The sequence below is a fragment of the Aquila chrysaetos genome, chromosome 5 (genome assembly GCF_900496995.4).
Source record: "Aquila chrysaetos chrysaetos chromosome 5, bAquChr1.4, whole genome shotgun sequence".
Taxonomy (NCBI): Eukaryota; Metazoa; Chordata; class Aves; order Accipitriformes; family Accipitridae; genus Aquila; species Aquila chrysaetos.
Genome location: NC_044008.1, coordinates 60746004 through 60815085, shown reverse-complemented (window position 1 = coordinate 60815085; position 69082 = coordinate 60746004). Strand labels below are relative to the sequence as shown.

The 69082-nt window shown below is 56.3% G+C and overlaps 1 protein-coding gene across 7 annotated transcripts; it reads left to right on the top strand.

The window, feature by feature from the left end:
• Window positions 1-35397: 35397 nt before the first annotated feature.
• TLE3 (TLE family member 3, transcriptional corepressor) lies at window positions 35398-65907 on the top strand. Of its 7 annotated transcripts, none has more exons than XM_030014221.2 (21): window positions 35398-35758; window positions 36193-36326; window positions 36414-36514; window positions 36633-36696; window positions 37708-37752; window positions 46198-46260; window positions 46703-46777; window positions 53691-53892; window positions 55284-55300; window positions 57656-57775; window positions 58050-58100; window positions 58280-58435; window positions 58575-58707; window positions 58983-59164; window positions 59822-59898; window positions 60138-60387; window positions 60572-60819; window positions 61157-61304; window positions 62615-62765; window positions 63225-63301; window positions 63557-65907. In XM_030014221.2, exons 2-21 carry the CDS (start codon window positions 36303-36305, stop codon window positions 63662-63664), a joined length of 2292 nt encoding a protein of 763 aa, XP_029870081.1. In that variant the 5' UTR covers window positions 35398-35758; window positions 36193-36302; the 3' UTR covers window positions 63665-65907. The 7 variants fall into 7 exon arrangements, with proteins under 7 accessions (XP_029870081.1, XP_029870079.1, XP_029870080.1 ...); XM_030014219.2 differs by having other exon boundaries at window positions 58983-59179; XM_030014220.2 differs by having other exon boundaries at window positions 53688-53892.
• Window positions 65908-69082: the final 3175 nt, after the last annotated feature.

Genomic DNA, 69082 nt, shown 5'->3' with positions numbered 1-69082 from the left:
CGCCGGCACGCCGAGGCGATGCTGTGCCCCGGGGAACGGAGCGGCTGCACCCGATGGCCCCCGGCCCTCCCCTGCCCCTGGGATAACTTGAGTTTCTCACCTTGCACAAGTCAGTGGGTGTTCCTTGGAGTCCACTGCGGCCATCAGCCTCTGCGTCATTTAACTCGTCAAAAGCTGCCCTGCAACTCATTATTCTGCATGAATTAAATTGTTTGTAATTGATAAATTATGCAAAAGTGCCTGCCAATTCTGAAATGTAGAGCTGATATCAACCCACCCAGGGGGACTCATTCTAATTTTATCTCAGCCTTGCATTGTGCCTTGCCTGCTTGATGTATGTTGTATTGATTTAACAAGGCTCCTGGGAATTAGGTTGATTTTCTAATTTTATCCTCTAGATGAAATGAATCAGATTTAAATACAATGAGGGCATTGTCTGCCTTGGGTAGCGCAGCGGCACGAGCAAATTGTCCTCTGGCCTGATGGTCAGCTGTGCTTGCGAAGGGGATCGGCGGGGCCAGCTCTCGACCCGGTGTCATCCCAATGCATCTCCCGAGGACCAAACCCACCCTGGCCTCCCTCGACGCGTTCCCCCAGACCCTCCTGGATGCATGGCACCCGACAGTGGATGCTCCGCGTGCTTTTCCTGTCCGTGATCCCCCCGGACCGCAGCGGAGCAGGAAATGTGAGGTTGCTCCTCAAAATAGTCCTGGTTTTTCTACCGGGGAGGGTTGCTGGAGCTCCTGTGATGATCCGAGGACGACATTGGCACGAGCAGTAACGTTAGTACTAAAAAGAAGCCTAGGAAAAGATTAAGGCTGTATTTTTTCCATGCTTGTTCAATTCTACATGGTAATAGTCTATAGAGGGGATAATGGAAGAACTTGATTCAGGTATTGGGTCCATCTTCATAGTCTCTGAGAAATTATCATTACAGTGAATTCAGGGGTGTTCCCAGTCCCCTTGAGCGTCCCCACCAGCTGAGGGCAGGAGGCTCAGACCCTTATGATCTCCAGCTGGGAGGACTTTCAAAAAGCAACATCTGATGCCCGACACAGCTGCACTCTGCCAAGAATTACTTTGACCCACCCTTTCCCCCCTTCATCCACTTATCAGATAACTAGGACAATTAGGAGATCATGACCATAAATAATCTAGATGATGCTGGAAAAAATTATGGTTAGGGTAATATGTCCTAATGTGTTGGATTCAAAAGGCTGGGAGAGGCCTTTGGCTTCTGGATGTGGCTCAAAATGGTGGGTTTGGAAGAGGTGGGTGGTTCAGGGGATAAAGCACCAGCTAAGGGCATATGCACTGTGGGCTTTGCTTTGTCCCTGGTTTCCTGGCACGATTGTGGTTGAATCTCTTCAGGGTTTGATTTTTGTAGATATTCACCAGAACTGGTGAAAAAACCCAGGATATCCGCTTGTGGGATCCTCATCTGTGTTCAGGACCCTGCTGCAGCCCACACTGCGTGACTGTTCCCAGACCTTTGTGGCCCATGTGGTAGTTTGGGTTGGAGGTGCCAGAAGGCAATGCCCAGCAAGCTGGACATGGATGTGTCTCCCAGGTGGTGCTGGGGGAGAGCTGGGGAGCCCCATCCCTGCTAGGGAGAGTGGAGCCAGGGCTCCTGGCACTGGGCAAGGTCCTGACTTCTGCTCTTATTGCTGTGCTTCACTGCAAAGGCTTTATCCCTGGGATATAGGGTGCAGGCTGGAAACCTCCCTGGGATTCCTGGGTGGAATCCACCATCCAAGAGGAACACGGCTAATCCGGTGGAGGAGGGCTTGGCCCAAGTGTTTCGCTGTGTTACGAGTCGGGACAGCATCCCCACGCCAGAGAGACTGTTGGGGAGCGCTGGCGGGGAACCAGACTGGCAGCGGGCGAGGGAGGATGCTCTGCGGTTCAGCTAAACCCTTCCCTGCCTGCTGAACCCGAGCTGCAAGGCTCAGTTCAACCCGGGGGGTAAACAAGGCTCCGAACCCCGGTCAATCCCCTGCAGTCCTGCTGGTGGGGAAGCGCAGGAGAAGTCAGGGCTGTCCTGCAGAGACGTTCCTCCCTGAGTGGGCTGGGTTGAGCCACCGCTCCCGGACAGCCCGGGAGGAAGGGAAGAGCTTGACAGATTTTTCTGGTTGCGATGATAAACACGGAGGAGCCAGCGAGCACATTTCCATGCAGGAATTCTGCATAACTTGTCTGTGCATATGGTACAGAGGCCCTGAGGCAGCCAAAATAAAATTAAAATTAATTTTTTTTTTTTTACGCCTGTTTTAAATTAATATGCATGTTTTCCTTACAACTAGGACTAGCTATTCGCTCCCGTCCCTCCTGCCCTCGAGACCTTTAGGGCTTGTAACTGGCCTGTTGTCCATTATGTAATTCCAGTATATGGGAATATGCTAAATCTAAAATACATATTTGGGTACTTATTTGGCTGTTGAGAAAGGGATTGTTAGCAGGAGGAAGATGGATTTGATGCCCGGGTGGGGAAGTCCCCAAGAAGCTCCTGTTAGAGCTTCAGGAGGATCTGAGTGTGGGAGGGGGGATGTTGTTTCCCCGTTTCGTGGGGGCTCCTTTGCTGAGCCAGGGTCTGGTCCCAGGCGTGTGTTGGGCTGGAGGGCGCAGGAGCTCTGTGCCCTGTGGTTTCCGCCACAGCTCTCGTGCTGTAAGCCCCTCTCCCCCCGGGCAAGGGCTCTGCTAAAGACCGTATTGATCCCTCCTTCCAGCACAGACCCTGTTAGGACTCGAAAATTGCTGTGCTCCAAGAGCAGCTTCACTGAGAATGAGAATTTGTAGTGTTCAATAAATATTATTAGAAAACTGAAAGATAATAATTATGTCAATTACAGGATGGGTAATTGGGCCTGGAGAAGAAAAGTACTTTTCTTCCTAATTGCTGGGGCCATGCTACTGTGATTGCATGTATCAGTTCCAAAAATAAAAGGCCAGCTATCAAGTGGAGAAAGCACTTTGTTTTTGTAATGGCATGTTATAGCACTGTGCCTGGAAGAGCGCGCTGGGCCAGCCTGCAGGAATTTAAGAGCATCAGTTCAAAAAAAAAAGAAAAAAAGGGAAAAAAAAAAAAAAAGGTAGCATTTTCAGGTGTGATAAGAGCCTCTGTGTTGACCCTTTCATTCCCACACCCATCACCACCCTGGTCTCCGTCTCCATCCCCCCCTCCCTTGGTGCCCTGGATGGTTGGGCTGGAGTGGAGCGGCTGGCAGTCTCGGGGTGCTGCCCCTGTTTATTCACAAGGTGGATTTGGAGGTTCCTGGGGATGGTCCTGCGGGGCTGGGCAGGGTGTGCGTAGCCATGCCAGGCGAGGGATGCTCGCGGCAGGCTCGCTCCTCCTTGCAGAGCCTGCCAGGGCTGGGTGGCCCGTCAGTCAAGGGCAGGCACAATCCCCTGGTGCTCTGGGGCTTTTGTTTTTTTCCACGGTAAATAAAAATTTCTGTGATCCTGCTTGAAAGATGTCTGGGAGAAATTTCAGCGTGGTGGAAGAGGGGGAAGGGGAGCGGTGATTTATTTCCTTCTTGCCTGGTATAAAAGATACTGCGCTGGGTCTACTGAGCTTTGAGTGTTTGTATAAATCTGTCTGCTCAAAACATCTCAAAGAGTTGACTGACGGCCCATGTAATTTAGCACACAGCTAAAAATTTAAATCTTGCATCCTGCCGAGAGCTGGAGAATACAGTATCGTCTGTGCCGCGCTCAGCATCATGCTGCAGGAAGCGGGTGCCAGGATTATATTTCGGGAGGTGCCTGCGATAGAGCAGGGGCACTGCTAACCCCTCCCGGATGGCTCGCTCTGGTTTTCCCCATGGGATGGAGGCATTGCCCAGCACGAGGGGTGGCATGACCGAGCTCAGCAATGCTCAGCGTGGGGCTCGCAGCCACGGGGCAGCCCGAGGGTTCGTGACCCTCCCCGCAGCGCGGCCGTGGCTGTGCTGCCATCTCCCCTTACGCAAGGGGGGATTAAGGCACGATGCGCAGGCGTGCGGGGTCAGGGTGCTCCAGAGCTCCCGGACGGCCCTGCGAGCTCCCTGCGAGCTCCCTGCGCTCGACTGCCCCAGCCCCAGCCCGGGTGCCTCCCTGCAGCCCGGGAGCTGCTTTTGGGGCAGAACAAGGCTGCTTGGCAGCATGAGCTCGGGTCAAGGCGCCCAGCCTGGCCTCCTTCAGGGCACGGGCAGCCCCGGGAGGTGGTGGCACCAGGGGCACAGGGTGCCACCCCCCAGAACCATCCTCCCCGCAAGCATCGGGCCACAGGAACCAGGTGAGTGGGCACTGGCTCCCAGGGCTTGCCTGACTCCGATTTCTTTTTCTTCTATCCCTTTCATCTCCCACTTAATTTGTCTGCCTCAGTAGCCCATATGTTTGCCTGGAGATGGCAAGGTTTATTTTTTTTTCCCCCTGAACTATAAATAGACATTTCAGAACAACTTCTTGCTGCCAGTTATCCGTCTACACATCAACATTAACATAATTACCACAGTGAATCTCTAATCTCGGCAGTAACGCGTTCAGGTTTTAACAGTGGATCGGGCTTCGTAAATGTGTGTAATTTGGGTCTTTAGTGAACTGACAAATCTGCAGGCGAGTCGCAGCGGAGAGTTGTGAACTTCCACTAGTTCTCAGCTCTGATTGCTCGAGAGCTGAATGGTGACAAGCGAGATGGGAACAATGAATAATATCTGCCACGTATCCCAGAGGTGGGGATGTATCACAGCCTAACTCGTGGCTGTCAGGAGAGCGGTGCATTAATTTTTCATCATCTTTGTTTTGTTTGCAAATGTCCCCGAAGGACGGGGCTGTAATTAGGCCAGTGGCAGAACTGGCAGCGGGATTTCTCTGGCGTGTTTTCCAGCTGCCATCTCTGACAACTTTCTGAGGAGCTCGTTTTGAGCGTGGCACAAGCTGGAGGTGATGCCTGCGCTGCTCGCCCATGCCCAGATCCCCAGGACACGCTGCCCGGAGCTGTGCCACACTGGGGCTGGCAGCGCAGGAACCCACCGGCAAAGCATCGCTGCAAACCCACGCTAAGTCCACACTTCTTCCCTGCCAAATGCGATGCTTCCCAGAGATGCATCTCCCCTTTCGCCCCGGAGCGGGGGATGCATTTGCTGCTTGCACGGGCTGGCAAGGGAAAGGTGCCCCCCTGCAGCCCCTCTGCTGTCTCCAGGGCAGAAGGTTTTGTGCTGGCAGCCAGCTTTGCTGAGGCTGCGCTCCCGTGAGCTGCCTGCTCTCCGGGCAGCACGGGGAAAAGAGTTACCCCAAACCGTAAGTGCATGTGTGTTCCCTTCCCAGCCTCTGAGTTATACAGGGACTGGTTAGATGGTTTCAGTGGTTAGATGACTCATGACCTCATCATATTGTGGCAATGCTGCTATAGCACTCACACTACAAATTATGGGCTGGATCCCGCCGCCCCGACGGTGGCTGGGTGCCCGGTGACTTCAGATATAGCAGTGCGTGTGTTTGTTTTCTGAAAAGCTTTGACTTCAGTAGGAGGGTTTTGTTTTTGTGTTTTGTTTTTTTGTTTTTGTTTTTGGGTTTTTTTTTTGCCTGAGGAACAAAGAAAGGATGGGGCCCTAAAAATGGAAGGAGCTGTGCTGCTGGAGATGCTCTACTCTCGCGCTGGGCTGGGCTGTCCTCAGGCTGCGCCGGGCTCACGATCCTTCCCAAAGGGATCCTTTGCAGAGGACGTGCATCTCCATTTCATTAAGTCAGCTGTGTGCTGCCTGCAATGCCTCCGTACAGCCCTCGTTAGCGGGTTGTGGGTATGGCAATGAGAGCAGGAGCCTTATCCCCGCTCGCCTGCATGTCCCAAGTACCACTGCCCAAAATCTTGGCTCTCCGTGAGCTGACGTAACTTGAGCAATGTTTGCAGCACATTTTCCACTGCTGTGGTGGGTTGCCTGGAAGAAACCTGCTCAAATAATCATCACTTTGATTCCCAACAAAAGAAAGGAGCCGACTGCGTTAAATGCCTCTCTTCTGATGTGCTGTTTTGTTATTTTGCTTTCAAGAAAAATAAATACCCCCTCGGCATGTTTACAGTGCTGATTTGGTACGGCAAACACAAGCCTAAATTGGAGGGCAAGGCATTTCAAGAAGAAGAGTGAAGACAATCTCGGGAGCTGGCTCTCCGTGCCGGAATGCCCCTGCGGTGGGGCAGGAGCCGGTCCCCTGCTCTGCGGGAAGGAAACCTCCGGCTGAGTTTGGAGATCTGCTCCCCCAGCCCCTCCCCTCCTTCCACAGGGCCCGCACCCCTTCTCATCTCCCTTCCCGGGGCTTCCCCTTGCTCATGGGCTTTCAGTTGCCACCTCGGCATCGTGACTCCTGAAGCAGCTCTGCCCTGGGTGATTTCCCCCATTTGCATGCTGCAGCCGGTTCCTCTCAAGCCGAAACGCCGCTAGCTCTTTCCTCAGGCCCCAGCACTGGTGCTCTGGGTGCAGAGCTGGGTTGGGGGGACCCCACTCCTCCCTCTGTCCCATGTCTCCTCTCCCCATGCTGCCCCCAGCCCCGTCTGCCTACAGCAAGGTTTGAGATTTGCATTTTGTTTGCATCTGATTTTCGCTTGCGTCTGCTGCTGCCACATCCCTGGGCTGCAGCCATGGGTGCAAGGAGCAGCGAGCCAGCCCCGTGTTGCCATCCGTCCCTGCAATGCATGCAGATGTGCCAGATATTCCTCCCCTGCGTTGGATGTGGGCCTTGTGAAAGCAACAGTGAAGGCAGAGCCCAGGACCCGGGTTAGGAAAGCGCCGGTGCTGGGGTGGAAGGACGTACTGCTGCTGCTCACTCCTCATTGCCCTCCCTGCCCCGGGGGAGGTCTGGCCCACAGATGCCCTTGGCCCAGACCAGGGAACACTGGGAGCAGCACCTGCCCCTCTTTCCCCCAAATTCGAGAGAACTGGGGTTGTTCAGCCTGGAGAAGAGAAGGCTCTGGGGAGACCTTATTGCAGCCTTTCAGTACTTAAAGGGGGCTTATAAGAAAGATGGGAACAGACTATTTAATAGAGACTGTTGCAATAGGACAAGGGGTAATGGCTTTAAACTTTAGTTTAAAGAAGGCAGATTCAGACTAGATATAAGGAAGACATTTGTTACAATGAGGGTGGTGAGGCACTGGCCCAGGCTGCCCAGGGAGGTGGGAGATGCCCCATCCCTGGAAACATTCAAGGTTGGGTTGGACGAGGCTCTGAGCAACCTGGTCTAGTTGAAGATGTCCCTGCTCATTGCAGGGGAGCTGGACCTTTGGAGGTCCCTTCCAAACCAAACCATTCTGTGATTCCACGAAAACCCAAAGGCACTTCATATGTGAAGGCTCAGCAGACCCTTGTCTCCAAACCCTCATCCTCTTCACTAGGCAGGCAACTGCCTGCAGCCTGGGTTGGTGCCCTTTGAATTTAGTTGGCCAAATTCCCCCCCCCCCATGCCTCCCCTTCCCTCACACCCACTCCCACGAGGGAGCAGAGCCACGGGGCGGGCAGGCAGGCAGGGGTACAGGCAGGGGTACAGGCAGGGGCATGGGGCTGGCCTGGCAGCTGTCGATAGGCGAGGATGATAATCACAAAGCACTATGGGGGGTGACGGTTGTTTTTCTTCCCTAAGGCTTGTGTGGATGCGCTGGCATCTCTGACAGCATAATCTTCTGCCTGGTGTCATCATTATGGAAACAAGCTGTAAATCTTCCCTTGATGTTATGTAGATCCGGGATGGCTTGCCTCACGGGAACAGCCAGCGTTAAGAAATAGGGTGTTGAACATAAAGATTAACATATTGCAAGCACTAATTTTGGGAAGGAACTGCCTTTGCGAGGAGAGCTGTGGTCGGTAACACTGTTAGCGGCTCTGCCGAGCTCTGCGCCGTGTCTGCCGCCGCCTTCCCAGCAGCTCTGAGAGCTGGATGCTCTTACCACACCATCGCCTTTTTTTTCCCACCCCCCTTTCATTTCCTCTGGCAGAGCCGCCGAGCAGCAGGGGGAAGAATACTGCAAAGTAAGGGATGCTGTTCAACAGAAAAAGTTGCTGTTTGGATATTTTCAGTGTAATTTTGCTGACCCGCAGACACCTTTGTTGGCCGCTGCTCCCAGACCTGTCATCTTCCCACCTGCTACCATTTAATCCTGCCCATCCCGACCGGCTCTGCGGGCTGCTGCGTGTCGATCCCGGCTGCGCCGAGTGTTTCCACTCACCCCCTTGCTCTTCTCCGCCAGCCCTTTAATCTTGGGGAATTTTTTTTTTTTCCCTCTGACATCTCTGACTCTCTTGTGAAATGCAAATTAATTAGATTCTAATTACTCACTGTGTGCTGTTTCTGTTTCACTCTCTTGTTAGGTTAGTCTAACATCTTTGTTGTCAGCTGTATGTTGTATGTATTCAGCCCATTAAAAGTGATCCTTGTTCAGCAGGAGACAGGCAGAGCAAAGAGACAGTTCCCCCCCTCCTGCTGGGGCTTTGTCAGGAGCAGCTTTGTCAGCAGTTCCCAGCAGCATCGCTAAGGCAAACCTCTGCTTTTTTTATTGTTCAGTTTTTCTCCTGTTTTTTTATAACCCGGCGAGTTAACGAAACATTTAGTGAGCATCAGCCGACCCCGCTGGCTCGCCCGCACAGCTCAGGGCCATGCTGGTCTTTTCTCCACACTGGCTTTCTGCTGTCCGTGGTCTCCTGTGCACTGGAAAAGCCACGCTGGGACCCCTGCCCGGGACCCCTCCACGTCCCTCCTTCCTGCACCGAGCCCCAACCTGGGTCCCACATCCCTCTGTCCTGCGGGGAGGACCCCGCTGCCCAGTGGGGGCTCGGGGGCAGAAGTGGGACCCTCAGTCCGGGCATGCTCATCCCCAGGGACCCTATGGCCTGTAAAAGGTGCAGTCACCGCCCTGATCCTTCTCTGCCCTCTCTGTGTCCTGAAACAGACACCAGCCTGCCTCCTCTTGCCTTGCTGATGCCTGGCTTTGTCCCCTCTCCTGTCCCCATCCCCTTGCTCCTTGGCACCGTCCTCCTCTCTCCTGCCAGACCTGTGGGACTGGCTGTGTCTCTTGCCTTTCCCCTGCTCTCATTAAACCACCTTTGCACCACGGAAAGGGGCACCTATGGACACTTTTGAGGCTGCAGACGTGGCAGCCCCCATGGCAAGTGTCCTCTTGCTGCACGGGTGGCTCCTAGACAAAATCCTGCAACCTCGATGGAAAGCACATGGTAGCAAAGTTCATGCAGGTGTGGAAGGGAAGGCAGCATCGCACACTATCCTGCAAAAGCCGGCTGAGAAATGTGGGTTATTGGTCTTCATCCCGTGCTCAGGAGTTTCAGGCAGATTCATGCCTCGTTAGTCCAGTAATGGAGATCTTAATAATAACAAGAACTTCACGGAGAATGTGTGTCACTCAGCAATGAATCAGGTAGGAATGTTGACACATAAATGGTCCTCATTAGCCCCGGGAGCTCACACCCGTGGCACTGAGCACTGTGGAAGTCTGCGGGCTCACTGCTGGCATGGCCAGGTGGTGGGAAGGGGGGAGTCCCCCGGATTCAGCCCTCCCTCTGCTCCTGGCTCCCGCTGTGCCTCCCCCCAGCCCTCAGCACCCCGCGCCAGGGAGGCGGCTGCCGAACTGCAGCTCCTTTAGGTGCCTGTTTGATGTCTTAACGATCTAACAAAACATGTGGCAAACAGGAGTGTTCATCCCGCGCCTGACGTTGGGAAGAAGACACTTCTCATACGTTCTATAAATTGAGCATGTAAGGGGGGGAAGCTGCGAGGGAATTGCACAAGGAATCAGGAGCATCGGCAGCGCTTCTCTGGCAGCCGAGACCGGAGTGGCCTCCGCCGTCACCTCCACCCCGGCCTTCCTCCGCCCCCCCCCAGCACCCTGGGGGAGCCCTGCAGAGCCCCAGGCCAGGAGATGGGGGTCCTGGGTTGGTGGGACCAGAGCACACCCGTGAACTGGGGACGGAGACACCGCTTTAGGCACAGCCCACTTGAACGGGCAGGTTTCGGCTGCAGGAATAAATGCACAAAGGCAGCCCCGTATTGCAGCCCCCCTTGTCTTTTGCTCTTCAAATAAGTAACTTGGGGCGAGACTTTCAAGGGATTTGGCCTCTGGCTTCACCGCTACACGCAGGGCAGATGTCTGAGTGCTGCCTTGCTCCCGCTGCAGCAGCAATCCTGCATCACTGCCCTGGAGGCACGGGCTGCCTGCGGCTGCCCGCCGTGATGCCGGCCCTTTACCTGGCCCTTTGCATGAGCACGTCCCGCTGCCTGTGCCCTGCATCCCCGGGGAGCCTCGCCCCTGCACTCACAGAGCTGTGCAAAGTTGAAGAGGCCCAAAAGCATCCCTAGTCGGTCATCGTCCCTCCGGCTCAGGTCAGCTTTCTTTCCAGCTGTTGAACTTCCAGATGTGTGTTTTGTGTGGGCTGCAGTGCCAGGACTGATCCCGCACAGCCCCCGCTGCTGCCCAGGTGTGGGGACCAGCATCCCCCCGGTACCCACAGGCACAGAGCCAGGAAGATGCTCCTATGACAAGGCACCACCAAGCAAACCAGACCAAAGTTTCTGCAGGCTTTTTTTCTCCTCCGAGTACTACACAGTCCATAAATAGTGCTAAAATACAAGCAGAATCTTCTTCTACCTTCGTGCTCTTTTTCTTCTGTGGGAAGCCCGGCTCGCTGCTCTCCGGAGTTTGTTTGTTGCCCTAGGAGACACGCTGACAAGCATCACAAGCTTTGAAAGTCAATTGCTCACTGGAGTTGAAAATGTGTTTTCAGGTATCTGGCTGATAGGTCCTCCATGAGGAGGATGTGGCTTGAATGCTAAGTGACGCAGTGCTGAATCCGGCCCCTCAGGCAGCGAGAAGGGGAGATTGCTCTGCTCCGATGTGCGGCGATAAAATGCTGCAGCTCAAAATGACCACAAGATCTGAGTGCGAAGTCCTTGTTCGCCAAGTTGATAAAGAAGGCACTATTTATATTTAAAAGCACTATAAAAGTTTTGCTCCTAGAGGAATGGTTTCGGCCAAAAATGAATGAGGATTAAAAGTTTCCATTGCTCTGGGGAAACGGTTATGACTCTGGGTTTTCCGTGGTCCTGGTTCCCCTGGAAACAACGGCCCTGCCCAAGTCCTGCCCTGCTGGGCTGCGACACATGGGGCCAGGATCTGGCCACTGGTAGATGAACACCAGCGAGGTCCGAGCATCTCCCGTGGTGGGACACAGGCCTGGGCTGCGGAAGCAGCAGTAGTGATAGAAGTCATGCCAGCAAAATGATTTGTCTCTCCTGGGGATGGGTGAAGGACCTCCTCGCCCTGCCCCGATGCTACCCTCAGCTCTGCCTTAGCGTCGTCCAGAGGCGTTTCATTGCTTGGAGGAGATGCCTGGCTGAGGACCATTACCTCTCTAGGGCATGCAACCTGGGCCCCAAGACGTGCTCCGATGGTCAAAATTTTTCTGCGCTTCTCTGGCTGGAGTTTGCAGAACAGAGCCCAGACCGCCGGCATCTACTTGCAGCTCCATCAATGCTGGGGAGAAGAGCCCAGAGGTTGGGCTGCTTACCGTGCCGGAAAGCAAAGTTTAGCTCTGCCTGCGGCCGGTGCATTGAGGAGCATGTGTTGGTGGGGGGGAATATTCCAGCAAACCAGCCGTGCATGTTTGATGTGGTTTAAATTAATCTCGATTGCTGTCTAATATTTTTAAAAGACACTTTTTATAACATGCGAGAATAATGTAGGAGAACTAATGTTCCCTTATGAAATGCCTTTCAGAATAATGATAAAAGTGCACTTTAATCTGCTGTGAGAAGTCTCCATGAGGGAGAGACGTCATATGAACAGGTGGAATCGTGGAATAAATACAATAATTAATGAGAAGGAAGAATTTGCATCTTCTGACTTTTCCACAACACCTGCTCTTTTTTTTCCAAACGGCTTTATTTTGTTTCCTGAGGGGGTCAGGAGAACCTGGGGATTCAGGCTTCTGGCCATTATTAAGTTATACTTTCAAAGACTATAAAATGTCAGGGAAGCAGTGCATGGGAACTAAGTGCTCCATTAAGTTTTCCCTATGAAATTATGCACCTTTATTGCCTTAAATGGGAGCTACCGCCTAATGATGGACCGATGCAAATTTCCATCTGCATACCTGAGCCAAAGGGCTAGTTCCCACAGCAGAGGGCAGGGAGGTGCTGCTGGCGAACGCCAGGCGCAGGGGATGGACTCCCAGCCTGGTCCTTTCCTGCCCAGCACCGCGTCCCAGCAGGAGGGAACCCGGTCCTGCGGGAACAGAGAAATAAGGGGCCTTGTCTGAGCCCATGGAGATGGCTCCCCGGTGCTGTGCATGGGGCAAGAGGGAGTTTTGGTGCTGGCTGCCCCCGGTCCCGCACATCAGGCAGCTCTGTGGGGCAGCAGCATGACCCCGGGTTTGGCTCGTTCTTCCCAAAAGCGAGACTCTCATGGTGGGATCGGGGCTGCGCCTTGCCCGGCATGCAAGGCTTCTGGGCTGCCTGCAAGCAGGCTGCTCCCAGCCAGCGGGGCCAAATCCTGGTCCAATGCCCCCATTCCAACCGCTCACAGAGCGTTTACCAACCGGGATGGCTCACACCTCACCCCATGTCTCTGCTGTCTCTGCTACTGTCCCTGCTAGAGAGTGGACCGTCTCTGCTACTGACACTACCAGCACACTATGCCCACACCCGTGCCACCCTCAAACTCTGGCATCACCTCCAAATACCAGCATCACCCTCAAACACTGGCATCACTCCCAAATATCAGCATCAGCCCCAAATACCAGCATCACCCTCAAACACCGGCATCACCCCCAAATACCTGCCTCACTCTCAAACAGCAGCATCATCCCAGAGGCCCCATACAAGTTGCAGATGCACTCGAGGTGCTGTTTAATGGCTCCGCACAGGCGGGGGCTGCCCAGGTCAATTTTTTAAGTCCCATTTCTGCTTGTCCTCTGAGAATATCCCCGTCGGGCATGAGCCTTTCTGATGGCCCGTAATGCCACCAGCAGCTACAGAGAAGCAGCACCTGGGAAGAGGTATGCAGCCTCTTACAGCTCAAGACATTGAATTAGTAACAGGTACGTATACAGCAAACAAATAACCCATTCACGTTGGGAGCATCTCCCTTTTAGAGGTCTTATTTTTATACAGTTTCTGGAGAAATCTTACGGTTTCCTTCATTTTTCTGAAATCGCGGTGTTACAGCAGATAAACGTTTTGCAATTGCAATCCAGGCGAAGCCGTTGCAAAATGGAAAACGTTTAGCAACTGGTTAATACTGGTTGGGAAGAATTTCAAATATGAAGTTTGTACACTGCATGTTATTTCTTGCTAATTGCAGCATCTTGGGGTGACTCAAAGATACCCATCAAAGAACAGAAAGTTTAATATGGGCTGCAACAGCGGGTCAGGCTGTTTGCACTTGCAGAGCACCCACTAACCTCCCCGCCGAGCAGGGCTGAGCGCTGGCCAGGCTGCAACCAGCATACCAGAGTGATAATTTCTCTCCCTATATTTCTGTAATATCACTTTGAAAACGAGGAAGATGAAAAAGAACAAGCATACCAGACAAATTACTGCAATTGTCAAAAAATAATGTGTCAACAGTCATTTGAAGAATAGGCTTCTGGTTCATTTTGGGGTTTTGATCATGAAAATCTGCTCGCTGCTGAATTTGGGTGCTCTGTGTCCTGCTGCAGACCTGCTCAGCCCCTCTGGCAAGGCAGGACCTCTTCAAGTGTATAGGGAATGATCACCCAAGTGCCCTGATCCCACCTGGAAGCGACTGGCCTCCTTACGGCCTTGTAAATTATTAACTATTACATTATTTTTATCTTTTTAGACTAAAGGATGCAAAAAAACCCCAAACCCAAACAACCCAGTGACGTGAGGCAAAATTCACCCTGACACAGTCCAAGCCCATATGCTTTCTCCTTGACCTTCACCGCCCACCGAGCTGCTCCCCCTCTTCCCTGCATATGGAACTTATTGCTCCAAACCTGCTTCCTCCCACTGCTGCTCGCACGGCTGCCCGCAGTGCTGCCTGCCCAGCCACGGCACGGCACGCAGACATCGGCACCGAGCGTTCAGCCTCTGCCCAGCTTCATATCAAACACCATTGCCATCAGGAGTTGCATCCTAAACAGTGAAATCCAAACTAAATCATAGGAAGGGTGTGTGGGTTTGAGGGTTTTTTTATTAAAAAAAAGGAAATTTGAATGGCAGCATAATTATTCGCTTGTTTAAACATCGATAGAAACTTGGGCTAATAAGGTCTGAAGCCCTGCGTGTATAATGTACCCAGCCACGAGCCTTGAAACGAGCCAGTCCCACCCCGTTTGTCTGAGCACAGAGGGGGCAATGAGGGCACTTTAAGTCATATGTATAATGTCACTTATCCACCAAGCACCATATGTATAGGTACTTTCCTAAATATGTTAAGTACATCCTTTAATGTTTAGTTAGTGTCACTGGGGTTAAATTTTAATCGTATCTGTAAGTGTTTAATTAGAGTCATTGCCCTCAGGACAGAAGCAATTACAATACATACCTTGTTGTAAAGTATTTATTGTATATATGTATACTGTATATATGTAAAGTATTTATTAAGATCGATAGTTGGTTTCTAAGTCATTATCAGGATAATCTTCTGCAGTCATCTTAATGATTCCAGCAATTTGGCTGGGAAAATCTTTGTGAAGGTTTTCAGTGAGATGCCCATGCGTGCGAGCAGTGGCCGGGGAAAAGCAGAAGCAGCGAGCCTGTCCTGCGGCAGCGAGTTGGGGGGTGCTGCGAGCTGGGGCTTCGTCCTGATTGCCTGCACTAGGCACGAAACCGGGAATACATGAAAACTGGGGGAAATGCTCACCAGCAGAGTCTGAGCCAGTCAAAGGACAAGTTGAGTCATTTTGTGGAGCACAAGGACAAGGGTTCATTGATCTGCTGCTGGAAAATATGTCCCCAGTGCAGATGATGCTCTGCCAGTACTGTAATGCCGCCATGGCAGCTGTCCTTAGGGCAGAAAAACGTGCCAGACCATAGAAAGTACCAAAAATGAGTGTAGTGGTGAGGGTGCCTTTCCTGGGCCATCAGCGATGTGCCTGGTGCTGCTCCATCCCTCCGTTCGTAGCATCCATGCTGAGTTGCCCCACGCAGGGACTGGACCCACAGCATCTCCGATCTTAATCATCCCTGCTCTGCAAAATGTATTTTAGCCTGGTTTGATTCCCCAGTGGAGGAGCAGACACATCCAGGGCATCTGTAGGTCATCAGCCCGTGGATACACTAAGAGGAACCTCCCAGGACCCACCAGCTCCCCAGGAGCTGTAAATGGTGCCTGTTGGGGGAATAGTTGGGGACAGGAACAGAAGCATGTCCCTGGGGCTTGTGCCACCTGGCCTGGGCGCAGAGGTTACCACCGTGCCATGGCCGTGCTCTCAGCTCTGCCGTCACGTCTGCAAGGGCAGGGATGTGGGCACGGAAAGCCGCCGGCCGTGCCGGAGACCTGCCTGCAGGGACCTGCGCCATTAGCAGGCAGCAGAACCTCAACGAGCAGCCACAGCAGCTTCATACGCAGTCGGAGAGGCAGCAAATTCCTCCGCTGGCAACTGCTGCATCGGGGCTGAGGTTTGGATCTCCTCTGCAACGGGATGTGAACACCGCAGGAGCACGCAGAGGCTAAAGCTGATACTCCTCCGTACGTAGCATTTTCTCTGCGTGAATATATAACGTGGCCACCGGCCGGCCACGACCCACAGCTGGGCTCTGGGCTGCCCTTCCCTCCTCCTGCCCTCTGCTATCAGGCAGCGGAATTTGCAGCTAATCGCTCCCATCCTTCAGAGAGCTGGGGAGCGCAGACGTGGAAGCAAAGCTCTGCCACCAAAGTTTTCAAGGAAACACTTTCATCTAGTAAATAACATATTATTAATTTGCATGAGGGTTAAACTACTGTGCTGAGATGTATCTCCTTCAAAGAGATTTAAAGAGCAGACATTGAAGTGGTAACTCCTGCATCCTCTGAACAGCTCTTAACCAGTCTTCCCTGTTTTGTAAATGGCATTAGTATCTTAGCTGCTTATTTAAAGCTTTAAAAAGTAACCGACTTCCTTGAAGTCATTAAAGTCTAACCTTTAAACTCCAGGAGTCTAATGGTTCAAGCCAAGCATAATGTTGAGGCACATCTGTGATAAATCTGCTTTTAATCTTCACAAAGTGCTTTTCATAGATTCCAACTTTAACGTATTAGGTGTTAGATGAACACACTGAGTGCTAGTAAAATACACTAGATTGTAATCTATTACCTTTTACACAAAGCAGCATTTAGTTTTATTAACTATTGAAATATACTGAAAACTGTTAAAAAAGCACTGTGTAAATCTTTAAGATTCATGCTGTTTGATTTTATAGAGGCCTAATTCCTTGCAAAAGTAGCAGGAGAGTAGTTTGGCCAATGACTTAATAGTTTGTAGCTGATTAACAGAAACCTCCCATCTAATTTCAGGGAAGTGCTGGTTAATGAGGGGCCAGATGCGGTGTAGGGATGGAGGGGGCTCTGCGGGAGCTGGTACCTGGCTGCACCCCGAAGCTGCTCTTTGCATGGGTGCAGAGGCTCAGGTGCAGCTTTACAAGTGGGCTGTTTAAAATTGGGGTGTCTCTGGCCCCGAGTGTTTTCAGGCGTGCTGGGGAAGAAGACCAGCCTGAAGCCAGAGGACGAGCAGCAGCGGTGACAGGCAAGTCCGTCTCTTTTCCAGGGGGGTCCCTCTTCGGATGCGGGTTCTCCCAGAGAGAGGAGGACCTCTGGCCGGCGGGTGATGGTCAGAGACCGTGTCATAATGCCCCTGCCGCCCAAGAGGTCGTTCTTGCTGTGTTTTAGCCTGGGGTGAAATTTGGCAGAGAGGTTATTGCAAACCCCTGGGAATCCCCTGGCTGCGGAAGGAAGGCAGATGGGCTCTGCCTCGGAGCGGGGCCGGTGGGCTGAGCACCGGGCAGGGTTACCAGAGCGTGGCTGCATATTCTGTATCCTGGTAATCATGAGATTACACCTCCCTGTTGCCTTCAGTGGTTATGGGGGTTGCGGTGCACAGGGGCTGGTGCAGAGCCAAAGGCTCCCCGGGAGCCCGGGGCACCGGAGGAGGCGATGAGCATCCCAGGCAATGCTCCCAGCCCGGGTCCCACGGCACGGGGCAGGGGGTGGATGCTTGCAGGGTCTGCAACCTGCCGTGTGTTCCTGCTCCCCGGTGCCCTGTGTATGTCTGTCACCCTCCGGGTCACCTTCCGTGTGCCCTCGCCCCAGCCAGCAGCCAGCTCCGGGGTTGTTCGCACGTGTGTAAACCCCCACTGATTCAGCCGAGCTTGGGATTATTTTGGGGGGTTCCTCAGGTGCAAAAGTGCAGAGGATAACCGCTCGGTGGGGCTGGGACCCATGGCCAGGGGTGCAGTGGGGCTGGGACTGGCAGTCTGCCCCCACCTCTGCCTCCGGCGAAGGACCTTTCCACCCCGTGCCCGCACACGTGTGCCACGGGAGTTTCCAGCCACACAGCCGGGCACCGTGCAGGTTGCGGGATGAGTCAGAGTGAGAAACAGTGGGGTTGGCTGGGAGGCAGGCCTGGGGTTCCCCTCCCGCTGCTGCGGTGCGGGGCTCCAAGGAAAATAAAACCCACGGGTGAGCCGTGGGATGTGCCGGGGCTGGCTTGCCGCTGGCTGGTGCGTGGGGTGCGTGCTCCCGGCTGAGCTGTGCTTCGGCAAACTCCCCAGGGTTTCCAGCCAAGCTTGGGATGCTTTGAGGCCTCAGTCACAGGGGCGCTGGGAACGTATCCTTCTCCAAACGGGGGCTGGGCAGCAGGACCTGAGGATGTTAAGCATCGCTTCTGTGCATGAACCTCGCCAGACCCCTCCTGCACGCCCAGGGAAAACCGGGTTGGGCTCAGGGGTCCCCTCGGGCACCGGCACCCTCCTTCTCGAGCCATCGCATGCCAGAAAGGCTCGGCGAGGGGCGGCGGTGGTAGCGCTGCGGTTTGCTTCTCTGTTATAGGCAACAATGCAGCCAAGCAAAGCGGACCCCCTGCCTGGCTGCTGCGGCGGGAGAGCACGGCGAGCACGCACGGCCCCCCCGGGTGCCCCCAGAGAGCAGCGCCCGGCTGCTGTGCGGGCCCTGGGACCGGCCGGGGAGAACAGGCTGGGCCCCCGGGGAGGGCGAGGACCCGGCCACCGCCGAGCAGGTCCGTGTGAGCCTCGGCCGGCGGCACGGAGAGCCGGCGGCGGGGGGAGCGCGCCCAGCCGTGGTTTTAATTTGCTCGCTTGCATGCAAGCGTCGGAGCTGAGCTTGCACGGGAGGCTGTGGGCTCGCATGAGCCCACGGGACCCATGCCCCACGGCTGCCCAGCAGCCCATCCTTTGCTCCGCGGCAAACCCTGGCATCTCCCAACCTCTGGCTGCACCATGCTGCTGCACCACCGGCTGGGCTGGCCGCATCCTGGCTCGCTTGGCGGAGGGCTCCCGCTCCAGGGCATGCACTGGGCGGGGGGTTGATGCCGAGCCAGCGCTGGTCCCGGTGCCGAGCCAGGATGGGGCTGAGCCGGGACGGTGCTGAGCCGGCGCTGGCCGCCGGCACCGCAGCGAGGAGGGAGGTTTGGATTTCGGGGCTGGGCTCGTCTCCGTCTCCAGCTCTTCATCTGCACTTTTACAGCCAGCAGGGCTAATTGTCAGGAAAACATGCATTTAAGGGGAAAAAATCCTTTAAGCCGCAGAAAACTATAAACATGGGAATAATTAAAAGATATACAAGGCCAGAAAGTTAGCACAACAGTAGGTGATTTAAATATGTGCACAGGGATCTCTCTCCGTACTTCCTAGCCAGCCACTCCCAGAGGCCTCTGAAACGGTGAAGGAAATGTTTGTTTGGATGCCAGCAGCACAAGCAGGAGCTATAAAGCCGGGTACGGTCGTGGCGGCACGCGGGGAACCTCGACGGTCGCAGGCGGCAGCTCTGCGCAGATTTGCCGGGGCACGGCTTTATTTTAATAAAAAGCTAAATTGAAAAACGTTGTTCGAAAGGCTGTTCCAGATCTAGCGGGAAATAACTCTGTTTCAGAGCTGATGAAGCCAAAATGTGTTTTGGTTCTTTCCACTTTTGGAAGATCTGTCGATAGTTTTGTTTTTTTTTTTTCTCTTGCTCTTTCTCCTTTCCTCTCCCTCATACGATTATTCAATTTGCCATGAAAGCTGGGACCAAACCAAAACCTCAGTGCCAAAACCTCCGCACTTGGAGAACATTTGGACCCTGAATTGGAGCTTAAATTACATCTTGCACATGGCCCCAGCCGCATTGGATTAAAATCCAAAATATACATGAGTTCCTGGTTGTCGAAACCCAGCTCTGAAGCAAGCCGCTTTCCGCCCGGGGGTTTCTCTGTCTTCCCCAAACCCAGGGGAAAAAAATCCCGGCACGCTGGAACGGGTTCCCCACGCAGGGACCTCCGGGTGCCGACGGGTGCTGCGGTGCTGGGGCACGGGGCTGCCCCACGCTGCGGGGAGCGAGGGTCGCGGCTGCCCTTTGGGGTGTTTTGCACTGTTTCTGCCCTGGTGCAAAGGAGCTGGGGGTTTCTTTCTGGCTGGGTCTGGCAACCGCTCCCCCACCTTCCCTCCTGCCGCAGCCAGGTAGGAAATATCTTCCGCAGCTCAGGCCCCACCCGGGTGGAATGAGGAGAGAGCAGCTCCTACCAAAACCTCCTCCCAGCAGGGAGATGGGGAGACACGGGCCCGGCACAGCTTGGCTCTGCCACGGTGGATCTTGAAGCCCAGTGCACGTGTCCCAGTGCACCGACAGCCAAAGGGCTGGATGCATCCCGCTCTCCCATCTGCAGCGAAGACAGTGGGTGCTGGTCCTTGGGGACCGTGCCCTGCAGCATTGCTCCATTTCCCAGCTGAGGTGGGGTCTGTGCTTGGCCGGACCCCCCTCAGTGGTGTCCTGGCAGGGTGAGGTGGGACCGGCAGCATCTGCATGGGGATGCCCAAAGCCTCCACTCGCAGCTGAACCCATGGACCCGCTGGGAGGAGTTGCAAGCCGCTCTGCCGGGAGTCTCCGAACATCTCCCATCCTCGCGCTGGCGAGAGCCAGCTTTGCTCCTCAGCCTTCACGCTGGGATTTCCTGGGGCTTCCAGCTGCCGAGGATCATGCCAGCCTTGATGCCATCACCAGGGCTCTGAAGGAGACCAGCTCACCCAGGCTCCCAACAGCACCCATCCCACAAGCAAACCCTCCTTCCAACAAATGCCCCCAGGCCTGGGCCCATGGCAAACAAATGCAAAACGCAGCAGGACCAGAGGGGTCTTGGTGCAAAGCAAGGGCAGGGAGGGCGCTTGCTCCCACAGTGGGCAACCAGCTGAGAACACCCCTGGCCTCACAAAGAGGTGCCGGCGCCTGCCACAGCCTCGATGCTGTCAGCCGGGGCAACTCCCAGCGTGTGGCCGAGTCAGCGGGATCAGCCTTTTCCATCAGCGGGATCTCCCTCTCCATCCGGGGGTCTCCTTTTCCATGGGATCCCCGTGGGACCCGAGCCACGGCCACCAGAGCTGTTCCCCTGGACCCTCTCCTTTCACAATGTCCTTTCCCAATTTCCTTTCTTCCCCCAATTCCCACTTCTCTGCCTGCTCATTTTCATCAGGCACAGCCCATAAACAAGACACATCCTCCTCTCGTGGAGCCCATGACCAGAGAGCTCTTGGCCTCATTTTAGCAGTACAAAGTGTTCCAGTGATTATTACCCCTAAATAATGTGGTTTAACAATTAACAGCTTGTTTAAACAGTATTTGCATTTTCCTGCTACTGAACAGGAGACTTTAATCTCCGCACACAAACAGCGTCTTGTCGGGACAAGCTGCGGTATCTCCGGGCTGCGGTGCAGCCGTCCTCGCCCCAGCCTGCTGTCCCTCTGTGGGGTTTCGCCATAAATTACAGCGGCATCTCCAAGCCCTGCAGCATCAGCCCCGCACGCTCGGGTTCAGCCGGTGCCGGTGTCGAGGGGCCGACGGGGCTCGGCACGGCCCCGGCGTGGCGGGTCGGACCGCGCGGTGCAGACAGTGCTGCGCAACAGCGCAGCCAGCTCCTGCGCCCCGCCGGCCCTTGGGCTCCTTTGAACGTGCTCGCTTCAATTATCTCTAATTACACGTGGTGTATCAGAAGCCAGACTGCTTTGAACCTGAAAGAGAATTTGTGCCGTTTCCAGGTGCAGAGCAGCAAGCTGCCCCAGCCACATGAAAAGTTGATATTTCTGGAACTATTAAAGAAGTGTCTTTTAATGATTTAATAAAACAGCCAGCGTAGCAACGAGTCCTCTCAGATGTCAAAACCCCAATGCAATAAACAATTCCTCTGACGACCGGCTTCCTCAGATGCATCATCAGGGAATGATTTTCCGAGGCAGCCTGGGATGTCCATAACGAGGGAGCCGAAAGGGACCCAAGAAGGATCATCGCTGCTCTCTGGCTCCAGCTGGGGCAGCCGCCCGTCCTCGCTCGCTCAGCATGGCAATGGTCGAAGCTCGCCCTGCTCCATCCCCGAGCATGCAGGCTGCAGCATGTGTAGAGACAAGAGAGCCGCGGTGCATCTGAAGGCATAACAGCGGGGCGATAGTCCTATTTATTTTGAGGATGCCTGGTGACCTTTTGCAGGCAACGCAGATAAATGCTAGGCCAGGCGGCATTGTTCTCTCTTAAACCAAGAAATAGAAACATTAATCATCTAACCAGTCATTTATCATGGTTTGGGGGCATTAATTTGATGGTATGTCATTTCCCATTTGGTTTGTGTGTTGTGGAGGTTGCATTCAAAACACCTTCAATTAGATGTAGCTAATGATATAGAGCTATTTTAAGGACCGATGATCTCTTATAGCAGGAGGTTTGCCGCGACTGACCCAGCCCTTGGAGCGGCCACCTCTGACACCGGTTAGGAGCAGGGGGACGATCAGGCCTCCCTTACCTGACAAGCCACCGCCAGCCTCCCCGGGCTGCTGGGCTGCCCCTTCCCCAGCGAGGGCTGCCGGCACACGGGGCTGCAACCTTGCATGGCACAGGGGGCTCACCCCGTGCTTGGGAAATCATGAAACTCCCCAGAACCTGTGAGTTCCTCCTCCCTCCTTCCTCCCAGGCGGTCGGTGGGCTCACGCAGGCAAACCCAGGAGAAGGTTGCTCAGTACCCGAGAACCACGTTTCTCTCCTATTCGAGAACCAGCTCGCAGGTGCCAGGCCGACGTTGCTCATCACAGCAATCCCTTCACCTCAGAGGCTTATTTGTAATGCAGACATTATGGGAACGTCATGGACCACGTCTGCCTTGCAGCTACCTGGGCAAGGGAGGGCTGAGGCGTGCAGGTGAGAGTGGGACAGAGGAGGGCAACGGCTCATGGGCTTTGTCCTGGGGGTCCTCGACAACATGATGGGGGCTGCAGGTGAACGACGTTGTGATGGGGAAGGGGACAGGGAGGTATGTATGAGGAACCGGGGACCTCCTTTCCTAGCGGAGCCTGAGCAGATGTGTGGGGATGCTGCAGTACCGAGTGTCAAACAAGTCTTTGGAGCCAGGAGTTTGGGTCAGGACCAGGCAGGCAGAGCTTGATCCTCCTCCCGCTCCATGCATCCACTGCATGAAGCCAGGCAGACCACGACGCCCAGATCAAAGCTGTCCAAAGCGGACCGAGACCTCTGAGGACGCAGTCCCTGTGCGGGGAAACACCCCACCAGCTCGGAGATGAGTGTGCCCCAGCCTGCGAGCACCACACTGCTGTGGTCTCGCAGAGGAGTCCCAGCTGGGCCCTGGGCCAGGGTCTGAGCACGGGCACCGGGCGAGCTGTGGCCCGGTGATTAGGTGTGGGTTTGGTTCCTGGCTCAGCTGTGGACTCGTTGCGCAACTGGGGTGAAGCAGGTAACCTCCCGCCTCGCTCGTTTGACTTTAGAGAGCTGTTAAGTCTCTGAATGGAAAAGCACCCCGTAATGGCTCGGGTTATTAATGGTTGCTCGGGGAGTAATAGCAGAGCTGGGCAGATCAGAGGAGCTGCCTGCAAACAGCTCTGTCATCCTGCCTCGGAGCTGGCCTGCAACACCCTTATCTTTCCCAGACTGGGGCAGCTCCTGAGCAAAGGCTGCCCATCGTGCCAAATTGCACAGCGAAGCAGGCAAACACTCATTAGGTGCTAGGTGGAGCCTACCAAACCCATACTCAAGGGCCACCTAGACCACAGCAAAGCCGGGCTGCAGCATCAGTCTGAGCTGTCAGCATGAAGCAGAAGGAGCTGCATTACCACAGGTCGAAGTAAGAGCTTTGCCATGCCTTGGAGAAAATCTCTTGCCGGGAGAAAAGCAAGCACCTGCCCTGCAGCCATGCATGCAACACACCCTTCCCACCACGGCAAGTCATAATGCTCTCTAATGCTCACTAGAAAGTCCTGTCTCCTAAAGACCTGCTCCAAAGCAACCCAGGGAAAGGCAGCTGCTGCCCTTTTAGAGACGAGGATGATTTACTCCATTGCCTGTAATGATTCATTCGGAGTTGGTCTGGTCTGTTTGGTCAGGGCCGTTTTACAGGCTGGGCTGTCAGTTCCTAGTGCAGCATCACTGGACACGGCAGCACCAGGGTTTCCGATACGGGTGTGCGGTGGATGCCGGAGGGACTGCCCATCTCCCGTGCCGGAGACCCTCGAGCGTCCCTGCATCCCTGGGCAAGCGAGAGAGACAAGGAAGAGGCAATGATCCCAACAGACATTTGACCTTCCCTGTCCAAAGGCTTTGTCAACACGGAGAGACTGCCTGGAATAGATGTTGCAGAATAAGCTGTTCTGGTGAGCTGTTTGAGGCGGAGAAACCCTCATTCCCTTTTGCAGGCTGGAGAGCCTTTAAAAAACAAAACAAAGTAAATTGCACATGTGTCTCTTGCACCAGCTTCTGGCTTTTGCATGGGAAATGTGGCCGAGACGATGGCTTTAAATAAAAAGAGATGCTGTTCCTGGCTGCGGGAGGGCATTCTGTCCCGGCTGCTGGCCGGCCTGCGGCTCGAAACACCACACTGACACTAGCCAGGCTGGAAATCCCATCTGACCTCAGCCCAGAGCCAGGCTGGGAGAACACCAGCTTCCCCCCACCGCCCCCCAGGTCTCGGCCGAGCCGCCCCGCTTTGGCGAGGGAAGGGGGAAATGGGCTCCTGCCCACCTTGACTCATGCACCGAGGCCGAGGTCCTTTCGGGGTGCAGGTGCAAGCTGGTGTTGGTGCAGGGCTGCAGTCATTCCCGTGGCTTTTCCCTCGGGAATCGAAGCACCCCCGCAGGCTGCCTCCGCGGTGGGGTGAGCTGCCTGCGCCCAGCACCTGCCCCCTCCCATGGGTCCGGCAGCAGGCAGGCAGGCAGGTGCCTGTAGCAAAGCCCCCCCAAGGAAAACGCTGCCAGCTCCCACTTCTCCTCCGCGGACGGGCAGCTTGCCTGCGTGGGGCCGACATGGCTGCTTACTGACAGAGCTCCCCAAGCGCCATTCCGAGGGCGTGCTGGCGAGGCCGCGCTCGTTAGGGATGCCACAGTAATGCTTCTGTTATTCACAAACCCCACGCTGTTGTATTTTCGCCCCGGCTCCAAGCAGTGGCCTGGCTGTCTCTAAAGAGTGTGAAGCCCTTCTAAAACTTTCCGGCTAGCTGACAAAGTCCTCCGTGATGTAGCAGTCCCAAGTATTTGCTTGATCTTCTGTTGCCACACATTCTTCCGAGAACAAACCCGCACAGCAACGCGCGCACGTCATTCTCCTCCGGAGAGCTGGCTGCTTTTCTCCTGTTATAAACCAAAGCTGACAAGTGTCAGACCTCCTGCCAAATTCGCACTGACTGGCATTCTCATGAGTGTTGGTCAAACAGTAAAATCCATTCATTTGTCTAAAAACAAACCCACAGCATTCTCCTTGTCTCGGGCTGGGACAAAGTCTGTGCCTGTCTGCTCCCAACGCCCTTCCTCTGATGGCAGCGGGCATCACCCCCTCCTAACCCCGCAGCCGGCGCGAGGACGGGCTCTGCGGGGTGGCACAGACGCAACCCTGGCCCCCCCCCAGCCGGTGCTTGGTGGGGGAGGCTTAAGCAAGATCCCGAGCAAAGCAGGAAACCTAAAGCTTGGGAGTTATTTGAAGTGGGAGGCGGCGAGGCTGATGCTCTAGCTGGGCTCGGCTGCGGGCACGAGGCTTGGTCCCCTCCATCCTCCAGCACTGCAGCCCCAGTGTGATGTCTCCATCCCCAGGACTCCCCTCTGCCCCCGCGGACCCCGGGAGGCTTCGTTCTCCCCAGCCACAGAGCGTGGCAGCAAGCGGCTTGGCCGACTCTGCGTGGACCGCTCTGTTTCTGGCTGACAGCAGCATCAGGGCTCACCGCTTGGATTGACGTGCGTGCGTGCACTCTTCGTGTTTGATTAAATGCTTCTGAGGAGGGAGATGCTTCATTTCCAGACCAGCAACAGCTTGAGCAACAGAAGCATCTCTCTCTGTTGTAGAGCCTTCAGGAAGCTGTGGGTATTTTTTTTTTTTAAAGACATTGGAGATGTGCTGGGAGGAAAGTGGAAAACACAGGGAGAGCGTTGTGCAAACCTGGCAGCTCCCGTGAGCAGCTTGTGCTCAGCGTTCAACTGGGATAAGTGACGGCTTTGAAGGCCGAGTGCGAGCGCTGCTGGTCCTGGAGCCGCTTGGATCCGGGTGCCCTCGGCCGGAGCTGGGCACAGCCCTGGGGTAGGTGCTGCTGCCTTGTCACCTAAGGCAGCCTCTATGGAAGGGCTAATGCTGCAAGAGGGAAATTGCCGGCTGCCTGCAGCAGAGCCGATGGGCTCCCGGGGAAGGGAGCATCCCTCAGCCCTGCAGCGCCCGGGCAGCTTTTGGAACGAACCCTCTGCAGACAAATGTCGTGTTTTATTGGGGACGATGGGTGGGCCTCTTCTTCTTCCCCCTCTTCCATTTTCTTCTTGCTTCGATGGCACTTCTCACATGTCCTCGCAGGCAGCACGTAATTGTTGGCCCCTTTGCTGAAAGCCCAACGCTGTGCCTTGCCAGGGCAAAACAAGCCCTTTGTCAAACCTCCGGCTCCCAGCCGGCTCCTTCCCGGGGCTGGAGAGCACAAGGCAGCCCGGCTGCACAATGCTGGAGCCCCGCCAGCGCGTCGGGGCATCCCAAACCCCACGCTGCGCCTTTCATCCCACGTGGGTGGTATGGGGAGACGAGATCCCCCTGCTGAGCAGGGGCGTGCCGGGGATGGGGGGAGGCCTGCTGACCGCCCCCCGCCCCGGGGCCGGGGGCTTTGACCCCTTCCCCTGGGCAGGGCTTGCTCCAGGGAGGGTTGCGGGGGGTACCCAGGCTGTGCGGGGCCCTTTGCAGAGTCACACGCCAGGTCTCGGCCAGCGTTGGCTGCGGAAGAGCAGGTACCTGCGTAAAGGACAGTTTTGATGTCAGAGCTGCGCAGAGACAGGTCAAGCGGCTCTGAAATCAAAATTGTCCCTTACACTGGGTCTTGCTCTTCTGCAGCCATCAGCTTAGCCCGGCCTGTGGTGGGTCGGAGGGCGCTGCGGATGCTGCACCTCGCTGCGGGCTGCATAGGAACCAAAAGGTCCCCGATGCCTTTCCTGGGGACTCCTGGGCTTCTGGATGGCTTGGAAGTTATCGCTTCTCAATGCTGAAAGCTCACTGCTTTAGTCCTGTAGCACATGATTTAGAGTCGGGCTATAAACCATGGTTTAATTAGCCGAGGAGCTGGGCGCACTGGGACGGAGGGGTGCTGCCCGCCCGCGCTGGCAGCCATCTCCTGCCCGTCAGCGGGAGGGAAAGAGCCCCGTCCCTGCGGGAGACAGCAGTGCTGGCTTTGGGCAAGCGGTGGGACCGCTGCCACAGGCTCGTACAGTCATTATTCCTCCAAAGAGAGACCACAAAATAGCTCCTGCCCAGCAGATACTTGCTGCAACTGAAACCAGTCCTGAGCTATCGCTGAAACCCGTTCTAGGCTGAGCCCCAGACAAATGTGCGCGGCTCTCATGTATCAGTGGTAAATGTCTTCCTGTTTAAAAGCTCTCAAAATCACAGGGGTAGCTTGTTTTGACATTTGATTAGCCACAGAGAACAACTTGAGAGTGCTTGAGTGAGTGAGTGAGCAAACTCAGAAGCAATCCTGGTGCTGAACGCTCCGGCCTGTTAGCGATAGAGGCGTATCGGGCAGGGGAGGGTGGGCACGGCTCCAGGGGGAAGATAAGTGGGCTGCTGGGAGAGACGAACGCGAGGAGAGGAAGTGGTGAGTGAAGTCAGCTGAAAACAGTTTCTTTTGCTCGCTCTGACTCATAAATTTCATTAATACCCGGGTTTGCTCGGGAGCGAGCGGAGCTCTGCAGACCTCTGTCTCCCGGGCCCCGTGCAGAGCCATGCTCTGCTGGAGGGGGACTCTGGCTGCGCAGGACCCGGGAGATTGGAGATCCGCCATCGGCGAGCTTTTTGGCTGCAAATAACCCCCCTGTCCCTGGCTGCCAGTGGCCCGAGCAGGTCCGCAAACAGGCAATGGTGCCACGCTGCTTGTCTTGTTGATGCTGGTGCGATGCTGTTGCTGGAGCCCCGGGTGTGGGAGCGGCTCCAGGGCCCAGGGCATGCGGGGAAGGTGCGGGCAGAGCAGCAGGACAGGGTTTGGGGGGTGCTGGGCGGGCAGGAGGAGCATCCCTGCCTGCAGAGCCCGGCCAGGCCTGACGCTGGCAGCCACTCTCCCGCAGCCCAGGCAGTCATGAACTCGCAGGGGGTTGGGGTTTTTTTGGTTTGGTTTTTTTTTTCCCCAGACCTAAAACATGTTGTGTCAGGTTGGTCATGACACTGCAGGGCTGTTTTCCTTTCCCTTGCTATCACTGCTATCAAGTAGGAGTTAACAGCTCTTGTTTATACAATGACTATCTGGCCAGAGGCTGATTTAATACCTCCCACTTCTTTTAAGTGCAAATAGACTCTAATGTGTGTATTAGGCTACTTGAATGGCTGTTCTGGTGAAATACTCGCTTTACAAATAACTTATCTGCAGTTAATGCTGGGGAGAGGAGAAGAGCAAACTTCTTCAGAATTTAGCAATAATAAAAAGAAAACACTCTGTTTAATATTTTCCTCTTTCCTTGGCTAAGCCTTTAGTCATACCGAGCCTTGCTGGGTTTTCACAGGCAGAATCCTATAATGGTTTATGGGCCGCAGCCCTGATTCAGCAAGTCGCTTATGAGCATCCCCAGGCCTGAGCCCAACATCTCTCGCAGGCGATGCCGCATCCTCATCTGGGGCCACGGAGCCTTGTAGCAAGGCTGCCATCGCCCTGCTTCCAACCCGGCGCGGATGCCAGCCCCGCACCGCCACCGTCCCGCATCCCTCCCGGTCCCCGAGCCGCTCGCTCCGGGCTGGAGCGTGGCCACTGGTGGGGTGGGAGCGGTAGCCGTGCTGCGCAGGCAGCCGTCTGCAGCCACGCTTGGCAGGAGAGACAAAGAGTAATATCATCCCTGAGCGAAACTGCAGAGTTTCTGCTGAGTCACAGTCATCAGGGAATGGGGAGAGCAATTACAGACGAAAACTGGGAAGGCATCCCAAACAAATTGGTTATAATTAACAAGTAGAAGAATAACACCAGTAATACCATTAGCAGGCCCAAAAGCCATTTGCAATATAATATCTATAATTAGACAGTATACAGCAAAAGCCTGGGCTGAGCCGCTCGCCCCGGGAAGGGAGGGCAGGTGAGCGTGGGGAGCAGAGTGCCCGCGGCCCAGGCTCCGGAGGCGGCGAGCACCCGCCGGCACCCGCCGGCACCCACGAGCGACCTGGCTCCGGCTGCGGGGACCGGGGAGGCGGGCGAGGGGCTGGCCCCGGCTCCGGTGCCCGGGGAGGCTCCGCGGGCACAGCCGAACCTGCTCTCCCTGCCGAGAGCAGCCAGGCTCTCCTCTCCCTCCTCCATCCGGGGCGCAGCCTGGCATTAAATATATATAAGCCCACGGTGTTGCTATCCCAGGAGCCGCCGCAGTGTCAGAGCCCCAGTGCAACCAGCGCTGGTTGAGCGTGCAAGGCCAGCGCTGCTCCGGTGCGGGGGCTCTGCACCCATCCTCTGCCGAAGCACAGCGCCAGCTCCTGGCTGCTCTCACCCGTGGGGTCCCTGCGTGCCGGGGAACTGGGACAGTGCTGGGGCACTGGGACAGTGCTGGGGCTGGGTGCGGGCAGGGGTCAGGGAAGCAGACAGGGGTCAGGGAACACCGCTTCCCTGCCTGCAAAAGCTCTCCGATGCCCTGTTTTCCCCATCTGGGTTTGGACACCGGCGTGTTGTTTGATGGAGCCGGCAGTGCTGGAGCTGCTGGGTTCGGACCTGAGCTGCAGCCGAGTCCTGTTAGGGAGTCCTGGGCCCAATCCATCCACCAGCTCCTCCTGTTCGTCCCAACTTCTTGGCCAAAATTTTGCAAAGGAGCGGATGGGCCGGGGCTTTCCTGGCAGGCTCTTCTGAGCTGCCTCTGCTGCTGGGAGGGTCCTGGGGCTCTCTCCTTCCCTCCCTCCCTCCGTCCCTCTGGCCCCATTTGCACCCATCTGTATCCCTTACCCACCTCCTCACACCTCCCATCCCGACCGCGGGGGGACAGGGGAGAAAATTTTTGCTTTTGAGGCTCGGGCCCTTGTTCGGTGCCAGGAGGAGTTTGCGGCAGGTCCCGAGCAGGTTTGCTGCCTCCTGGGCCCCCCTGCCTGGGCAGCCCCCGGCTCGGCGGCTGCAGCCCGGAGGCGCTGGGCTGGGCGGACGCAGGGATTGCTCAAGCAAATCCCGCGGATGAGGGTGAGGTCAATGGGAGTTTTGCTTGTGAAAGGACGGGGTAATCGGGGCCTGTTGTGGCAACACCAGCAACCGACGCTCTTCCCCGTCCGCTTGCGTGCCGGGCTGCCGGAAACCTCCCGGCGGCTTCTCGGTGGTGCTGGCTGCGGATGTGCAGAACAGATGCTCGTGGCCGTGGAGGGCAACAGCCATCCCCGCTGCTGCCTGCTCCTGCCAGTGGCCCAAAGGGACCCCAGCACGGTGCTTTCATTTTTCTTTAATTGCTGTGGAGCAGAGAGAAAAGTCATAGCTCGAGAGTTCTGCTGAGATGTTTGAGGAGGAGTGCTGCGTTTGCAGGCTCGGGTCAAGGGTCTGACCCATATCAGGAATTCAGGCCCCTTCCTGCAGGAGGGACCCGCAGTCCTCTGCCGTTTTGCAGGTTTGTGCGGGTGCATTTTTCCACCTGGAGCCCCAAGATTTGCTCTGAAAAGGAAAAAAGGGGAAACTGGAAAAGCTCGAAGCCAGAGAATGGTCTGTTGTGCAGGTATTCGCTGGGGCTGGCTTCGGGTGCTCGGAGCATCGCTAGTGGGAACACCCAAAACTAAAAGAGGCTTTTGGTGTCCCCAGCCCTGCGGGGGATGCTGGTGGGAGAAGCGGTTGCAGGATTGAACCCTCTCTTGCCGAGGGGGGGGGGGGCTTTAAAACCTTACTGCCACGAGCAGATAAAACCGAGCTTCCCCACAAAGCAAAATAAACTTGCTGATAGCTCTCCTGGCTCTCCGTGGTCGGTCATTAGTATGCGTTTCACTGCCTTCCCAGCTCTGAAATCCTTGTTTAGATAAACTTGAAAGCTAAAGGAAATTTGGCAGGCAGGGTCCTGCCCTGCGCGGAGGGCAGATAGTGTCACCTGAAATGTAAACACACACTATTGACTGGGGCTGGGACCGGCTTGTCAACGATAAAGCCACCTCTCGGGGCGGCTGCCGTCACACGGCCACGCACAGGGAGCACCGCTTGCACGTTGGGCGAGTTCGGCTGGTCACGGCGGCCGGGGAATGAGGTGGGAACAGAGGCGACTCGGTGACCGGCCGGTGCGCGTGTGCGTGCACGAGTGGGTGCGTGTGCGTGCACATGTGGGTGCGTGTGTGCACGTGCGCGTGTGCACGCAGGCTTCTCCTCTTTCCCCTGCCGCCGCCTCTGTACCCTAACAGCAAGTCCGCATGGCCTGACGAAGCTGTGCTAAAGCCATAGCCAGCCTCTTCCAGGATTCATGGGACACACAACATATGAAGGGGAGACAAAAAGTATGGGGAAAAAAATGCATTTCCTCTCCTCGCCGGCATTTTGCAGGGAGGGAAGCAGGGTGACTGTGGCTGTGCAGGTGTTAGGACCCGGCCAGCTGCAACAAACCTTATCCTATGGGTTTATTTCTCCCCTATTTCCTACAGCCGTCTGTACCACAGCCCCCGGGACGGCCCGGCCCCCGGGAGCGGGGCTGCGGGGGGGCAGTGTACACCCACCAAGGGGCCGGGACCCGGCACCCAGGACCCCGGAGCGCTGAGGCCGTTGGGGCCGTTGGGGCCAGCCAGGGGTGGCCGATGCGGGAGCGTCGACGGTGGGAGGATGGGGTGCAGCAGCTCTTCCCCCGTGGAGGCCGCTTGGGAAGAGGAAGGGCAGCTCAGACGGTTGGTTTCCCCAAAAGGCGGCATCGCGGTGGGGAAGGGACGGTGTCACAACACCCCGTGCCCAGAAGCTGAGCTCAAGGTTTCTCCCCAGATAGGGTGGATGAGGACATCTCCTGTTTCCTTTCCCCGGCCGTGGGACCTCGCAGGGTGCCAGGGCAGCACGCCCGGGCACCCCGGCACCGCAGCACGAGGCACATCTCGGCCAAAACCGCTCTTGGGACCAGTGACCTCCGAAGGCAGGGATCACCGCATCGCCCCAGGGGACCCCAACCTCTCCAGCGCTCTGCTCACCCCGGGGTGCTCCACTGCCGCTTCCCCGTGGGGAGCTGCCCTTTGCAAGGCACCCAAATGGGGTCCACGGGGCCACTGGCATTCGCTGAGCATCCCCAGAGCCCTCATCCTCATCTTCATCCTCACTTGGTCGTGTTGGCTGCCTCAGCTCAGGCAGCAACACACTGGGGAGAAGACAAGGTGGCCACCTCCTGCCCTGCACCGCCCACCGAGGAGGGATGCAATGTCCCTGGCCTGCGGTGACAAAGGCATCTCGTGGCAACATGGGCTGGCTGGGAGAAGAGATGGTGGCTTCTCCCACCGAGGCTTTTCCTAAGATCGTTAAGAAAAAAAACTCAGAAAAAGAAAAATAACTTATGGGAAAAGATCACGGTTTATAATTGGGATGTGCAAATATCAATTTAAGTAGATTTTAAATCAATATGAAGCAGAATGTTTCCTTTCACCCCTAATAGTTCTTTTTTTTTTTTTTTTCAACCAGGTGAGTTTTAATAAGCTAAAATAAAACATCTGCTATTTCAGTACAGTCCTAGCGTGAGGAATATCAATTAACGAGAGGCATTCTCGGTCATTTGAGTTCACCACAACAGCGCTGGAGCTATAGCTAGATGGGACTGTGAAGAAAATTACAACCTTTTCGGGGAAACCATTAAATAAAAATCAGAATTTGTCCATAAGTACCACTGGGGGAGGGAAGCAGCTCATCTAATGTGTTCTATTTTGAGCAATGAAATGAATTTTCAGTGTAAAACCACTGCTTTCCTCTCCCCATGTCCCCGTGTCCACTGAATTAGGCCCCAGAAAGCCCCTGGGGCAGAGGGTCTGGCTCAGCCCCACCGCTGGAATCACTCCTTTTTTTGCACTTTTCCAGCTCAGTTAGGCACAGAGCGAGGCTCAACGGGGAATGCGAGTGCTCAGCAGCCGGTGCGGGCTTACAGAGGCTCAGCACCCAGCAGCACCAAACCCGGACCCACACCGCTGCAGCTACAGGGTTAGCATGAACCTGCCGGGGGGAAAGATCAATTAACCTTCCCCAGCCATGAAAAATTAACAAATATCTGCAAACCCAAGGGCAAGCGCTGAGGCCAAAGTGCAGCAATTTGGAGAATTATCACAGATCACTCCATCCTCCATGAGCCTGCAGGAAGCCTCGGCAGCTTCGGCAGCCTGCCGCCGTGCTGGGCGGCGAGGAGGGGCAGCGTGGCGAGGAAGGGCAACGCGTGTCCTGTGCCCGAGGGCCTCGCGGAGGGCAGGGTTTTTCAGGTACGGCTGCCTTTGCTTTGCGATCCTCCTGGGACCGATGTGAGCGTGTGACGCGGGGAGCACCAGTCACGTTTCTCCACTAAATGGATGTCGCCTTGGATGTACTTGGCAGAACGAACTGTCAGAGAGAGCACTTTACAGGAAAAATAAGTCCAGATTTCACCACTAATATTTCCAGGGTTACTAGTTGCCATTAATTTTTCCTGTTTCTCCGGGCACAGGCGGTCTCAGGAGCTCCCCTCCCCGTGTGGCTTGAAGCACCGTGGGCCCACGTTCTCCCACGCTGACTTGCACCGGTGCTCTCCCAGTGCCTGCTGGCCTGACGCAGGCAGCTGGTCTCCTGGGGCTGCAGTCCCAGGGGGCTTCTGCACCCCGGTGTGCGCCCCGATGTGCGCCCCGATGCGGGCCCCTTGCAGTGCGGGGGCTTGGCAGGGAGCTGCTGCCTCCATGGAGGAAAAGCAAAGAAAAGCAAAAGGGAGGCAAATTAAACAAATGAGCGGGAGAGGGGGGGAGATGATGAGAGGAGGCCGAAAGGACGAGGAGGTGGGAGGGGGGAGCGCGGTGGCTCCGGCTCCGCCTGTTTAATGCCGCGCCGGGTTTCGCGTCGCTCCCGCCGCGTCGGCCCGGTCCCCACGTGGGGGCAGGGCGGGGCCGGCGGCGACGACCAATGGGCATCGCCCGGCCCTGACACTTCTTCTCACGTCAACAGCCGGAACGCACCCAATTAGCGGTGGGGCCGCGGAGGGGGGCGGGGGGGGCTCCGGGCTGGGCCACCCCGCCCCCCCGCTCCCCGGGGGTTCAGCGGGGAGGCTCCGCTCCGCCCCCAACCCCCACCCGCGGGGGGGACCCCGGCCCCCACCCCACGAGCCGGGGGGGGAGCACGACACACACATTACCTGCCCCCTGCGTGCCAGAGGGGGTGGGTTTCGGGGGGCGATGTTGGGGTTTGGGGTTTGTGTTTTGTGTTCCCCCCCCCTTTTATTATTTAAATGGATACGTTTCATTACTGGGGAGAAAACCTAAAATATTCCTTTGATACACAAAATCAAATTGATATTTAGCCTCTGCTTACTTTTTTATGCATGGCTGCCTCCGCCGCGCGGCAGTGACAGATTGTTTGAGCTGGGAGGAAAAGCCATTCCGAGCTAATTAAGCCGCCATGCCGGGCGGTATTTGCAAGCGGGGGGCTGAACAGCAGCGGCATTTGTCAGCGCTCACGGCCCCGCGTGGTTTTGATTGACAGCTCCCTTCCCAGAGCGGCAGCCCGGCGCGGCTCAACCAATGGTATTAGAGAAAAACGCCGCTCGGCTTTTTTGTTATTGGTCAAGGGGTGGGGTTTGCTGGAGGGTTCCCACGTGGGGCGGGGAGGCTCCGTGTGACGTGAGGGGAGAGGAGCCATTTTGTGCCGCGGAGCCGCGTTCGGTCGGGCCCACCCGTGGGGTCGCGGCTCCCCTCCCCCCCCCCCCGCCGGCCCCGTTCGCCCCCCTCCCGGGGTTCAGAACTGCGGGGCGGGGGGGGACACAACGGTGTGATCCTCCCCATGCCGGGCCCGCCGGGGTGAGCAGGCGGCTCCCCGGGTGTGTGGGTCCGCCCGCTCCCCCCCGCCCCGGCTGTGCAGAGCCGAACCGCTTGGCGGGAGTCTGTAACGTTAATGACATTACCCGTGTTCCTCATTAAAGCCGCTCAGACTTGAAAGGAGGCGCTGGGGAGGGAGCAGAAAGGCCCCCCCCGTCGCCAGCACCGGGCAGGGCTGCGGCCTCCGCCGGGCCCGGCACATCAAAGGGGCTCTGGGAGCGGGGAGAGACGGCGGAGGAAGGGCAGCCATCCTCCGCTCGGTGCGGGAGGCTCGCCACCCCCCCCCCCCCTTTACCGACCGTTTTATCGGTATGGCGGCTGGTGAAGTGAAAACATTAAAGTGACAAAGCGATTCTGTTTGTTTTATAGCACCTAATTGGGGCTGCTTTGCCGATCTAACGAGATTACCGGCAGAGCTATCCTTCACCGGCTGCGGGGCCGAGGGCTCCCGCCGGCGGCGGCCGGGGGGGGCGGGGGGGAACCGAGCGGCCGCGGCGGGGCCCCGCCGGTTGGGCGGGGCGGGAGGAGGTGGGCGGAGCCTTGGGAGCGGGCGGAGCTTGGGAGTGAAGTGGGCAGAGCGCGAGGGGGGCGGGAGGAACCCCGCCGCCGCTCTCTCTCCGTCGTTTCAGACACAAGCTGGCATTGTGACGTCGCCGCCCAGTCAGCGTCCGCTTTTCGCTTCTCTCTCTCTCCCCCTCTCTCCCCCCGCCCCCTTCCCCTCTCCCCCACGTGGGTTCGCCGCGTCGCCATTGGTCGGCGGCGGAGCAGGCCGCCCGGGTTTTGTTCCCCCTCCCCGCCGCCCCGCTTCGCCCGAGCGCTCCGGCGGCGGCGCGGACCGCGTGCTCCGGCGCTGCCTCACTCCGCCGCCGCGATCGCGGGGGGCTCCGCTCGGCAGCACCAGCCTCGCTCTTCGCAGGGCGCCCCGCCCCACGACCGGGGACCCCCCCCGCCACCCCCAGGCAGCGGCAGCAGCAGCATGGCTTGTGGAGTTACGGCGATGCCGGCTGGACGGAGCTGAACGGCCGCCCCCCGGGGCGGGGGAGCCGCGGCGGAGGCACCGCTCGCACTTCGCATGTCCGCGGCGCCCGGGAAGTCGGATGTGTACGGCCTTCTCCCCCCTCCTCCTCTCCTCCATGGCCGTCGTGCTCCGGCGTTAGTTCCTGGCTTTGCTTCCCCCTTCTTCTCGCAGCAGGAATACCGCGGGATCCTCCTTCCTCCGGGGCTGTTTTGGTTGGGTTTTGTTGTTGTTGCTGCTTTTTTAAATTTTTTTTTTTTTGGGGGGGGGATTTTTTCTTTTTTCCGAGAGCGAGTCGGAAACGAGAGCGAGTGCCGGGGAAGAGGCGGGGGGGAGGAACGGGAAAGGAGGGAGAGGAGAGGAGGTGCGGGAGGACGGCGAGCTTGGGAGCGCAGCGACGAACGGCGTGGGCGGAGGGGGGGGGGGGGGGGGGGGGGGGGGAGGGAGGGAGGGGGGGCGCGCAACGAGCCGGGCCGGCCGGGCCCGCCCCCCCCCACCACACCCCCCCCCCCCCCCCCGCCCTCCCTCCTCCGCCCCCCGCACGGACTTTCCTCTCGTCTCTTTGTTCCAGTTCTCGGCCTCTCCGGGAGCGCTCCGTGGCCGGCGGGCAGCAGCGCACGTCGCGATCGCCGTAGCGAGGCACGGCGCGGCTGGCTCCAGTGACCGCGCCCCAGCCCTGCCATGTACCCCCAGGGCCGGCACCCGGTGAGTCCCGGTCCCCCCGACACCCCCCCCCGCTCCCCACCATATCCCCCCCTCCCGGTTCCCGGTGCTGAGCTCCTCTCCCCGCAGGCTCCGCACCAGCCGGGCCAGCCGGGCTTCAAATTCACCGTGGCCGAATCCTGCGACCGGATCAAGGACGAGTTCCAGTTCCTGCAAGCCCAGTACCACAGGTGAGCCCGGAGGGGGGCCGGGGCGCGGCTGCGGGCAGCGCCGCTCCCCTCCCCTGCCTTCCCTTGCCCTCCCTGCCCGCGGGGTCTCACCCCTCTGCTCTTACACACCCCCCCCCAGCCTGAAAGTGGAGTATGATAAGCTGGCGAACGAGAAGACAGAAATGCAGCGCCATTACGTTATGGTAAGAGACTTTAATCAGATTTCGGATCAGGCTGTAAATGTCATTAGCTGGTAGCCCAGCCGTGCGTTGGGGAAGGGGGGGGGACGGGGACGGGGACCACCTCCCCAGAACGGGCAGCTGCCTGCCCAGGGACCCTGCCGGCCCGCCGCGGTGCCCCCGCTTCGGGCAGGGAGGGGGGGCCCGCCCGCCTGCCCTGCCCGCCCTGCCCTCGCCCGCCGCACTCGGCTGGTGCCAGGGCGCAGCAGAGACCGAGGCGGCTGGAAGTGCAATAGCAAGTTTCCTGTTAACCCTCTTCTGCCGGCGCCTGCGGCCCCGGGGGTTGCGGCGGGTGGGGGGACGCAGGAGCAGCGGCCCCGAGCTGGGGGGGGGGGGGGGGTGTCGGGGCTGCCCCCCATTGTTGCCCCGGGGCCTTTGGTGGAGCGCGGGGGGGGGGGGGGGCGGAGGCCACCCCGGTGCCTTCCCAGGGCACACACCCCCCCCGCCCCCCCACTTCCCGGGCAAAGCGGGCTCTTTTGTTGCCTCTTTTTTTGCGAAATGCGCACCGCAGGGCCCCGAGGTGGGATCGGTTGTGTTTGTAATCGGTTCGGCAGGACCCAGCACCGGCCCTTCCTGGGGGGTAGGAAGGGGCCAGGGGGCTCCCTGGGCTCCCAGCAGCAGTGCTGGACCCTGGGGGGGGAATAAATCCACCCCCCCGGTGAGAAACTCGGTTTTTGGCCAGACTACGGGCTGTACCTGTTCTGCCAGGGCTGTGCAGACGCCTGTCACACAGCTCTGCGCCTCTTTGTTTTTCTAAGTAGCTTAGGAGGAGAAAACAGGAGTAAAAAGGAGTGTCCTCTTGTTAAATGCATGCCAGTTAAACCCTATAAACATCTGCTTATTATAAGGTATAATTTCCTTGGCTACGAGTGCTTTAAGCGCAGTTTTGACCGGGATGCTTTCTGGTAATGACCTTATGCAAATATCTTAATGTTAAATTAATTCAAATTCTTCTTGGCTCTCTTTATTCCCCAGTACTATGAAATGTCGTATGGTTTGAATATTGAAATGCACAAACAGGTGAGTAATTTAAAGGGGGGAAATTGTGATTGATTGATCTCCTGTTGCCCTTTTCTCAACCTGAGATAAAATAGGCCCTGATTGCACTAAATGGGGAATAAGTGCTGAAGTCAGGGATGTGACTCCAGGTGAGAGCTCGTGGCCTGGCAGTTATATCGGGAGCTGCACGTTGATGGCAGGCTGGTGGGTTTTTTGCCTATATTCAGGAGAAACTCAGGTTTTGGAAAGAGTGTTTATGAGAAGAGGTGAAAATAGCCTTGCCTTCCGTGCTGGGAGGTTGGTACCTGGAATAGCGCATTCCCAGCACTCGGAAAATACTGTTATCTCCTGTGTTTTCCTCTGGTTTTGTTGTTGGTACAACACGACCGTTTCTAAGGTCATACTCGCCGTGCTGTAGCGTGAGACTTAGAAGGGAATTATCTTCAGGGATACTGATATCTTATGGTGTGTTGCTCAATGTCACGGATTTGTCTTTGCATCTGGAAAATGAAGCAATGTTTGGTCCTTTTTTTTTTTTTTTTTTTTTCAGTCTCCTCTAATATGTAACTTGCCTGGAGGAAAAATATAGAAGGCCATAGCAGAATGTGGTGTGCCACCTTGATAAGATTATAGTTAAAGAGCCTAAAGGCTGGGCACATGATGGTAAAACTTAAAGGAATAAAGTTATTATTGAGATTAGACCTGATTATTTGTGCTGCTGCTGCTTACTGGTTTTAGAAGTAGTTCTAATTAAGAACTTAAGGCAGATATAAGTTGACATCAACTTTGCCATTCGCAAATCAGCCCCATTCAACTCCAAAGTGGTTTTGCTTAATAGCAGCATCGCCCTCCTAAGTAAGAAAGTGTTGTTAGCTGACTGATGAAATTCAAAGCAGCGTGTCTGTGAATCTGCCTCTCTTCTTCTTCGCACACACTTCCCTGTAGCTTTCTGGTACGTAGTCACAGGGTAACGAAAATAATTACTGCTTAGTCTTCATTTTTTTAAAAATATCTTCTTCCATACAGATAATCCCAACTTCTTTCTCTTCATTGCTTCTGCCTGGACAAAAGCGTCCTCGTGAGGCAGCGCTGCTTGCAGGGAGCCCTGGGGGGGCTGCCCAGGAGCCCCGGGTCCCCCGTGCCCGGGGTAAGCAGGGGTCATGTGGGGCTGGTGTACAGCTTGGGGAAACCTCGGGCACTGTTTGCCTTGGTGCAGTCAGAAAAGCCCCTGAATGCAGAATTTTTGCTTAGGCCTGTGGTGGCCTCCTGCGAGGACCCCGTGCCTGTTTTGCGTGCGTCCAGAGGGACACAGACCCCACGGCCTCTTCAGAAACGCTCAAAGGACTGGAGTAACGCAAGTGCAGGCCGCTTTCTGGAGGGGGAATGCCTCTTACCACCTGGTTGCTCGGTGTCGAACGGCTTCGCTCTGTGCAAACACTGGGAGATGCTGAAATAATGCAGCAAGATATCGAGCTTTTTCTCTTGATCGAAGCTTTGGAAGCAGTTGCTGTTTCCCGAGACGTGCAGTGTGTTTTCCACCGGTGCGCAGTTGCAACCAAAAATTGATCTGAGAGGTTTTGCACTATGGGATGAGCGTCAGGGCTGGGGGGTGAGAGCCCCTCACGGGCTCTGCCTTCGTCGGTGTGTGGATGGAGCGCTCCGCCATCCGCTCTGTCTTGCGGTGTGACCACGTAGCGTGTCTTCCCCGTGGTGTTTGGCGAGGCAAAGCGTCTCGGATGGTTTCGGAGGGTAACTGAGGAGCCTCAAAATGCCTAGGGGCGGTTTTCTGTGGGGCTGGTGCAGGCAGAGCCGCCGCTGCCCTCCCTGACCCGGATTTTGCAGGGTGGCAATTCCCACGCCGTGGCGTTTGCAGCCCGGGGAGGCCCTGCGTGGTCGGTGTGCCTTGCTGGGAGCTTCGCTGCCTTGCAACTCAGCAGATAAATCTTTGCCGGATGATTCCAGCCTGCGCCGAGCATCCCCCGCCTGCTTTAGTTGTTCCTGGTGACATATGCTGCGTGCCTAGTGCTGGGCTGATGGGGGAAGTTTGGGGAGGTGAAGCTGTCTTGTTATTTAATTGACAGCAATGTGCATGGTGCTGGAGGAAAACAAAGCAGCCCGAGCTGCTCCGAGCGCGCTTCCAGGCGAAAATGGGGCGAGAGGGAGCGGAGGGACGGGAGAGCTCGGCCGAGCGGGTGCCCGGGGAGGGTTTGCCCCTCTTCTGGGCTGCAGCATCCCCCCGAAAGGCATCCCACCGCTAATTGCAGCGTGGTCCTGCCTGCATCTGGTTGAGGGTGGCTAGTCCTGAACAAACAAGTTTATCAGCTGACCTGTTTAGCGGTTGACTTGTGTTTATCTGCACACAATCAAGTAGACTGAAGTGCTTGAATTATTCATGCAGTGTCCTGCCCTCCAGACTTGACTGCTTGTGATTACATCTGCTTGAGACAAACATTGATGGATACTTCATCTTTAAGCAAAAGGGGATTGTCTGTCTGTGGGCTTATATAACAGATTATCTCTTCTACGCTGAATATTAAGTGTGTGCATATGTGGCCGCGTGTGGTTTTTTTTTCCTTTCTTCTCGTTTTGTTTCTTGTTAAGAAAAAAATGTAGTTTCATAAACAACTCCATATGCAAGGAAATATTTAGGAAGTGACTACCCACTTTGTTGCATATAATGCAGTGAATTGCTCCTTACATCAGTCTTCCTGCTGAATGAAGCGCTCTCTTATCCGGGCTCAGCTTTCTTAAACCTGAGGCTGGTCGGGAGTTTTCTTTTTAAACCTGAGCGAAACTCTTTCTTTAAGGTTAATTGATTTTTACAAAAGAAACTTTCGTTCCCCTGTTGTTTTTGCATTGTTTTTGTTCAGATCTCTGTAGATAATCACCGAGTGCAGTCGGAGGGAATCACGATTCCAAAAGAAAAACTAATTTTGCGTGGGGAAACGAGACACCTCAGAGGGGAGAACCTTTGTGCTGATTTTTTTTTTTTTTCTTTATGGCTGAGAACTCTCCACATAAGCACTTCTTGTTTTCGTGCTTAAACACTTAATGCTTGGAACAAACCTAAACCCTCCTGACACTTCAGGGGAAGAGAGGCATGCTTTTTTTTTTTTTTTTTTTTTTCTCCCTCTCTAGAATATTCCAAGAACACAATATACTTTCTGTCATGCTCGTTAGCAAGGAGTGCCAGGTAATAATTTGCTAAATACTTCAGAAGCCAAGTAATTTGTTAGTGTGATACTGTCAGGTCTCCTAAGGTAGAAGGGAATAGCTGTCAGCCAGCTTAACCTCTCCCTCCTCCCCTTGGCTTTGTGGGAGCCCTGGGTGGGTTTTGGGGGTCCCGGGTGGGTTTTGGGGGTCCAGAATGAGCTCTGCCCCCCCGAAGCCCTGGTGCCGGTGGTAATTCTGTAATGAGGGGTTGTGGCCCGCCCCTCCACACCCCCTCCCTGAATTTAATTCTCATCAGTGAAGCTCTCCACTTTGCTAATAACGATAGCAGCCACAAATAGCTTTCAACATGCCATTGACAGCCTGGTTGGAGAGAGCACTTGAAATAGTGGTAGACAGCTGAAAGTACCCATAATTGTGCGCCGGAGTGAGAACCACACTGCTCAAGGGCCTTATTTTCATGTGCTTAAAGAGACAATATCCTGGTTTCAACAAATGCTTCTGGTGCTTCACCGGTGGTGTGATTTACTCCTTGCCTTTCTCCAACCGCCTCTGCCACCCTCTTCCAGGGCTGAGGTTTGGGGGGGAGCATGCGCAGCGTGGGGGGAGACCTGGGGTGGCTGAAGGAGGGTTGTGGTGGTCCGGACCCGTCTCAGGAAACATCATTGGGAATGCGTGTGTGTGGAGGGACTTGTGGTTTTGGAGCCAAGGAGAAAGCTGGGGGCTTGTGAGCGGGTGCTTATCCCTGAGAGTTGTTCGTGAACCATGGGATGATGCTGATGGTGCATTCCTGCATCCCGTAGACCATTGCCTTCGGCAGCCCTACCAACCTCATTGCTCCAAGGGTTTAAGCTTGTGGTGGAAAGTCTTTATAAAGTTTTGCTATGTTTTTCAAGAGAAGGAAGGGTCAGCTGAGCGATGCCGCGCGTTCAGCCCCTTGTCTCCAGCCTGCATCCCACCGTTTAGTTCAATAAGCAAGGGCAGGTTGGAGTTCGGTCTGGTGTGGCCCAGTCTGTTCTGAGACTACATGTGAGATGGCCTGGTCTGGCGCACTGGTGTGATTCACTTCAAAACCACATAGGTTCGTGGAGGATCTCCCCGGGTCGGGGCGCGTATGCTTTGTGCAGGGTGTTTGGGAAGGCTGGGGGTGCTCCCTGCAGAGCGGCGGCTGCGGGGTGGGTTTCTGCAAGCACCTCCATCCCCAGAGCGTGGCTGAGCGCTGGCCCCAAAGTACTGCTGAGCGCTGGGAACCCAGGAGGCGTTTGGGTCCGGTCCTGTGCTTCGGGGTCCTGCCCGAGGGTGCTGGGATCAGCCCAGGGCAGCCCTGCAGCTCCCGTTCACCTGGTCGGCTAAGGACAAGGCTAATATATTTTGGCACAGTGAGCATCTCTGTTGCCCAGAGCAATGTCTGCAGGGTGTTGCACTGGGGTGCAGGCTCCCTCCCGCACCCCCTTACCCCAGTTCAAGGCTGGGGCTCTGCTTGCATTCATGTGCTTCGGGCAATTTTTAAGGTTGCTCCTTCCAGCTGCGCTCTCAGTATCCCGCGACTGACGTCTGGCAGCGTTATTTTTAAACTTCCCTCTGCCATGTCCAGGTGTAAAGACGAGGGGACGGGGGGACAGGGCTGCTGGGGAGAGACAGCCCTGCAGCTATTTAACACCATGCCGCTGCGCGCTGCAGTAGCCGGAGCCCCTGTCCGGCTCTTGGCTCGGCTCCAGCAGCGGCCCTCGGTGCCCTTAAGTACTTTGGGTGCTGGTAGCGCCTCTAGCCATTTTAAGAGTGAGTGACAGGACTCGCAGCTTGTGGCCAAGCGGTCTGTCTCTTGATTTATAACCAGTGCAAATGTTTTCTCTGATTTCCCCGCTCCCCGCTTGCGAAACACCACCCCAGAAGTGTTTCTTGTCTAGCAGCAGGTCAGATTCCTGGCAGGGGCGGTGGGCGGTGGGGGATTAGTTGGGATTTCAGGTTCTCCTGACTCCTTGCTCTTTTTAACGAGCGGCATGGAGCCGCCGTCAGCATCCTGCTGCTTAGGGTGAGCGTCTCGGGAGGCAATCCCATGGGTGCCGATGCTGGGCTCCACGGGTGGGTGCCTCTTCTCGGGGGCCCTATGGAGCCCCTGGTCTTTTATCCACTGCTCATTTGCAGCCCCCATCTCGGTGATGTACATACACCGTGGTCCGGCGAAGATGCAGGGCGTTGGGAGGGGATGCGGAGGCTGGGATTGCCATGGCAACCCGCGGAGGGGGAATGGAGGTTTTTCTTGGCAGGAGCAGCTCGGGGGTGGGGGGGGGGGCTCGGGGGGGCTCCACCGCTCTGGGGCAAGGTGATGAATGAGCCCTGTTATGGGGAAGGTGTCAGACATGAAACCTTCCCCTGTTCCCGGTGTGCTGGAGGATCCCCTTTTGCTCCCGATTAAAATTTAATGGGGACAACTAGAGTTTAATATGCTGGGCAATGGGAGAAGTTAAAGTGAGCAAATATTTAAAGATTATTGAATCTCATGTTAACAGGAAGCCTCATGGTTGTAAACATAATATTTTGGACATCTAATATCTTCTTGCTTGCTGAATCCCACGTGGGAAGTCTCTCTCTTTGCAGACCGTGACGTTTTTCTTCAAATCTTTGTTGGAAGTTTGGGCAGAATTGGATTTAAACATGGAGGCGATGGGTCATCGTGCGTCTTGTTTTTCTGGACCGTGTTAGTGCTTGATGATGCCTGGGGAAAACCCAGCACCTTCCCTCCCTCCTCCGCAGAGGCGGCCTGTTTGGATGCTGCATTTTTTCCTTTACACCTAAACGACCTTTGCGACACGCAGCCGGAGGGGCTGCTTGTGCTGGCACCGCTGTTTTCACCTCAAATAAGGATTGAATTTGTTCTAGAATTTGTTGGGGGCTGGCAAGAAAGAGCTTACAGGAGAAGCAACCGTGCTGGAGGAGCAATGTGCCGAGTGCTTGTTGCGTCCAGAATCCAATAGGTTTCATCTGAAGGAATAAATATTTAATGGAGCTGCAGTTTATATATAATCTAATCGATGCGTCAGTGCCAAAAAGGCCTTTAAAGAGGTTTACCTATCGCTGAGCAATGCCTGATGTGAGCACCGGGGTGGTTATCGGTGGCGTTGCTGCCACTTTGAAGTGGCACTGCTTTGCCAGGGCAGCTTTGCCGGGGCGGCTGGCGGCACGCATGGTGCCAGCCCGCGCTCCTGCACCACGCTCCTTCGGACACGGCACTGTGGCTGGGCTTGATTTTTGCAGTTTCAGCTTGCAGCCCAATTTTGTGGGCGCAGAGTGGTCGGCGGGCGATGCACGCATGTTGGGTGTTTAAAAACTTGCACTGGCCAGAGCCCTTTCCTCTGGGCAGGGAGTATCATGCCTTTGGCAGCTGCCTGATGAGCCCCACATCCTTGCTTTCGGGTCCATGATAATCCTGGCGGCTGCAGCACTTGCATCGCTGTACCAGCCAAGGTACCTGAGTCCAAACCGTAGCCACTTCCAGATGCCTCCGCCTTGACATGGCATGCCAGCACGTTCCGCTGACCTCTGGAAAGGCTAATAAAAGCATCAGGTGTAACGCGATCACCGAGGCGCTTTCGGAAAAGACGACGGCCAGAAATATCCCCGTCGCTTTGAAGCCGAAACTGGCAATGCCAGCACAAAGGTGCTGCCGGAGCAAGGAGTGGGTGGTTTGTAGGGACCCCTTGCAGCAGGTCCCTGAGCTCCAGTAGCCCTGTGGTCTCTACAAGGTGGTTCCCTCGGTGGGACTGAGTCGAGGCTGGGGGAGATTGGGGTTCTCTGGCATCTCCTTGCTTATGGTCATCTTGGCGCATGCTGGTTGTGCTTGTTAGGTTAGTCTTGTAGTTACACCAGTGTGCCCCAGCCACTGCCCAACTCCTCAAAGCAAGGGTTGAGTGTCTGTTGGTTTTCTTCCTCCAAACTATGACATTTAGATTTTTTTTCTTGCAGTATGTGAGAGCAGGTGGAGCTGAGAGCTCCTTTCTGGGTTGGCACCCCACTGGGGCTGGGATTAAAAATCAGAGCTGCTGTAGGGTGCATCCTGGGGACGCCTCGGGGCCAAGCAGTGGGGATCGGGGAGGGCGAAGCCTCAGGGTGCCAGGGATGGAGGCGGTGATTTGGGGAGCACACAGGGACCCTCTGAGGCGGGGGTGGCTGCTGGCCGTCTCGGGGAGGAGGCACCTTGCCGACGGGGAGGCTGGAGCGAGACCCAGTTAATCACTTGTGTTATTGATAACGAGCTGCTCAGGGCTGTCGGAAGGAATTTCTGGGCGTTTGATTCTGCGCCAGGGCTCGGCTCCGGCCATTGTTGCGGCGCTGAATCCTCGCGGCTGCTCGGGCCGTGTTTGAGTTGGACCAAAATCTGTTTTAACAGCTGCCTCGGCCGGCCGAGCAGCCGGCGTTAACTCTTGGGAGCCGGGCAGCGGCGATGCGGGCAGCTCCCTGTGCCGAGCGGGAGCATCTGTGGGGTGCGCAGTGTGGGGCAGGACGGCACCTCCTGGCTCTTCCCAAACATGTGCTGGGGTTATCACTCAAGGAAAACATTATTCCCAGTTAATGGAGATGTTGCAGAAACCACAGTTTGACAGCATAGGTTTGTTGTTAAGCTCCTAAATAATGTGGTCGAACTGACGGGCGTAAATGGTTACGGGTTAAGTTTCTTGAGCACGATGCGAGGATGGCGGAAGGAACCCGAACGGTGCTGAGATCAGAGCAAGCACCCACCAGCCCTTGCTGTTGACTAAACACTCGCTGCACGGGGCGGTGTGTGTTTGCAGAGGTTTCTTCTGAAGAAACTCAACGCCCGCAAATAAGCGCCAGGAGTGGAAAGCGATGGCGAGGGGCTGTCCCTTGCGTGCTGGATGTGCAAAATTGATTTTACATGATCTGGCCTCTTTGGAGAGGAATGGCTGTTCTAAGGATGGAGAGCTGTGCTAGTGCCTGGCTATGTTCTCCTGAAGCCAGGGAAGTCCAGGCTGGTGCAGAGCTGCTGGGGCTGGCTCGTGACACTCGGTCCCATGATGGGAAGGGGACCAAAGTGTCCTGAGGGTGCTGGTGAGCGCAGAGTGTGCACGAAGGCACTTTCATTGCCTCTTTTGGGAGTTGCTGCTTCCTCTTGCGTGGCCAGGTGGGGAAGGGGATGCATGGGAGGGGACGGGGAGGGGGGGATGCACAGAAGGGGATGGGGAGGGGGATGCATGGCACTGCTGCTGGGAAGCCTCGTGCAGTCCACAGGAGGTTGCTTGGTGCTGACTGTTGCTTTTTCTTCTTCCTTTTTTTCAGACAGAAATTGCTAAAAGACTGAATACGATTTTAGCCCAGATCATGCCTTTTCTGTCACAAGAGGTAAGGACTTTTTAACGCCCCAGATGGGGAATGCTGCTTCTCCTGGGGGGTCCCACGAGGGGGGCACAGACCTGGTCCCACCAAACCCATATTTAGGAGGAGTGCGGCTGCTCTGGGGTGCCCCATGAGAAATGGGGCTCAGATCCTGTGTGCGCATTGCAAAACTCTTGGGGTGGGGGAGAGCCAGACCCCATGAGGGGCTTTGCTCAGCTGTAGGAGCCTGTGCCGAGCCGGCGAAGCAAAAAAGGCTGTGAGGGGCGGCTCCAGCTCCCCCTGCACGCCGTGGTCCGTAGAGCAGGGAGGTGTGCCCGGGCTGCTGCTCCCATGAGCAAAATACAGACAAAAAACTAGGGGTGACCAGCTCCAGGGCGGGGGGGGTCACACCTTGGCTCGGTGCCCCCGTGCCCGGCTCTGACCTGGCCATGCACCTCTGTCCCTGCAGCACCAACAGCAAGTCGCACAGGCTGTTGAGCGTGCCAAGCAAGTGACAATGACGGAGTTGAATGCTATCATCGGGGTACGTGGACTTCCCAATCTGCCTCTCACCGTGTGTATACCCCTTTTATTCCTATCATTTACCATAACCAGAGGCAATCCTGCGCTCAGGTGGGGTTAAAGAAGGGCGACTTGCAGCCCCCCGGCCATCCTGCGGCCCCCCCAAACCACCAAAACTCCCCCAATCTGGCATTGAGTGAGACGGGGGGTGGCAGCCACTGCTTGGGCAGCCCAGTCCCCCTCCTTGGGCACTAATACCACTAGGAGCCTCTGCCAGCCAAATTGGATGTTTTTCATGAGACTGGGGAGTGTTTGGGGAGCGGAGCGGGGCCGGGTGCCCGGCAGCCCTCCTGGAGCCCCCTGAGCCCAGGCATGTCTCTGCGTGTGCTGTTGATGTGAAATGTGCTGTAAACTTGACGGAGTTGTTGTTCCATGCATTGACTTACCCGCTCCCGTCTTACCAGGCTCTCTCTCTCAGATCTTGGGCGTTTTTTAAGACTTAACAGTTTTTTATTGTCTCTTTAATTGATGTAACGGTCTCAGTCCTGCAGCAAACCTGCTTTCTGTTGGAGCTTCCTTAACCCTGGAACATCGGCATCCCCAACCAGTGTCCTGGGGAGGTGGCTCCAGAGCTCCTCTGGGTTTTGGTGTTTGTTTTCCAAAAAATACTGATTTTTAATTTATTTTATTTTTTTAGTAACTATTTGCACTTCTTTCTTAAGCTACAAGGATCTTTGTGATTCTCTGTGTTTAACTTGCTTTTATATACATTTTTCTGGTTTTATGGGTAGCACTAAGTGTAGAAATGTGCTCCAGGCTCCTGCAGCCCTTGGGACTGAGGAAAGCCTCGGCTGGAGCAGGATCCCTCGTGGTGGGGCTGGTGCGGCAGTGACACTTGGGAAGGGGTCTGGCCACGGGACCGTGTCTCGTTGGGTCCGTGCCGGGGTGGCAGGCAGCAGCGGCACGCAGCTGCCTGGCCTCCTGCCTGCCGCTGCCTGCACCTCGCACCTTCCCAGCGGGCTGGGAGGTGAGCTGGTGGATCCATGGCAGAGACAGAAAGTGAGGGAGATGCTCGGCTTTGATGAGCTGCTTTAAGTCACAGCCAGGAGCCCAGGCAGCTAGAGGCAGATATTGGAATTCAATTAAGGTAAATGAGCGGGGCCCGTGACCCCCATTTTCAAGGTAATTGCTTCCTCGGATCAGAGCGAGTGTCATCCCGTCATTAAGCAGCCAGGCATTTAATCGCTTTGCCTGACGAATTTTCAGGAGGCAGGAGTTACGGGCAGCCGGGGGAGCGTGGGGCTCATCTGGGCGGGCAGTGGGGACCATCTCCTCCCAGTGTGCCTTGTTGAGGGGGGGACCTGGGGTGGCAGCCGGCGGGAGGGTGGGGAGCGATGCCCTGTGCTTTGACGGCTGAAGGCGAGGGTAGAGCTTGTCTCTGAGATGTGCTGTGCACACTCTGGGCAGATGTGGAGCTGTTTTGGGTCGCGGGTCTGTGCTGCTTGGTGGCTGCTGCACCTGCCCCGGTGCCCCCCCGAGACACAAAACCGAGAGGGTTTTGTTGTTTTTTGGTTTTGTTTTGTTTGGTTTTTTTTTCCAGCAAACAGGATTTCTCCCTTTTGCATGCAGCGGTTTGTTATTGTAAGGTTGCTCATGTGGGGCAGATCGCTTGTGTTTGTTTGCTCTTCTCGAGTGGAAGAGGGCAGCGCGCTGGGGTGTGTGCGGACCCCCACCCTCTGTGTCCCACGGGGATGTGCTGCTGGGGCGGGGGGCCTGGGTGGCTCTGCTGTCCCCTGCGATGTCTTGCAGTGAGAGAGAGAGATGCTATTTATAAACTGCACCAGCATCTTGGTGCAGGTGCCACAAACAAAATCAACACACACAAAAAACCCACACCAAATCATTAAAACCTTCTTTTTCGCCCCTTTTGAGGTCAAGAACTGTTAATTTTATGCATCTAGGCCATTGTCTCACAGTTCCTCTGCTTCAGGCTTCTGTGAAATTGAGCCCTTGATTTGGTTATAGCTCTGGAAATGATTAGACTACTTTACTAAATTTAACGCAAGTGGTGAACTTAAGTGGTGAACCATTAAATCGGTTAACAAAGGCATGAAGCATGATGTACATAATCCAATTAAAAACACTCTACATATGAGATATTCCTTGCCAGCCTTTCTCGTAAATTGTAACCTCCTTCATATCTTAACCATATTTGTCTGGCACATGCTGAGGGACCCCAGAAGGAAAACATCTCTGTGTCTGCACATCTCCAACCAGCTCCTCTCGCCTGGCTCAGACCTGCGGGCTGGGCGACGCTGATGTCCCCGCCGTCACCCGGGGCTGGGTTTGCAGTGCCTTTGTCCACAGCCCCGTGCTGCAGGCTGATGTCCTGCGCTCTGCAGGGAAGTCAGTCCGGTTTGGAGTCCTGCCAGCAGATGAGAAGCCCCAGTGCAGAATCCCGAGCGAGTCTGAGCTTGCCCTTTAGCTTGGGCACGCTGGGGAGGTGTTGGGAGAGTCCCTGGCCCTGGAGGGCTGCCCCAAGTCCTCGCACATACCACACTGTGTGCGTGGCTTTGTCGGGCAGGACCCTGATCCTGCTCAGAGGCGAGCACCCCGTCTCGTCCTTGCTGCCGTCTGAGGCGTGGGGCACCTGGCTGCAGGCGCAGAGGTGTTTTTTGGGTGGTGAAGGTGGCAAAAGAGCTCCTGCAGCTTGCCCTCCCCCAGGTTATTTGCAACAAGCCTCCACGTGATGTATTTTTGAAAAACAACCTTTTTCAGAGAAGGGAATAAGGGGCAGGGGAGGGAAGGTGGTCTTTTCAGTGGAGAAGACGCCAAGTGAGCAGCATTGCTGAGCTCTACTGCATCCCTCTGTGCTGTGGAGTCCCAGGTGGGTTTTATCCCTTTCCGTGGAGTCTCCAGGATGTGATTCCCGAGCGCTGCACAGGAGGGACCTGCATCGACCACTGCCTGGGCTGACACGCACAGCCATGGTGGAGCAGTACGGCCAGGAAGGACGGCGGAGATGGTCGTGGGGAGCTGCTAGCAGAGCCTGGGGATCCTCCAGCACCCATGCGGGCGCCCTCACCTGCAGCGGGAACGGGTGCTGGGCTTGTTGGCTTGTCGTCTTCTTGCCACAGGAGTGACCTGCCTGGGGCATGGCTCCTTCCAGCGGTGCCAGGGTAGAGATCTGCAGCCCCGAGGTGTGATCTTCGTTGCCCTGTGGAGCTATGGGCAGCCCAGCTGGACAGAGGCATGAGGCTCCAAACCAGAGCTGCCTGGCGAGGAGACTTTCCAAATGGGTTCTGCTCACCGGTTCCTGCCTGCCAAAGGGGAGAAAACCACCTTTAAACGTTATCTCGGGCCACAGTGGGATGTTTTGTCTTGACGTTTGTTTCCACCTGCCCTGTGCTGGAGCAGGGCTGCTGCAGGGGGGCTCAGACCCTGCAGGGCCAGTCCCCTGCAGCTCACTGGGGCGTTGGATGGATGTATTTGCTGGCAGTGTTTAAAAAAAAAAAAAAAAAAAAAAAAAAAAAAAGGAAGAAACCAGCAGTTTTCTGCTCCGCTGGAGGGTGAGGCTCAGGGTGGTGATTCTTCCTGCCTTCCCTGCTCTGCCCCAACTGGGTGCTGCTACAGTTGCTCGTGGTAGAGCTATGTTTTTTCCTGGGACCGTGCCAAGGCTGTGACCCCTATCGATGCCACTGGGCTGGAGTGTTGCTGCGTGGACCCAGGTTGCCCGTGAGACCGTGCCCCCACTTCTCTGGGGCTCGTGCTGCTGCAGGGGATCGTCACCCCAGAGTGGAAAGCTACCGGGAGGAGCATTATGCAGTGCAGATATTTCTGGAAGTCAGAGATTGCTGAGGATAAAGCATCGGATCTTTGTGCATCCCAGCCCCATGGTCATGGGCCCTGCTGGAAAGCTTGTAGGAGAGGAGTCTACTGTGCTGGAAAACCATCAGGGGCTGTTCTCCAGGGTGATGCTCTGATATAATGGCCAGCTCTGCCTCTCACTTAAATGGGTGGAAATCACATGAGACTGGGACTGTAAAGAGCCTCATTGATTTCAGCAAGAGCTGAGGCTCTGTTCCTCTTGCTTTGGTGTCGGAGGAATTGATCTCTGTACGTGTGTGTGGCGAGGAGGCAGGGACTGTGCTCCATGCTGTCGAGGGACACAGCAGCACGGTGCTGGCACCATCCGGCAGAGCCCCTGGGGCTGGGGACCCCTCGCTGCGAGCCCTGGTGCTCCCCTCATCCTGCCAGCAAGCTCTCCTTGCACCGCTGCCTTGCATGCGTGGGTTTGAGGATGCCTCCTCAAATGGCGGTCCTGAGGATGCTTCCCCCTCTCTGCCCCGTGGATGGAGCAGCCCAGCAGAAGCCAAAAGCTCCTTCTTTTGAGGACACAATGATTTATGCTTTTCCTATAACAGCACTGCAGAGGCCTAATTGCCTTCTCGATTTGGCTTCTGCCACAGCTGAGACCTCTGCGCTGCCCGGAAGAAGCTGCGTTTTAAGATAATGCATCTCCTCTGCCTGAAACTGCAGCTACTGCCTTTCAGATCTGACCCCAGCTTGCATCCCGGGTTGGGGATTTCCCTCTCCCCTCGCACAAGGCTTAGAAACCAGAGCCTGGCAGGTGTGGGTCGCCCACCCGCTTTCCCTGCACCCAGCTCTGCCCCGGGCAGCGAGAGGCTGCTCCGTCCCGCTGTGCCCATCAGCATGTGACAGCAAGTCACCCCTTCCTGCTACCCCCTAAAATAGGTCCTTTAGTCGGGAGGTGGGTGGAACCTGTGTTTCCCCTGAAGACGTGGCCTCGGTGTGGGGGGGGGGGGGGGGGGGGGGGGGTGTTCCGAAAAGCTGCATCCTGGCTCCTGCTGCAGGGGCTGGGGGGGGCGTTTGCAGAGTGCCCTCGGCCTCGCTGGGGCTATGGGTCTGTATGCACGGCTTTGCAGCAGAGCCGCGTGGGGGAGCTGCCAGCATGGGGGGGCTGGAGGGCACCAGCCTTGCTTGAGGGCAGGAGGAAAACTTTTCAAGTGCACCTCCCATGCACAACAGGGTCGAACTGTGCCCTCTGTGAAGCTGAGTGCGGGACCCCTTAGGTTAAACCCACTTCTGCTTTCCCAGTGTGTTTTGTGAGCTGTGGGCTGTATCACAGTGACCCGTGCTGCCCTGTCAGGCTGTCCCAGGGTGTCACACACACGACTCCCCCCCCCCCCCCCCCAGCTTCGGGCTGTGCCGGGGTCACCCAAGTGCTGCAGAGTATGAGCCTGGTTCAGGGGCAGCCAGGTGCGTCCCCTTGCAGCGCTGGGGGAGATGTGCTGGAAATTTCCTTGATGGAAGTGTTGGAAAGGTAGGGTCCCCCATACCTGGGAGGTATTTTTGGTGTGTTCCTGCTGCTGGGAATTGAGCTGAGCTGTGCTGCGATGCAGCCACTGGCTCCCTGGCTGTCACCGTGCAGGGCTGGGACTGACCCCCTCTGAACCTTGCAGGAAGGGCGCTCGCCTGCTTTCCATGTGTGCCCCTCGGATGGGGTGTGGGTCGGTGGTGTGTCCGCTCACCATGCCGTGGGATCCTCCTCCACACGCAGCCCAGCTTGCTAGAAAGCTGCCCGCTCTGGTGACAGCTTCTGCCGTGCATGGCGGCACCGGGGAGGGAGAAAATCTGATCCGAGCTGGTTGCGGGCACCCGGAGGAGGTGTGGGGGGCTCCGCTGCAGCTCAGGTGTCCCCCCACCCCAGCCCATGATTCCTACTGGAGGGCAGTTGCCCAAACGCAGCTTTCACCGGTAGCTAATAGGGTGTTGCTGGAGGTGGCCATGGGTGCAGGCAGGAGGGTCGGAAACGCGAGCTCCAGCTCGGAGACCCTCCTGGCTGGACCGCTGCTGTCCTTGGGGCGGAGGAGCTGCAGGAGCCGTGGCCTGGGGCTCTTGGAAGTGACACCACCGAGGACAGGCTGTTGACTGATAGCAACTCGGATCTCAGCTTGTTTTCTTCAAGTTTGTACTTGAAATAGAAATGCAGGGGATGTGTTTGGTTTTCCCTTCCTCTCCCCAAAGCTGTAGTTCAGTTTTTTTTCCAGCTAAAGACAAGCGGGCAATTCCCACGGCTGGATGCAGGCGTGCCGGGATGGCCAGGGCTCACGGCTCCCCGAAGCCCCGGGGAGGTGGGGCGCAGCTGAGGGGCTGTGCACCCCCCCGGCCGGGCTGGAGCTGCCTGCCTTGCCTGCTGGGGGTGTGGGTGGTGATGCCCGGCCCCACGGCTGGGGGAGAGGGTGCACCCGCGGTTCGGCCAGCCCCATCCCCAGGGCAGGGGACGTCCAGCTGATGTCGGAGGGGGCTGGGAGCAATGGGGTGGCAGGATGGGGCCAAAGTGCTGTGTAGGCAGTTTTCTTCTCACATTCAAGCACCTTAAAGCTGGTCCTGAGCAAATAAGCAAAACTTCTTTTTTCTGAGGTGTCCTGGGAGGATCCTGGATGCTTGAATTTTCTCTCTCCAATCTGGTTTAGCAGCTGGCACTCTAGCCAGAGCCATTTTCTGTGTCCTGGTATTTTTTTTTTTTCTTTTTTTCTTACTTCTACTGAAAAGCAAAACTTGCTAAGCCTGCAGCGATGATGTGAATTACCTGGAATTACGGATGACGCTCACAGTCTGGCCCAGGGTGCGTGTGCCACGCACGCACTCGTGCCACCCAGCCGTGTCATAGACGGCTGCGGCGGGGATCACCCCCAGGGCCGTGCACAGGACACCCTCCGTCTCTCCTGCTAACGGGGCTTCTCCTTCCAGGCAGCCGAGCGGGGCAGCTCCCCAGGGCATCACCTTGCCGCCCTCCCGGCGTGAAGTGGGGAATGCCCCTTCCCGGCGCTGCTCCCACCGCTCGATGCCTCAAAATGCCCCCCTGGCCCCACTGCCCCCTCCCCGGCTCACTGGTGGTTTCATTGCAGCAGCAGCAGCTCCAGGCTCAGCACCTCTCCCACGCCGCCCATGGACCCCCGGTCCAGCTGCCGCCGCACCCCTCGGGCCTCCAGCCGCCGGGCATCCCGCCGGTCACCGGCAGCAGCTCAGGGCTGCTGGCTCTCGGTGCCCTGGGGAGCCAGGCACACCTCGCCGTCAAGGATGAGAAAAACCATCACGACCTGGACCACAGAGGTGAGAGCGAGGGGCCAGGTTGATGCAGTCCTCGGGGGCTGCCCGTCGCTGCATCCCTTGGTGCTAGAAATGCCCTGGTCCAGGCATGGCTCTGCTCCCACCACCCCGTCCCTCGGGGTAGTGGGCTTCAGGGGGTGGGCTTGTGCCTTTGGGGATGCGGCTTTCCCTAAATGATGCTCAAGCTCCTTAAATCAGCCTCGGTGGCCGAGGGAGATGCTGCCGCTGTTGTGGGATGTTCCCAGTGGCAGCTTCCAGGCGATCCCAAAGCTTTCCCTTTTCTTGTTCGCTGGGGTCAAGATGCTCTTTGGGAGCAGCTCAGGGATGGTGGGGGTTTTCAGGTGGCAGGGGAGGTGGGGACTTGCCTCCAGACTGCTCTTTTCTTTGCTCATTTAGGGTAGGGAGTGCAAATCACCCCAAGAAATGACACCAGAAGGTTGACCTCTGTTGGGTTGAGTTGCTCATTTGCCCCCTGAATTCGCATGCAGGTTTTAGTCCTAGCAGGCTTTGATGGAGTCTTGCTGCAAATCCTGCGTCCCCATTCAGCCGTGCCTTAAAGGCAAAGCAGCCTTCCTCCTCCTCCTTCTCCTTTCCATCGCTGTCAGAGACTTCTGATGGTCTGGAAACCAGCAATATTCACTAGCAAACTTGCTGGTTTTTCTTATTGTTAGTGATAAGACAATGTTTTAGAAGATAAAATGATGCATGAGTTTGGTTGGAAACCAACAGTGTTGAAGATTTTCCTCACAAACCCCCCTGCCCGTTAACACATGAAGATCTGAGATCTTTCCCCTTAATACACTGGTTTGCAGGGCAGTTATCCGACAGCCTCGCAAAGTTGTTGGGCTCTGCTGCTGGTGGATTCGGGGTGTTTTTCCTCCATGTGAAAGCCAGTGAGAAAAAAAACTATTGGCAGCAATTTTCCAATTACATTAATTTTTCTGCATGGATTCAAATTGCCAGGAGATCACAGGGAAAATGGGGCTGTTTGTGTACAAATTAATGGCTAAACCACATCCTGCCTGCGTGGCTGCGGAGACGGGCAGTCGGGACCTTCTCCTGGGTTTGTGACTTTGGTCACAAGAGCCTTAGGCTGGTGCCATTGCTTTTGCATTTCAGGGCATTTCCCCTTTCCTCTGTGTGTTTTGCCAAATAAATCACATCAACAAAAAGAAAGGGGCAGGAGGCAGCAGGAGCCGGATGAACAAGGGACAGGAATTTTAAAGCAAGCCAAAGACAGACCAGATAGGTTTTGAGTTAAGGCAGGAGACCATACAATGAGGACCTTCTAGAGTTATTTTTCTGTTTTAAGACTTAGCCTAACTTGCTTTATTTTTCTGTTTTCTCTTTACTTTGGCTGTGACCTCGCCTCTGACACCGGCTTCTTCTAAAAGAGCGAGACTCAAGTGCAGTAAGTCCTGTTACCTCCTTTTTTTTCTCAGTTTCTGGTGGCTGCATGTTTTTGTTTTATCTGTTGTCTTAAAAAACAGACTTCTGGGCGTGAGCTCCAGGGATGCCTTTTGCACAGGTCCTATTTAATTTTAAAAAAAAAAAAAAAAAAAAAAAAAAAGACAAGAAAAAACCCCCTGGCTGGAAGAGCTGCTGGGCTCTCGGCTGTGCCGGGGCGAGTGGAGCCTCCTCCTCCGGGCCGGTTATGAGATTTGGTTTAAATCTTTTTGATTGCCGCAGAGCTTCGAGATTCAGTTTCAATTGACTAAGCCCTGTGAATGAGCGCAGTCAAGTCTGCGCAGCTAAAAATCCTTTGGCGATTAGGAAAGCTATTTTATTCCTGATCACTCTTCTATTATCTTGGGTCATCTAATCTGTTGGGATGGGTTTGGCTATTACGCTGTGTTAAGTAGGACTTGGAAGGTCAAGCAGTTAACTAACCAGCTAAATAACCGTGGTGGAGGGCAACCGTCACCTCCAGCACGGCTGCTTTTTATTTGTGTCCCTGACACCTCGGTGTTAATAGCAGTGGTTTGGTTCTTGTTTTGGCTGGGTGCAGTGCCTGAGCATGGATGGAGAGGGTGGTGAATATATTTTTTGGTGGGCAGAGGCTGGTAGGAGCCTGGTGGTGGGCTGCTCTCCCCATGGAGGGGGGGGGCTCAGCCTGCACCCCCCACCCCTGGGGTACACAATGCTGCTGTCTCGGGGAAAAGCTGGCAGGACAAAGCCTGGCTGAGCTGCGGCTTTGCAGCGATTTCCTGCCATCCCCAAGCCCACAAATGGGCCTTTTGAGAGCCGGGGGCGGATGGGAAGAAAAGTGCCATTTAAGGGGGGAGAGGGGAATTGGGCATCATTAACCTCCTCCGTCAGCGGGGAGGGGGCCGTCAGAGATGGGAAGGTTCCCGATCTATAAAATAAAATACGGGGTATTCCCCGTGGAGGTTTAATGCGCACGATAATCAGAGTTAGTCATTCATATTTTCCTAGCCTTGCCTGCGCAATAAAAAATATTTAGTTTCTTGGCGGCGGGCCAGCGGCGGGCTGAATGGATCGATGCCTCTAAATGCTTGACATGATTCTCTGGTAGCTGCGAGGTTTTTCAGCATGACTGCCTGAGAAGAAAGACCCCGGTGTTATCCAAAGCTGCTTATTGGGTACCGAGGAGAAACATGAACTGCTTTAGTTCTCCCTTTCAGCTGGGAAAGAAAGGCAGGCAGAGGAGCTTAGGAACATTTCTGCTTAGCAGGGGTGGCAGGCTCTTCTACAAGACATGAAATGATGGTAATTTCTCCTGCTGCTCCGAGAAACTAATTGAAGGGCATCTGCGCAGGGCCGGGGCTGTGCCGCAGGGCGATGCGGGGCCGGGCTTTCTCCGCTGCTCTCGAGGTGGTTTTGCGCTGCCATTTTTGCTCCCAGCGCAGTCCCAGTGTGCGAGGGGTTTTCCTGGGAACGCCAGTGTCTCCTGGGCTTTGCCGCTTGAAGCAAGCACAGAAAGCCTCCCCCACTCCGAGCGGAGCTGCACCACAGGGTGCTGGGCTCTGCCCCTCCCCGTGACGTGGATTTTTCCAAACGTTTTTTGGACAAACGTTTTTTGGATGCCCTTTGGCTTAGCAGAGCTCAGCTGCTGGTGCGGCTTGGCTGGGCCTGGGATGAAGCGATTCCTTTGCTCCCCTAACGAATGCTGGGAATGAAGCCCCCCAGCTCTGCCGATGCTGGAGGAAGCACCCGTGGGTTCTCGGGGGTGCCAGCCCTTGTGCAAAGCCCTTCCCCTGCCCAGGGCCGGGGTGAAGCTGTGGTGCTCCCCGTGGGGGCAGAGGAAGGTGGAGATGGGGCTGGTTTAGGGGAGCACAGCTTTTCCCCTCTCTGCATTCACCGGTACCCGCTGGTGGATCCCAGCGGCTGCTGGGGGCTGCTGTAATTGCACGCAGCTTCTTCCCAGGGTTTGCCTTTTTAAACAACCACCAGCTCACCCCTTTTTTCTGCTCTGCTTTTGCAGTAAATGGGCTCAGGTGTCCAGGAGCAGCCTTGCTGGAATGGAGCAGCCGTGCGGGGCTGCCCCGACAGCGTCCCCGGGGCTCAAAGTGATGCCCAGTTTGGTGGTGGCCATCCTCCAGCCCAGGCTGGACCCTGTCCCCTGCTCCCTAGCTTGGTGGGCTGTGGGGTCTGACCCCACCGCTGGGGCTTTGCAGTCTGGGACAGGGCTGGATTTCAGGCTCGGTGCTGGCTGGAGGGCTGTTTGCGGCACTTTCTAAGCTGCTGCTCGTGAAGTCCTGTTGCCTTCTGTTTCCAACTTAAAAAGTGTCTTCTGTTATTGCAGAATAACTCTGTTTCACCCTCGGAGAGCCTGAGAGCCAGCGAGAAGCACCGGAGCTCCACGGACTACAGCATTGACTCCAAGAAGCGGAAAGCGGAGGAGAAGGACAGCATGAGCCGATATGTAAGTGGCAGGGACGGTCTGCAGCTGGGTCCGGCGGCTGCCGGGGGGGGGCTGAGAGCTGCCGGGGGACGCAGCAGCATGAGGCACAGGGCGTGCGGCACGCGTTCATGTGGGACTTTGGGTGGGAGAAAGCGGGGTTTGGGTAATATTTTCCCAAACGTGGTGTGGGTGATGTGTCCTGCTGCGGGGTGGGGTGGGGGGTTGGCTCCCTGCAGGGCTGCCCCCACCCCAGGGTTTGGCACCTCTCCACGGTTTAACTCGCTTTGCGTTTCAGGACAGCGATGGTGACAAGAGCGATGACCTGGTGGTCGACGTCTCCAATGAGGTGAGCCATGGGGCTGTTTCGGCGGCTTTGCTCCTCTCCCCGCGGCACGGTGGGGATTTGAGGGGTGGGGGGCGATGCCTTAGGGGCCCCCCGGCACCGGCCCAGTTCCTGCCTGAAAGAGGAGCCGGAGGGAGCCCTCCCCGCTGCTGGGGGTGCCAATGCTTTCTCCTGTCTCACAGGACCCCGCCACCCCCCGGGTCAGCCCAGCCCACTCCCCCCCGGAGAACGGCATAGACAAAGCCCGTGGGCTGAAGAAGGGGGACGCACCAAACAGCCCGGCCTCGGTCGCCTCCTCCAGCAGCACTCCCTCCTCCAAGACTAAAGACCTGGGCCACGTATGTCCTTTGCTCTGCCAGGGGGGTCAGGCCCCGCCGGCCGCGGGTACTCGCTGGGTCTAGGGGCTTGCTGAGCAGGGGCTGCAGGTGCCGGTGGTTGAACCTCATCCTTTCTGTCTTTCATCCCTTCTCCATCCAGAATGACAAATCATCGACGCCCGGGCTCAAGTCGAACACTCCGACGCCGAGGAATGATGCTCCGACCCCAGGGACGAGCAGCACCCCGGGGCTGCGGCCGATGCCCGGCAAGCCAACTGGCATGGACCCCCTGGGTGGGTACCGGTCCCCGGTGCCACCTCTCTGCTGCTGTCCCCAGCACAGCTTCAGTCCGTGCCCTCCACTGGGGGCACAGCAGCTTTGTGGGGGGGTGTCGGCTTTATTGGAGATGTAATCCAGGTCAGGACAGGGGTGCCAGCAGCTCAGGTGGTCCCTGTGCCAGAGGTGGGGTGAGGAGGGAGGTCCAGCCATTGTGTCTTCTCCTCTGGGGCGAGTGGGGCTGGATGCTGGTGGGCTCTGTCCCCTGACCGTGTCCCCAACCCTCCCGCAGCCTCGGCCCTGCGGACGCCCATCTCCATTGCGGGCTCCTATGCGGCTCCCTTCGCCATGATGGGGCACCACGAGATGAACGGCTCGCTCACCAGCCCCGGCGCCTACGCGGGGCTCCACAACATCCCCCCGCAGATGAGTGCCGCTGCCGCCGCCGCCGCTGCCTATGGCCGGTCGCCAATGGTGAGCTTTGGAGCTGTACGTAGCACTTTTAGCTCCTTTTCTCGCTCCCGGTGGGGTGGTGGGTGCGGGGAGGGTCGGTGGGGGGGGGGGAGGGCAGGGGGTGTCCCTGTGTCAGCTGTGAAAGTGGGGCTCCTCACCAGCTGCATTTTGAATCAGCCACCATCAAGGGGTGCTGGGCGTGGAGATGCCTCCCCGTGGGGTAAAGTGCATGTGCTACTACATTGGGGTTTATCCTTCCCCTCGTGCATGGAAAGTACCCACTGTACAGCCCCCTCCCCACTACTCTTGCTAAACATTCAGTTGCGTGCTGTAAGGCAAAACACAGTCAAAACAAGAAGTAAAATGCTGCCGTTAATGTAGAGATGGGGGTTTCTGCAGCTGGGGTGCTGGGCATGGCTTGGCTGCTTCTGTCCCTGGGGCCTTGGGAACAGCACAGGGAGGGTGAGCCTGTCCCACACTGGTCCTTGCAGACCCAAAACCTTTGGCTAATTCCCTAGCCCTTTCTGCCAGGGAAAAGATAACAATTAGCTGTTGAGCAGCAAGGGAAAAGGAGCCACCGAGTATCCCCATGCCTGTCCAGGCTCGCAGATGGGAAGCTGTTTGCTCATGTACCCTGCTCGTGTCCGACCTCACCCGTGTCTGTGTGTCTCTTGGCAGGTTGGTTTCGACCCGCACCCGCCCATGAGAGCTCCCGGTCTGCCCTCGAGCCTGGCGTCCATCCCTGGAGGGAAGCCGTAAGTCCCTCTTGGTTTTTTTGTGCACTGGGTGAGGATGAGTGTGCCCGGGAGGGAGATGAGCATGGGGCTTCACCTGGTCCAGCCAAGCCTCTGGAGAGCAGCGGTGGCCTCTGGTCCCCAGCAAGGCACGACCTGGCAGCCGGGTTGCAATGCCACCCGCGCCCCGCCTTACGCTGGGTTTGCAGCAAACCTCTGTCTCTGGGGCTGACCCCGTCCCGTTCGCCCTTCCCCGGCAGAGCCTACTCCTTCCACGTGAGCGCCGACGGGCAGATGCAGCCGGTCCCCTTTCCCCACGATGCCCTGGCGGGTCCCGGCATCCCACGGCACGCCCGGCAGATCAACACGCTGAGCCACGGGGAGGTGGTGTGTGCCGTCACCATCAGCAACCCCACCAGGCACGTCTACACTGGGGGCAAGGGGTGCGTGAAGATCTGGGATATCAGCCAGCCGGGCAGCAAGAGCCCCATCTCCCAGCTGGACTGCCTGGTAAGGGGACGTGGGGCAGTGCCGCTGCCTTGCGTGGGAGCTGGAGCATCCCTGATGCGTGCGCAAGCCAGCAGGCCACAGTGGATCGCCGCTGGTCCCCAAGTGCATGTCCCCCCTGCTTTCCCCCACTTCTAATGCGATGACTCATTCTCTGTCCTCCTGCTAATGTCTCTTTCCCCTCCAGAACAGAGATAACTACATCCGCTCCTGCAAACTCCTCCCCGACGGCCGCACGCTGATCGTGGGAGGGGAGGCGAGCACGCTCACCATCTGGGACCTGGCTTCCCCCACGCCCCGCATCAAGGCCGAGCTGACCTCCTCCGCCCCCGCCTGCTACGCCCTGGCCATCAGCCCCGACGCCAAAGTCTGCTTCTCCTGCTGCAGCGACGGCAACATCGCCGTCTGGGACCTGCACAACCAGACACTTGTCAGGTGAGCCGGCTTCGGCGCCCTCGACCGCGGCAGGAGGGCTGGGAGCACCGAGGGTTGCTCTTCTCCGTAATCGGGGTCTTTCTGGCCGTGTCTTGGCGTGAGGACCTTGGGGATGGTGACGAGCACTATCTGGCAATGCTTTGGCCCTAAGTGAGCCCAGCGGGTTTGGCCAGGCTGGTGCGCCTTAGCAAAGGATGCTCCCTGGATTGATTTCCAGGTGTGGTTGGTGCAGGGAAGCCTCGTGAATGTAGCCTGAGCACCAGCTCCCTTGAAGCAACCTACGTGCTTTTTGGTAGTGTTCCCCTTAAAGATTTGCGTTATTTTTTGTTGTTTGAAGGCAATTCCAAGGCCACACAGATGGTGCCAGCTGCATAGATATCTCGCATGACGGTACAAAGTTGTGGACAGGGGGTCTGGACAACACAGTGCGCTCCTGGGACCTGCGGGAAGGGAGGCAGCTCCAGCAGCACGACTTTACCTCCCAGGTAAGAACGGGGTGCCTTCAGCCTCGGGAGCAGGGAACGTCTTGGCCTCGTGCAGCTCCTCGTGGAGACCCCACGCAGGGGTTTATCCCTCCACAGAAACTGGGGCAACCTGCTCAGCACTGGCTCCTGTGTGGGTGTTGGAGGGGGCTTTTCCTGCTGGGAAAATAGCCTGCACAGGCCCCTGTTAGTTCTGTGTGTGGCTGTGCCCACTGCTTTAGGCGTAACCCAAGAGTGTTCAAGACAGTAGGAGCTGTGGGGCTCCCTGGCTCTTGTTTCAGCTCCTCTTTCGTCGCTTTTTCATCTGCTGCAAGACTAGGCTGCCATTAAGAAAGCGGTGCTCGTCTAGGGATGCCCACGGGTGTTACAGGCTGGCTCTGGGTGCCCCACAGGTGGGATGGCTGCAGGGCTCAGGCACCTGCCTCCTCCTGCACACCCTCCCAGAGCCTTTGTCCAGAGGGGCAAAGTTGGGACCTTGTGTCCTCTCGGCAAGTGCAGCAGTCTCCATGGGGCTGGAGCCATCCTGGCATTTGTAGGTCTCGTGCAGCTGCTCCAAGTACATGGATGTGCCTCTCCAGACCCTGCTGCACCTCCTCAGGGCTGGCCAGCAACCTCCACCAATGTCGTATGGCTAGTGAAGCTAGACTTGCGTGATCAGGGTCCAGAAAGGCAGCCCCCCAGGCTGATGCCAAGAGGGCATCCCAGCTGCTGACCCCACGGCACTGGCGGACAGGACATCCCACTGCATTAACACTTGCCGTCACGGACCTGGGCATCCAGAAGCCATGCAGCCACGGTTAGCAGCCCATGAATAGCCGTGGCTTAAAGCTTATTTAGTCTCGCTGCCTTCCACGCTGAGTTTTCCACTTCTGGAGGATGCCAGGAAGGTACTTTCTGTCCAAAGACAGAAGTGCTGGCCCTGGAAGAGGTTGTGTCTCATCCAGCAAGAGCCGGGGCTGTGCTGCAGGGGCAGACACGTCCGCTGGCTCCCAGCTTTGCCGTGCCCATGTTTCAGTGGCTGGGGACACTCGGTGATTTAAGAGGACCAGGCTGCGTCCTTCCCTGCCTGTCGGGCTGTATCTCTTCTGAATTGCTGGCCTCGCTGCCAGTGCTGTGGGCAAAGCCATCATGTTACTAAAATCACCAAGGGGATCACCCCCAGCTCAGCTCGTGCCCGGACGATCGGCATCTCTCTGCGATGAGGAATTGCTGGGGACACCGAAGCGGCTGGTGCCTGCTCGGGCAGGGGGCTGCAGGCAGAGCTGGTGGGTGCAAATCCCCCTCCCTGAGCACCCCTCCGTCCCCCTCCACAGATCTTCTCGCTGGGATACTGCCCGACGGGCGAGTGGCTCGCGGTGGGAATGGAGAGCAGCAACGTGGAAGTGCTGCACCACACGAAACCTGACAAGTACCAGCTGCACCTCCACGAGAGCTGCGTCCTCTCCCTCAAGTTTGCCTACTGTGGTAAGCGGCTCCGGCCCTAAACTCGGCTCCTTCGGTGACAGCTGGGGATGCGCACGAGGACGGCGGCAGGAAGGGACGATGCATGGCGCGGTGGCGGGGGGCTGAGCAGGGAGGCTCACGGATGGTGCCGTTGGGGTTTATCCCTGTAAAACAATCCTAGTTGTGGTTGCAAATTGCCGCGTCGCAGGAGGTGACCCGATGCCTGGCCCTGTGTGAGTGCGGGGCAGTGGTGGGACTTGTCCCACCAGGAGAGAGGCTGGGATAGGCATCTCTGGGAAATCTCCAGATTTTCCAATTTCTCCAAAATCTCCAATTTCTGAGGGTAAACAGCCAGAAGCCTCCAGGGCCAGGGAGAGGCCGGTTGCAGGGTCCGGCCGGTGGCTTCGGTGCTGCCGGCCACGGGGCGGGGAGTTGGCAGCGGCAGCTTTCGGCTACTGACGCCGTGTTTCCCGGGTGCAGGTAAATGGTTTGTGAGTACTGGAAAAGACAACCTGCTCAATGCCTGGAGGACGCCCTACGGAGCGAGCATCTTCCAGGTAGGAGGCTGCTTCTCGGGTAGGGCATGGGGGTGGGCAGTGCCTGGACCCCCTCTTGGCATCACCCTGGGGGGCTGCCAGCCCTGGGGAGGGGGAAATCCTTTTGGGGTGGCCGGATTTGGTACCCAGCGTGTGGGATGTGGTGATGCCACCAACATGGATGCTGCTCGGTGAAACATGGCTGTGGTAGCCTCATCGGGGAAACCAAACTGATGGTTTTAATTTTTCGCTCTCTCTCCCCCCCCTACTTTCCAGTCCAAGGAATCCTCGTCCGTCTTAAGTTGTGACATTTCAGCGGATGACAAGTACATAGTCACAGGCTCTGGTGACAAGAAGGCCACAGTCTACGAGGTCATCTACTAACCGCGGATTTTATAGCAGGGCTGGCAACTCCCAGCACCGGTGGTGGCAGGACTCGGGCGGCCGGCGGGGAGTGGCCGGGGGCTCGGGGTGGCTGCTGTGGGGCGGCCCCCGGGGCTTGGCTACGTACCGGCACGCTCCGGTGGGGCTCTGCCTCGAGGGCCCGGCGTACAATACACACGGATTTATTTGGAGGTCTGCAAATATGGCACACATTGAAGCCCTAAACAAATTTTTGTTTGGTTTTAGGGTTTTGGGTTTTATTTTGATTTTTTTTTTTTTTTTTTTTTTTTTTTTTTGGTTTTCTGGTTCTTTCCGTCTGCGCTTTGGTGGCACTATAAAGGACTTATTTTTTATTGTGACTTTTTTTTTGTGCATCCTGCATAAGACTTGTGAAAAATGTAAATAATGGACTAGTAAATAGCATTGGAAGGGTGGGGGACCCCTCCCGGTACACTAGTTGTGTATTTTTCGTCTGCTGTAATTGTATTCCACTGATGGTTTTGGTGGTGGCAATTTTTTTTTTTTTTTTCCTTACCCTCCCCCGAAGCGTCCGTTGGGACGTGACTTTGCCGTGCAGCGCGTAACCAGGCTGAGCAAAGGTGTCCACTGGTGAAAGTTGTTCCTACTGTCGTACCCGTGCGTTGTTCGGTGTGTTAGTGATGGTGGGACGCTGCTGGGACCGCAGGGAACTCGGTCAGATCCTCAGCTACTGACGGGACATCAGCAACACAATCACCTTTTTTTATATATGGATTTTTTTGTGCTCGTATGTTTGAAGAAAAGGGGAAGCCCACGCTGCGGGATCGTCTGCGCAAGCCCTTCTTGGTCTTCGGACAGAAGCAATGAGGAGTGATTTCAAAGAAAGCATAGTAAATTCAGCTCAGGGAGCCACGAAAGATAATAGCAACTTATGTGTTTTGTATTCAAATGAAAGTAAAGAATTAGAATTGATAACCTTTAAAATACAGTTTTTTTAAAAGCAAAGTTTACTAACAAGTAGGGTTTGTGTGTGGTGGGGGGAAGGGGCTGGCTTTGGTAGGGTCCTGTGGGCTATATATGGTCTTGTGTCTTCTGGTATATAGGTTCCGATGAAGCAAACCCCCTCCCCGCACAGGCCTGCGTTTCAGCGTTTTGTACTAAAGGGGAAAAAAAGAAAAAAAAAGAAAAAAAAAAAGACATAATGGGAAATAAAAGTATTTGTGTAGCAGAAGCGCTCACCCTGTATTGTAGCATATGGAAGAGAATTTTTATACTACATTTTTATGGATTATTTTTTAATTTTTGATTTTAATCTGGTCAAAAATAATAATGCTTAGGGTTCAGGTGAGAACTGCCTGGTTTACAGATGGGGGAGAGGAGGATGAAGCAGAGGTGGTCGGTACCTGGCTGTTCTGGGGTGCGCGGTCAGCATTCCATCCCTCTGAGCAGCTGCTCTGGAGTGGGGAGAGACGAGTTGGGGTTGGAAGGAGATCTCATGGGAAATGATTTTTTTTTTCCCATCAAAATAAGAGGTTTTTGAGATTTTTGCCCTTTTCTGTTCGAAAGAAAAATTAAGGGGGATGTCCCAGGCAAATGCTGTCTGCTCTGTGCGGCTCGTTAGTGCTCACTGCTTGCTGCCTTGGCCAGGGAGGAGATGGGATCGATCTTGTGCACTAATTATCCAGCGAAGGAAAAAGCAAGCTCTTTAAAACTGCATTTAGGGAGAGTGGTTCTGAGGGCGGTTTGGCTCAGAAAAGTGACTCTGAAAATGCCCCTGGTGCCAGTGGACCCATGCAGGCGCCTGCTGGGGCGTTCAGTGATGCCCTGTGTGTGTTTTGGGGCTCGTCCCTGGGGCTGGTGCAGATCTGCGCAGGGGCAGCTCTGCCCGTCCCCCTGCGCCCCCAGACCTGGGCGCTTGGAGCATCCCCCCCTCTTTGGATTGATGGGGGGGTGCCTTGGAAAGGGCTGGGGGGCTTTGAACTGTCCCCATGGCAAACTCCTCCAGCAGTAAGGTCACCCCCAGATCATGTCCCGCATGGTCACTGGTTTGCAAGTCGGTGCTTCGTTTTCCCCCCCCCCCCCCAAAAAAAAAAAAAAAAAGGAACTGCATGTACCGGAGCTGGCAGAGGGTTACCGAGTCAGACTTCTCAACTTTACACCAAAGTATGTAGCAGAATATGTACAGCTGTTAATAACTACAACTGGTTTTTGTAAAAAAGGGAGAAAAAAAGAAAAAAAAAAGAATAAAAAGCAAATGTAATGAAGCTCAAATGAAAGCAAAGTGTCTATAAACCATTTGATCTCTGAAAACCTGCACTGAGTTGTTAATAAAAGCAAGCAAAGCAAGAGAGGGCCCGTTGTTCCTGTGCGGCGGGGCTGGAGGGCACAGGACGTCCCTCGCCCAGGGATCCCTTCACCCATGGGAATGACGGCGGAGGTCAGCTGGAGGAAGAACCAAGCGCAGGACTGATGGGAGCAGCCGACTGCAGCCCCCAGCCCTCGGCTTCTCCCCGTTCCCCTGGTTCTGGGGGGCTGGCCGTGCCCTCCTGCCCAGGATGTGCTGCTGAGGGACTGCTCCTTCCTCCTCGGATGTCCCCCCATCGCCCTCGGGGCAAGCGAGCCCACAGGCACCTGGGACCCCATCGGTTCTTTTTTCTTTCCGAAGGCATCACCCAGCTGCTTTGTTTCTACTGTTGCAAGCCTGGAGGGAGGACTTAGGGATGCAGAGAAAGGGCTGGGAGCAGGGGACCCTGCACCCCGGGGGGATGCCGAAGCGGGGTGCCAGCCCTCGGGGTGCCCGTGGCTGCAGGCGGAATGCTCACCATGGCTCAGGGATGGGGTCGGGTGGCTCCGAAACCACGGGACGTGAGCACCCGCGTTCCTGCGCTCTCAGCCCGAGCGCCCCTGACAGAGACAAAGCACTTTCGTTGAACTAGGACATATGTACCGTCCTACGGGGGCTTCCCTGTGATGTATTGAACATGACAGAGCCTGCTGCGAGGGAGAAATAAAAAGCAGGAGCAGCACTCTAACTGCTTGGTTTCCCGATAATGTACAGCGGTAAATGGTTATGAGTGCATTTAAATCTGATTTTAAGCTGGATGGAATGAGGGGCTTACACGGGGGACCATTAAAAGATAAAAATTGCAAGAAATCCTTTGTTGTAAGATTTTGGAGAGCCCAGTGCGGGGGAGCAGAAGGGTTCGGCGGGGCTTGGCATCCCCCCCGGCAGCCCCCGGCACTGCCCCTTTGGGCACCTGATCCGCTGTGGCTTCTGCTTTCAACAGTTCCCAGCAAACTGTTGCCCTTTGCAATTAATTTGGTTTGACTACAACCTTTCTGAAAGTGCTGATGGAGGAGGTGTTAGAGCCGTGCGCAGTCTCTCTGATTCCCATTTATGCTATCAGCCAGGCGCCGAATGCCCGGACTTTATAATTAAAGTATTCCGAGCCCCATAAGCTAATTTTTTTTTTATTATATATTCATAAAGGCTTTTTTTTAACATCCTTTTAGTTCAGCCTTGGCCGATGCTGCTGTGACACAGCAGGGCGTGAAGGCAGAGACCTTACGCTTCAGCTGGCAAATGGTGTGGGTGTTGCAGGGGGGCACCAGGATTCACCCGCGCCGGTGCTCGCCCATCCCGAGGCTGCGCCATGCGGCCGGTGGGCCATGGCTCAGCACACCCGGCAAATGGTGCCTTTTGGCTTGCATTACCCACTTTTCATTAGTGATTTCCTTCCATGAGCATCGCACTCCTGCAACGAAGAGCTCCCATGGAAGCGTGTGAGATGTTTGATCCTGGTAGCTGCTGGGCATCAAAACTGAGCTGTTACCCTTTTGGGTGCACCCTATAGCCCTTACCCTTTTGGGTGCACCCTGACGTTGCTCCTGGCTGGTTTTCAGCAGTGGTGCCATTCCTGGAGCTCTTGCAGGTGAGGGCGAAGGTTGCACCGCGAGGGTGGGTGGTTTGGCCCGGAGGTCACCGCTCCGGCAGCCGCCTGGGCTGGGCACCGCTCCCCCTTCCCAGCCCAGCTCTCCGGGGCGGCAGTCAGTCCAAATTGCACTTTGAGTAACCAACAATTATCAAATTACAGTGCGTAGGTCCTGGCGCTGAGGCAGAGGTGGTGAGCTTGCCATGAAATAACTAACCGAACTGATCAAGGTGCAGGGTGGCTGCTCCGGCTGCCGCCGTGCCGGTTGCCCCGACTCGCCCCCTGTACCGAGGGCTTTGGCAGAGCCGCCTCGGGGCTCCTGCGCAGTCGGTGGGGTGCATGAGCGTCCCCTGCCCCAAGCAGGCAGAGAATTGGGATGGTGACCCCCTGGGAATACCTGCCCTGAGGAGCCGACCTGGCCAAGCAGCTTTTCCCATGCTCTGTGTCTCATCCCTAGACGACAGTCATAGCCGAGCCGTGCCGTGCCGTGCCGTGCCCACCCCAGGAGCGAAGCAGACTTCTGCAGGCTGGGCTGCCCAGGCAGGTGGCCGTGCCATTTGCACCACAGGGAGCTGGGATAACGGGGTGACCCTTCCCCCTTCATTTTCCCAGGCTCTGCGTGCAGCTCGGAGGGGTGGCTCACCTTTCGGGGTGCACGGGGCAGCACCTCCCCGCAGCACGGCACCCATGGCACCCACTGGGCCGGGTGCCGTGCCGGGGAGGGCCGAGAGCCCTTTCCTACCCCCTTTCCATCCACCACCCGCTCGGTTGCTGCGGCACCTAATGCCATCCCTCGTCGCCGGCTCTCCGAACAGATGGCAGGAGGAGGCTCTGGGACACCATCAGCTGTTGTTATCGCTAGCTGATGACACGGAGTGTAAATTCTGTTGGCACTACTCCCTTCGTCTGTTCTGCCTCTGCATCCCACCAGTTTTAATTACTGTAATTGAGTTATAATGAATGATTGTGCATTACCATTGTCTGTAATGTGGCAGGGAGTATTCTGTTCGTTACACACTCCATCTAACAACATGCCCCTCCTCGTTGCTTTGTTTATCTGGTTGAAGGGTGTCATCACTTCAAATGGCAGAGATAAAACAGTACTCAGAGTGTCTGCGTTTAGATGTTTATCGTTTTTCTGTTCTCAGGCACTGGTGCTTCACTGAATCCCAGCGGAAAACTGCAGAAACAGATAAAAACTAATTTGGCTTAATCCCTCTTAAAAAAAAAAACAAAACAAAAAAACAAACCAAAAAACAAACCCAACACAAAAAAACAAAACACCACAACAGCAAAAAAAAAAAACCCTGCAGAGCTTTTGGCCGCTGAAAAAATCATTAGCGCTGGTTGACACACACCGCCCACGGCACGAGGGATTGCCGAGAGCCTCTCCTGGAGGGGGCTCGCCCCTGCCAGCCGCCGCTCGCCGCACCGGGCAGCTTGTGGCTGCCAGCCTGTCCCTTCTGCAGGTGACACGGGCACCTGGAGCCCTGGGAAAGGCACCTGG

Excerpts from the sequence above, each read along its gene's own strand:
- TLE3 (XM_030014215.2), top strand. The coding sequence starts at position 36,303 with ATGTACCCCCAGGGCCGGCACCCG. Across the intron at positions 61,305-62,614 it reads AGCACGACTTTACCTCCCAG|ATCTTCTCGCTGGGATACTG; the intron begins GTAAGAACGGGG and ends CCCCCTCCACAG. Across the intron at positions 62,766-63,224 it reads CCTCAAGTTTGCCTACTGTG|GTAAATGGTTTGTGAGTACT; the intron begins GTAAGCGGCTCC and ends TCCCGGGTGCAG.